This window comes from Pseudopodoces humilis, chromosome 2 (genome assembly GCF_049639895.1).
Source record: "Pseudopodoces humilis isolate 2021_Gansu_Grassland_sample_001 chromosome 2, ASM4963989v1, whole genome shotgun sequence".
Lineage (NCBI taxonomy): Eukaryota > Metazoa > Chordata > Aves > Passeriformes > Paridae > Pseudopodoces > Pseudopodoces humilis.
Genome location: NC_142201.1, coordinates 60,687,090 through 60,759,178, shown reverse-complemented (window position 1 = coordinate 60,759,178; position 72,089 = coordinate 60,687,090). Strand labels below are relative to the sequence as shown.

At 44.7% G+C, this 72,089-nt stretch overlaps 1 protein-coding gene across 1 annotated transcript; it reads left to right on the top strand.

Moving 5' to 3' along the window:
• The first annotated feature begins 18,805 nt into the window (after window positions 1-18,805).
• Window positions 18,806-61,460, top strand: SIAH3 (siah E3 ubiquitin protein ligase family member 3). Its single transcript, XM_005516375.2, has 2 exons — window positions 18,806-18,947; window positions 60,867-61,460. Exons 1-2 carry the CDS (start codon window positions 18,813-18,815, stop codon window positions 61,458-61,460), a joined length of 729 nt encoding a protein of 242 aa, XP_005516432.1. The 5' UTR covers window positions 18,806-18,812.
• The last annotated feature ends 10,629 nt before the right edge of the window (window positions 61,461-72,089 follow it).

Sequence of the window (72,089 nt, the reverse complement as noted above, 5' to 3'; positions counted from 1 at the left end):
CAAAAAGCCTGCAGAAGTCTTAGGCATGTCTTAAAACATACTGTAAAAAATATTGTGAAGACCATCTTAGAGATATAGTTATCTTCTATATGACTTTCCTTCTAATTGAGTGTCAGGCCCCCCCTGATTAAATGACTGACTTTCTATCTGCATGGTAAAATTTACTATTTGGTTTTTTCCAGATAAAAAAATTATGAACACTGTTCCTGTTACAAATCCTGAAGTACAATTTACATTGATAATAAAACCTTTAACAATTGCTAAAACAGTTAACCAGCATACTAGAACATTCCCCATCATAGATCTAGCCTTAGGAAGTTAACTAACAAACATGTTATTAACACTGATGAGGAGCTGTTTGGAAGAGATCATTGCTTAATTAATCTTTGTACTGAGCTAATAAGAGTGTTAAATGGGCCTCTCTCTTGAACTGGATTGTTAGTACAGATTGCAAGTCCCCTTGGGGAGAAATCTGAGGCCAATATGATATTAAAGTTAGCCATCCAACAAAGAAGATATTTTAGGCATTAAAAATAACAAAGCCAAACATCTCCATTAATAATATTGTAAGATTCAGTGTCTGTGTATGTGTGACTGAGTGTACGTGTGAGTATGAATTACTGTGCTCTTTCCTCTTCTGGTAAGAAAGCTTTGTCAAAAATCTTATTTAGATTCAGTGTTTATTATCACTGTTCTGTTGTGACATAACTTAAACTTGTCACAGTTATCTGATGGAGGCAGGTTCCACTGATCAGGGAGGCAAAATCTGATGCAAACTCTAATGTCATCTGCTTATCCTAAAGAGACAAACAAGATCAAAAATCTCTTCATATTAATGAACAGGAATAAACCCTCTGCTTGATACAATTTGATGCCAGAGTAAAAGGCAGTGTGACCAGATTGCCCTTGTGCTTCACAGCATTTTTAGCAGCGAGTGCTCAGGTTTTACCCATGAAGCAAGGTGCCCATACTTAATATTAAACATTTGTTTTGGAAAGCATTATCATTCCCTGCACGAGAAGTTACCTACTGCCTTGAGCTCCCTTTTAACACACACGTTACATCTTTTGGGAGAAGAGAAATATTCCATAAAAAGAAAGATTGGGAGGAATATTTTGTCCTTGAGTGTCTGGTGTTAGTAATTCAGAAAGGATATCAGTCTATCACTGGAGTCACTTACCCAGCAGTCCCTGTCCCTCGTGAGACCCACTTCCATCCTTACACCCAGCTCAGAGGTGTTGACTCTGTGTGTGCCTGCTTCCCATGATCTGAATGTCACACTCAATGTGTGATTACATTTGTTTCACATGAGATGCTCTCAAAAAGGACTAAGCAGAGAATTTATAACATGAAAGTGGCAATATGACAAAAATGCGTTCAAGCATACCAGTATTTTTGATGTTTGGGTTTTATTTTGCCTGAATTCTCGCTGGCTTCATGTTTAATATACTGCATACACCCCCTTTGCGAAGTCTGGGTATGTCTAGGAGAAATGAAATCCTTGTGTGCCTGACTTCTCTGTGACCAGTCTTTGACATCTCACAGGTTCCTTTCATGGTCTTTTGCTAGGCACACTTGAATACTGATAAGAGTCTTGCACTTTGGGAATGTGGTCATAGCAGGGATCATCGCCTAGTGGTTCGTGGACTGGTTTCTGTGTTGTCTATGTTGCCTCTAATGCATCACATTGAAGCACCAAGGCAAAACCTTCCTTATTAGCAAACCCTTGGAGACCTCTAAATATTGCCTCACTTCATTATTACTGAGAAATGATCAATATGCCTCACCAAAATTAACTGTGCATTGGACATCTCCCTTGCCTGATTACTGTGCATGTCTTATTCCTCAAGGATAATGGAAGTTTGTTCCCAGCCAAGATGTTATCCTGGTTTTAGGCACAGCTCTAGAGCCTCTCTGTGCCTGTGGTCTTTTTGAGAATGGGCCCTAGCTGTTAATCAAAAATAGTCTGTACACATGTACATGATTTCTGTTTGGCCAGTATCAGCTGAAATTCGTAAATGGTGAGTGATTAGAATAACATACCCCTGTGCTTTTTTAAACATTTTTAAACATTTTTTAAACAGGATGAGGTCTGTATTAACTCATTCCTGACTGTCTACAGCACATGTTCACAAACCAGAAATGTTTTTCTACCCCTCATTTCATGCTGACCTTTTAATGCAGCAACCGAAGCTAATGTTACACGTACAACATCACGTTGGCTGCAATGCAAACAGTGGTTTTGTTACAAATAATTAATATTGCTCTAGTCAGACATTTTTTCATTTACTATTTCCAGTTGCTCCATGGTTATTAAATGGCCACATTTCAAGTGTGTCCATGATGATATACAGAGGTCTGTTAAGTGGAAAGCTCGGAGGTGCCTTTGTATTATCCCTGAGGAATACTGCTGTGGTCATGCTGTCTTCAAAAACATATTTGACCTATCCTGCTAAAGGTTAGAATAAATATGCATGTTTTCTATGCTTATTGAGCAAAACTCTAGACATTAAGGGAACATGAGAGGAGTTTCCACTGGTCTCACAACTAACATCATGAATTCTTCATGCTGGATGTGCCTGCCTGCCTCAGCTCCGCTCCACTCATCCATACTGATGTTTTTCCATACATGCATTCATAGAAATCCATTTGCATGGAAATACAGCTCACTAGTTAAGCCTTTGCATTGTAAATCCGGCTTTAATATTATCAGCAGTGCTGCTTCCTGCTGTGCATCAAGGGCCAGTAAGCCACTCCTTCATGTTGGGGGCTGTGGGACCCATTCCATGTCCTGCGTCTTCTAGGCTCTTGCTTTCTATTGTACCTTCTTCCATGAGCAATGCCAGGTCCTTCTTTCTGCAGCAGAGGGCAGCTGAGCTGCTGCAGTAGGTGCAGGAACCTTCTAGACACAACACCACAAAATTGTCCATGTGTTGTCCTCAGTAAAATCTCCTTACCAATATTATTCTTGCAGGATCCATTCTGTGCAGAAGGAGTTAGATCCCAAGTGAGTGTCAGCTTCAGTGTGGGGATCTAAGTGACAAGGTCAGAGAGTGCAAAACCTCACCCCCTTCCAGCTCACCACCACATCCTAACCTGTGATCCTAAACTCTGTCAGCTGGGTCTGAACAGTGGCAGTGCTTGGGAAGGTGGGAAAGATGAAAAAGAAAACCAAGTGACAAGAGTACAAACAAATGTCTGAAAAAAGTAGTGCAAGTGTTAGAAAATTTTAGAGCAGATATTACGAAATTTCTATTCATCAGGTAGTAAAAACCTACACAGAGAAAAATAATTTGCTTTCCAGGACTGAGCTAGCTCCCAACACAGTCATGTTGGGTTCAGGGACTTGTCTTTTACAGTATTATTTTTAAGTGGAAAAAATGCTGTGTCTTTTTACTGATAAAAATCTGAACACCATGAGCAGGAATCCAACTAAGGATACTCTTCAACTCCAGCAGTCCTGTTTGTCCAGGACAGGTCTCCCCCTTTCCCTCTTTGCTTTCAGACCCTAATATTTCATTTTCTCAGTTGCTCAGGGCATGCTTTTGTTTCCAACCACAGCCCAGCCACTGCAATACTGGTCCCCTGCTTCCTTTTCCCTCTCCTGTTTGGGTATGTTCCCACCACTGCTGTGACCTTCAGAACTGATGTACGAAGCATCCCTGCATGATCCCCTGATGCTAAGTGTGAGGCTGGGAAATAAAATGAGGAATTATCAGGCATTTGCATTCTGAAGTTAATGATGAGGAGTGTGAGCCCTCTGAACATCTGTTTGCCCTGTTTTCAGGGGGGCTTCCATTTACTCCTGGTTCTCACCCACGTACGTGGCTGTTGCCATTAACCAGCAGTTACCTGCATCCCCTGGGAGGGGCTGTGGAATGAAATTGCTCTAAAAATTGTGGTACATCTCAGTTTTGGGGGGATGATTGTAGCAGCCATGAGGTTAAGAAACAGCTGGAGACCCCTGTAAGGATGACGAGAGAAACACAGGGAGAGCTGTGCTGTCCTCAGGTCTGGAGCCGGACTCAGGGCTGCACAAATGAGAAATTGTTCTCCAGGTGGTCTCTTCTCCAGGGCACCACTGTCCTGTCTCCTCTGCTGTGCCCTAGGCTGGCAGCTGTCACCCAGGGAGGAACAAAGATGTGACCCGAAGATGAAAGAGGAGCTAGAAACTTCAGAAATGTCAATTTCCAGAGGAAAAATGAATAAGAGGGAAAATAAAGTAGGACAAAAGCGACAGGATCCCATGTGTATAGAAAAGGAGATAAGGAGAGATGGATGAAGGGAAACTCTGGGTAATGACCACTGTTTGGAAATGGACTTGATGGGCATGGGGCAGAATGCTGTTCCCCAGTAAAACACAGGCAAGGGTGAAGCTACCAAAGAGCAGCCGTCTCCTGTTCCTGTGAGTGAAGAGGACAGCCCTGGACATGGTCAGGATGTCAGAGCAAAATGTAGAAGAGACTCTTTATAGAATAAAATGCCTGAGTGTATTATAAAGGCAAATATAACAACAAATCTTCCTGGTGCCCCTGCCTTTGACTTTCAAAGCCTTACGAGGGCACATTGTTCAGCTGTTATACCCCACCCTACTTTAGTGGCACTGGAAGTAACCCTCCCCTGCCAGAGTTCCCCACTTTATTGCCTTTAATGACCTCATGAAGGGTAATGAAGCATTTTAAGTTTTGTGTCAAGCTGACTGGTGTGGTGGGGGTGGGAATGGGGGACTCTGGGACATTGGGTCAAGGTTTTGAGATGTCTTTGAGCAGGAGCCTAGGGTGGGATTGTGACATCCCAAGGCTCAGTCCTGGGGTCAGAGTGCTGCTGCAGCAGTTTTGGCTGAGAGGCCCCTGCCCTGTTCAATGCCAGCTCCTCATCCTTTCCCAAATTCTCCTTAGTCCCCCTGTGACTTTCATGTGGACATTTTGGGCTGAGATGGCACAAGGATGCAGGATAGAGGGAGGGAAGGATTGTCTGAGCCTCACACCTGCTGCCCACCCACAGGAAGAGCTGGAGGTGAGTTTTAGCATTCTCTTTTGTCAGAGGAGTTCCCCCATGCCAAAATCTAAGAACAAGAAGAGCTGGGGAGAGCTTTAAAAGCCTGAAGTCAAAAATGACTTTCATTATGCATCGTGCTGCTTGCAGTCATCCAAGTGCTGCGATGCCGGTGCACTCCCAAAATTGGATCTGTGACAGCTGGATTCAGGGTGGAGGTGTGGGAAGCTTCTGTGGTTTACCAAATAACAGGGAGAGACAGCAAAATAAACATGTCACACTGTGTCTGCTGGCAGTCTGGCAGTCCGATGGATTTAACCAGTTCCACATTTTCTAGCACTTGCATTGAATTTGCTTGGCTTTCAAAAACAGACAGACTTTCAGGCTTGCAGCCATTTTCAGACTAAACACCCCACACCACTCTGTCCTCCCCATCCTATGCTGAGATGCTTTTTTGACCTGCAGATTGTCTGATGAGGATTTGATTCCAAAATGCTGCCTCCAACATCCAAAAGAGTGTTGTAATAAAATATTTTCCTTTTTTTTCCCCCTTTTAAAAAGGTAAGGCTGCTTCCCTTTTAAAAAGGTAACCAAAAAAACCCAATTTGCACCCAAAATGCTGATTGCATTAAGCAGTTCAGCCTGTCCAGTTCCCAGTGACACTTTCTGTCTGTGGGTTTCAGATAAAGACGGGGAACTAAAGTAGCTTAGTGGATTAAAGGAATTGCCTTTCCCACCTAGACACCTTGGCTGGAATCCGATTTTGGCGCTCAAGTGTGATTGCTCATTTGCTTCAGGTAAGGAAGGTGGGGACAGACCACCAGAATTTAGGTGGTCATCTGGCAACCAGGGGTGGCAGCCACTGGGACCAGGGCCACTGGCTCCCTGCCAGTTGTTCCCCTCCCAGATGCTCTCCCCATATGGGATTTCCCCACCACTAAAAATTAAGTCCCCTTTGGCATGAAATAACTACAGCGAATGTGGAGCAGCTTTTCCCAGTATGGAATACACTGTGACAAATATTGCCAAATTCCTGTTGATGGAGAGTAGTGTTCAGACAGAGGAGGTGCTAAATGGTTAATCTTTCCATCAGACCAGGGAGAGGCTCTGGCTGTGAAAGCACCAGCAATTTACCTTCCATTAAGATGCTGCAGCTTCTCGTCTATTTGAAGGCTGCAAGAAATTGTTTTCTAAATAATAAGACTTTCTCTGTAAAAAAAATATTGTAGGTAATGGAAAGATTAAAACAGAGGTTGAGACACCACCAATCTATATATTCAATCAATGTCAAATGCTTTATGCAGTCGTTCTCTGCTTCCTGATACATGTTACTAGGACCGTACCAGAAAGCTCAGGAGAATTTCCAGGAATTGCTGCTATTTTAATTTTCTTTTTTTTTATTATTATTTTTTAGTCTAGCTTTGAGGTCTAGAACAGAATAATTGGAAGTTGTCCAGATGACTGAGATCAATGGAAAATCTTGCAGAGAACCCATGACTTTTGGTTTACAGTCCTAGGGTCACTTTCAAAGGAGCAACACAGCTCTCAGGGCTGTTCCTTTCACTCTTCAGTCTGGCTGTAATAAAAGTGAATTTTTTTAAGGGATGCTTGTTTCTCTGTGCAGCTGAGGCCCATCATTCCTTAATATACCAAGACATCCCAGAGCACCTGAGAAAATGTGTCCTGAAGAGCTGTCTCTTAATTGCTGTGTTCTCCAAGGTGGAACATCACAATTCTGTCCAGTAGCAGCACACTGCAATCTTCATGAGTACAAAATTTCTCCAAGACAGTCAGATTTTGGTTAGGAAGAACAGAAGCAGCCAAGCTGAAACTGAGCAGTCAATATTCCCATTTGCAGACTTCTTTTTTTTCCCATATAGTATCTAGGAAAACAGTCTATGAGAGCAGTAGGGAAGAGAAAAACACTTCTTACCTCTACAAACAGAAGCTGGTCCCACTCTGCTGGCTGAGGTGCGTGGCAGAGGAGAGAGACAGAAATATCACTTAATGTCAAATTAATCCAACACGGTTTAATAATAAGGCACAAAGGAACATAGTTGTCATTTACCATCGGATTTAAAACACTTTCCGTGTAAGATGCCCATTTAAACCCTCTTAACTTAGTGCTCTCTTGTTAGCATTTGCTACACATCCCAGTTTTACTGACCCTCTCTTCTGGGCTTTTCCTGACCCAGCTTTCATCAAAATGTGATTCAAGCAGAAAAATGGGTTGAAAACTGCTGCAAGGGGGGTCCACTTCTCTCCTCTCTCAATATTTTCTGTAAGAGTCTAGAAGAAAGCTGACCTTGACATAGGACATGGTGTCATTGCCTTTTCCCTTTGCTAGGTGTGTAACAGCCACTACCTCTTGTGAGGATGCAGGAGGAAGCCTGCTCTGCAGCCCTAAAAAAGGGAAAAGTTTTCCTTGACACTGAACTGAGCAAATAGAATGGGAGATTGTTCTTGAGCACTGTCTGCAGGGTTTATTCTAGGCTGCAGCCAGAGCTGATGAGGGTCTCTATTCCCTGTGGAATTAGGGACTTTTGTTGTCTGTGCTGAATTTCAAGTTTCTCTGAGAGAAACCCATAGGTTACAAAACAGAAGCATTTGGGAGTTTCTTGGCAATCAAAACTTTTTAGATCACAAAAAATCATTAAAATAATCATGTACTTGCAGACGTGTATTGAGTGCAAAAGCTGCTTTTCACTGGAAAACATCAAGGAGAATTTTCTTCACCAGTCTGGCAGATCTAGTCACACATAAGCCTTAGCTCCTTTCTTACCCTGTTTCATTTCCATTTGTTTTGCCTCCTTCTGCCCAAAACGCCCCTCTCCCTCCCTGTCTGCCAGCGCCAGGGGTGGTGCTGCTGTCGAAGGTCGGTGCGTGGTCAAAGGGTCAGCGCTCCCTGGCTCAGCCCTGCAGAAGGCTCTCAGCATCCTTCAGATGTCCCGGAGAGCAGCGGGACCTCTTGATGCTTGTGGGTTGGGAGAAAAGGAACTAACATATTTCCCAGGTACTTCTGACTCTAGGAATCAGGAGAAGGCTGGAGCTGGAAATGGGAGTGGAGCACTGAAATGAGAGAAACTTCCAGGCCCTGCCCAGGCTTCTGCTGTAGGCAGCAATGGGTCTCTCTACCCCTGTGCCCACCCACATAGGGACACTCTCCCACTCACTGTCCACCTGCCCCCCTGCCCTGTCCCCTGCATGTCACATAGAGATTCCCGAGATCCTCAGCTGAAATATCAATGTGCAATGGCACTATTACCAGGATATGTTCGTCTGCCTTACTCAGGCCTGGTTAATTAGGATCCACTAACTAAAGAAATTGCTATTCACCCCAGGCAGCCACCGAATACAGCTTATTTAACTTAGAACATGCAAATGTCCTGGTGGTCAGAGGGTTAAGAGGCAGCAGTGACTAAGAACTTGCAAATTGATGTAGAGCCCTGAGGGCACCTCTGCCGGTGACAAAGTGCATCTCGAGCAGATCTGACTGCGCTACAGCCCAGCAAAGTGAAGTGGAGTGGCTCTGTCCCACGTTACCTACAAATGAGACTGACATTCTAACACAAATCAACACCCATCAGGGCTCCGATTACATTAATCACAAAGCCTTGGAGAACCATCTATAAGGACTTTCTGTTCTTCAGGAGAAATGAATTGATGGGATCTGCAAACAGTGGAGAAATCAGATGTACAAGAAGCAAAAGCCATTTAAGTTCTTTTCTTTGCTCACCTTCCTCATGATGGAAACCAGTAATACTGGCAACAGCTGCTAAGTGTGAATTAATCTGAGTGCTGTGTTCCTCCTCCCCCACTCTCCTTGCCCTGGCCTTTGAGGTAGAGAAGCCCCTCTCCCCCGTGGATGGACCCCGACAAGTGACAGGAGGCAAGAAATCACCGCTCCAAGACTGGCAGTGGGAGATGAACGGGACAGTGATAGTGAAAAGTGCACAGGCTGGGAAAGGCTGGATTTCCCAGGGGGCTTGAGGACACCTGTGTGTGGTCTGAGTGCCCCTGCAGGTGAGGTCAGTGTGCCATGGGTGCCTCCCACCCCTGCCTCCCCCTGGAGCACCCAGACTCTATGCCAAAGCTTGCCATGGGGATGTGACCATGCTGTCCCCAAGCCCACAGCTCTGCCCTCCTGCTGAAGGGCTTCAGCCCCAGGTAGGCTCAGGCAGGCACCAAAGGACCAAGAGACACAGGGTGGCCAAGCCTCCTCCAGTACTGTTTTGGAGGAAGAAAGGTGTGCTTATTTCCTTTGCTAAAAGGAAATGTATTCAGGAGCCAAGATCACCAGAGGGATGAGGTTCTCCCTCATGACTTTGACCCTTTTGTGCTTGTGCACTGGAACATTTCACCCTCAGCAGGTACAGCAGAAATGGAGACAAAGTGGCAATCCCTGGGCTGCACACTGGATCAGGGGCTGAATGATATTGGGATTAAAAAAAAAGAAAAATAAAAATCTGAGGGAAAATAATTCCCAGTCGGAACTTTGAGACTGCGCTTTGAACCATCTCCTCCTTTCTTATGATGGGCCATGGGCCAGGACAGCTGGTAGGTGCTCTCCGAGGCAGGATGACTCCTCTTGGACTTTGATTCAAAGCCACCATGCCAAGAAGATGCTGCTTCATGCCTTATCCTCCAGTTCTGCTGTTTGCATTTCAACAGTTTACATTTCAGATGCAGGGGCATGGTTTATAACCTAATTCCAAAAAACAAAGGCTTGGCATCTATTTTTTATGCTTTGTTAAGTAGCTGTTTGGATTTTTATGATTCAGCTTATATTCATGGAGTTTTTGGTTGTTTGCAGCCATCCAACAGTAACATTAAATAAAAAGTGGAGTCCCTTTATTGATTTGCTTTTGGTTAAAAACAAACACGTCGTATATAAAAGAGACGTAGACTGCTTGTAGATAGTAGAGAAGACATTTATAAAGCCATTGAAAGAAATAATTAAACTGAATATATCACAGCCACATTTCTGAATTGTTCAAACAGGGAAGTTTACACCCGTAAAAAGCTGATACTCCTCCTGGCAAACTTTTAATACAATCATTTGGTTTGTACTTTTAGTGCCTGGCATATTTTAACCTTGGAGATAAATGAATCTCACTGGGATTGCTGAGTAATTAAGAAAAGTGTGTCTGATGGGCTTGCTTCGTATGGAGAGGTGAAATAACACCATGAGAGTCAGCTGATCATTTGATATCTTTATGTTAAAAAAACAAAACAACAAAACAAGGCAAACCCTGAAGCATGCCATTGTTATGCTGCATGATTGCAGGGATTGCTTTCAAACAAGTCATGTTTTCAGTGTTAGCTGTATCATGGTTTTTAAATTGCCATTTTAAATGTAAACCAATGTGCATTCTGGAAGGAAGCCCCCTGAGACCCCCTGAGCCGGAGCACGGTGGCCTCGAGGCCAGAGGTCAGGGCTCATCTGCTCACTGGGGCTTTCCTTGATTGCAGGCGACAGCTCGGAGGGAAAGTGGCAGCGGTGGAAGGGCTTGAGGAGGAGCAGTTTGGTGTCCACTGGCTAATTACTGCTGAGAGATCTGCAGGAGCTGTTTATTTACTAGCAGTAGGTCAAGACACAGTCAGGATAGTCTTGAGAACTTGCTTTAGGGTTTTGTGTTGAGCCATCTGAATGCTCAGTTTTACTGAGGGCTTAGACTCCTGGTAAGAAATGCCGAAAAGCAACTGGAACACTGAGCCCCCAGAGAAAGGAAATCAGGCTTTGAATTACTGCCCAAGTGTGGTGTGCCATGGGGATCAACACACACAGTTTTAGTCCCAGTGCTACTGCACATAAATCACACTGGGAAGGCTCCCTCAGCTATTACTGCCAGCAGAGGGATGTTTTCACATCAAGACATTTCACTCAAAGTAGTCTCTTCGCTGGAAAAACCCTTGAAGAGCAGGCTCAGGGAATTTTCAGAGTTATATCCCAGGCCGGAAGCTTTCAGCCCTGATCTCTGCCCAAGGTCAGGCTCTGCTGGCCCCTCGGGAGCTGGCTGTATCACAGCCAGGAGCGCACGGTGTCAGCTGGGATTTGTGCTGACAATATTGCTCTTGGTTTCAGTGAGCGTCCCCCAGCATGAAAAGCATTCCAGGAAGGAGGTGGCTGTATCCCCAGGGATGAAAACTGATCTCGTTGTGAAAAACATTAGTTGTTCTCTGGAAAACAGAGCCACCATCAAGACATTATGCAATTAGGACCATTGCCCCTTAAAATTATTGTTTTCCACTAAAAGATGTCAATTATTATTGGTGGACAAGTGGCTGCAGGAGCCATCCACTTGACAGTTGTGTCTGAGAGCATGGGGCAGAAGCACCTGTTTATTGACTGTATAAATCAAATTAATTTAGTTAAATTTACAAACACAGGGGGAAACGCAATAAGGTCTGTCGTGTGGCTGTGCCCCAAAACAGGCAACACTGTCAGTACTGAAAACTGCTCTCCCCAGGGAAACCAAGAATGTGATGTGGCTGCAAGTATTCATTCGGTTGTTGTCATTTCCAGTGCTACATATTTTAAATTCACTTCAAGCACTGTTGAAAGCCTGTAATGGTGAGGAGTTACCTGCCCAGAGGGACTCTGCATGACATGCCCACCAGCACGAAGGGAACTAGTGCTGTCTTGCTCCACAGAAATAGTGAATTAAGGGTTTATAACCAAGGTTAATAACTCCAGATATATCTTCTTCTACCACACAAGGAACGTGAATTATTTATAGGCAGAACTCCTGCCCCCCTAACTCTCACCTTCTGCCCCTCTCCACTGCTTTACCAACATCCTTTGTCCTGTTCATGACTCCAGACATGCCTAAAGCACGGCACAGCATTGCTCTTCCTCCTGGGATGCAAAGAACAAAAGGTCATATTTGGAAAACTCTCGCCAGCATTTCTCACTGTGGTGTTTGCCACATTATCCAAGGCCAGATGGGCTGTGTGATGCAGATCCTGGACTCCTCAGCCTGTGTCTGACTTGTGAGATGATAATCCAGAGGCACAGGGAGACAGTCCCTGCGGAACGTAGCCCAGAGGGAGCTGGGTGGCTTTCACTGCCCTGGGCAGCTGGCAATGGCAATCATCGGTCTGCTTCATGTCCACTTCATTCAGCACAATCACAAGGGTACATTAAGCTGAAGGACAGCCCCAGAACAGGTTTCAGGGAGGGATGAAACAGAGGGGAGCCACCTCGGTTTTTCCTCCTGAGAGTTTCCTGAGGGTGAAATAAATAGTCTAAGAGTGAAATTTTGCCATCAGATACCTGTCTACAAATGCCACTGGTGTCATGGGAGCACCACACGTGAGCACAGGAAGAAGATCTGGTCCTCCAGGTGAGGCCCTTCTTCAGCATCTTTTTTTGTGTAGTTTCTGGGAAGTTTCTGCACTGTCTCTGATCTCTGTGGGCTCAACCTAAGCTAGCTGTAGGCTGGAAAAATGCCACCAGCTGCCAGAATGCCTTTGGTACTTGTGCAGATGTGAAAGGACACATTCCAAGCAAGCTGTTCCTGGGTGCAGCTCATGCAGGATGGGCGCCTCTGGTGACATGCTGGGACATGGTAATCATCTTAACAGCACTTGGCACTGAATGCTGCCTCTCATCCTCATTGCTCCCCAGTCTCTGCACCATTAGCTAATTGAGCTCTGCAGCAAAACCTCGGAAACTCTGGCTTTGGTAGGCACATTTTTCAAATGACTAAATACAGATTTGGAAAGGCTACATGTGCCTCTTGGCCAGTGGTCATCAGAGGGATTTGTGAGCCTTTAGATGGCAGCTACCCTCTGATAGTGAATGTGGCCCCTGGTCTCACCAGGACCACAAGGGAAGATACTGCTGTAATCTGTCCAGAGACTCTCATGAAAAGTGGTTTGAAATTTAGAAAAGGGGTCTGAAATTTAGGCACTTGTGCAACCATTCCCAGCCTGAATAATTTATCATTCTTGTGACCCAGAAGTGCAGGGATTTAGCATTCTGTCTTGCTGAGTCGCTTGGATACAACCCTCCACTTCTTTTTCTACGTGCCCTTCTCCTTGGTGGGGGAGATTGGAGCAGCAGTACTTGGTTCATCAGGGCTCCTCTGCAGCCCTGAAAATCTTCTCACCCTTTGACATGAGCACAGCGAGTTTGTCTCCTTCCTGCTACCTGTCCGTCCTCTGCACATTCCCGTGCGTGTGTCTCTGGTGTGTTTTAAAGCAGCTGGGCTGAACAAAGCCCACTGGGACTCTGGCAGGCTCCTAGGGAGGCCTCCAGCATCCTGATTACACACCAGCACTGGAGCTGAGAGCTCACGGAGGAGATTAAAGGGCAGCAGCTGTGCTACCGCCTGCCTGCTTCGCCGACTGCCGCTTCCCCCGGCTCAGCACAGCTCTGGGAGCAAAGAGAGGGGCAGGGACAGCCTCTCAGGCAGGCCTCCCAGCCATGGAAAAGCTCCTCATCCCTTAGAACCTCCTCAGAGTTAGAGGCTGCCTCTGAACAAGCCGCTGCTCAGGCTGTCGGCAGGAGAAGGAGCCTCCTCCATCCATCATTTGCGGCTCCCGGAGGTTTTTCTCTCCAAAGCGAGGAGACTGAGGCAGATAAGGTCCAGCCAGCCAGCCCATACGGCCTGGGGCAGCAGAAGTCTCCGGTGGGCACTGTTAGGCTGGCAATTGAAAGCAATAGGTCTTTATGGTAATTTGGGCACCAGGCAACCACTATGAATAGGAAATGATGGCAGTTACTTTATCTAGTAACAGCACGAAAATGTGAAGTGCCTTTATTGAGCTGCTGGCTTGCTGGTGAGAGTTAAAGGAGGTGCTCTCTCGGGTATAACATTTGCAGAGAAGTGGCATGAGATATTGCCATGAACTCCCCCGTTAATAAGCGAGCAGAGGAAGGCAGAGAATACCTAATGCAGCTGTGTGAAAGGACAAAATTAAGACGGTAGAAGCAGCAACATTTTTCCCTCGTCAGCAGATGTACCCCAAGGAGAAATTAAGAATTTCCCTCTTGACCCAACAACTAGAAAACTCATGTAGTGCTAATATTAATATAGGAAGAATGGCTTTGAGAGGAATAAAAGAAGAACACATCTTGCCACATCAGTGCCCTCCAATACCAGGAAGAAATTCAAGTCTCTGCCGAAGGGAAGATTAACAGGGAAGAGACCAGCCCAGCAGCTGTGCAGTGACGATGCTCTGCAGGTGTCCAGGGGGTGCAGAAACAACTTCTGCTCTGTGACAGATGGGGGAGACGTGGCCCAAGAGTGTTAAAAAATGGCAGCATGCATCCCCAGTTATTCCAATGATGGTGTTGGATTGCAGCGTTGAAAAAGAGCTCTGAGGGCAAAGAACCATGCATGGTTGAAGGTGAGCTGCCCAGAGGGAGCAGAAAGGCAGCGCTCAGGAAACACTGGGAAGAAGCTCAGAGTTGGAAAATTGGTTACAGTTCAGCAAATTCTGTTTTCTCACAAGTTTTGTAAGGTTGTCTGTGGCATTTATCACTGACATCTTAATTGGCGTGTTATTTAACTGCTTAAAAGGCGGCTTTTGATAGTTCTTGCCCAATGAAAGCTGTTCTTCTGAGAAAATAAAAACTGTTGAGACATTTGGGATCAGTTTCTGCTTAAAGCATGTGTACAGTTCCTGGGCAGCTATTGCTTATATCGATGAATGGAGTCAAAATGGATTTCTGAAAACCTATTTGGCAAAATAATTCACCACAGATAAAGATCTTTGGTAAAGAAAACAACTTCTGACAGCAGTTTGCTTTTGAAAAAAGACAGATGATTATTAAATAAGAGAAAAAAAATCTGCTTATATTCTCACCTCGCATAACCATAGTCACCCAAGAAGATGAGTGGAGGGAGCATGTCCCTTCATTTTTTGGGGGAGACCTATAATTCTCTTCCATGCCTGTAAGCAGCTCTGGCTTCCTTGTAACTGCACTGGTGTGAACAGGAAAATGGTAACAGTGCAAACACCTCTCCTCAAAACCTGCTGTAAGAGCCAGGAGAGCACATGAAGCTTTGTACATTGTTTGCATCCAAAGGATGCAGAAAACTGCCAGATGTCCCAGCCAGGTGGCAGATTAGATTGGCCTGGTTCCTTTCTCAGGGAAACACAAAGAGCGGAGCCAGAGGATGTCCTGCATCAGCCAGTCTTGCCAGAAATCCTACCAGCATTCCGAAACATGGGCAGGCTGGTAAGGGGCCTGAATGGATACTCGTGATACCCTGAGCAGCATCTGCTCTCCTGTTCTTGGTATAAAGACTAATGCTGATGTTGTCCATGGCAGGTTAGGTTTCCTCTATGGCTTTTGAAGAGAGAAAGCAGCATGTAGGAAGGTCACTCCCAAAAGTGCCCAGTCAGAAAGACAAACAAATCTGGTTAAAACCCAAAATCTCATGCTGGGTTTGGATGGAGCAACACATCTCTCAGGCTATCATCCTGCCAAGTCACACAGTGCCTGGACGCCTGAGGTGTCCCACGAGCATTCTTCTTTCACCTTGGCAGCTTGGCCTGAAAAACTGAGAGGCTGTTGCTCTGCAGCTGGTTTTTGTGTCTGGCTGATCCTATTGTGGCGCAAACCTGACACAGCTGCAGCAGCAGCTCAGTGGTTAGAGCATTACAACCCCATGCGTGTTACAGTGATGCCACTTGAGCCACTAATTTGGCAAAATCTGGATCCTAATGGTGGTTTAGCTCATGGACTTCTGCCACTTTCCATTTGTCTGCCACAGAATTAGCCATCTTGGAAGTAAGGGCTGCAGTCACCAGGAATTTGCAACCTGCAGTGAATTGGGATTCACCAAGCGCCCCTTGCAGGTGAACGGGTTTCTCCTCTCTCTGGCTGCATCCATACAGCTAAATAAGGACATTATGGACCTACTCCATGGTGTGAGGCCAGGTGGGCCAGCAGACCTTGGATTCCCAAGCCTGGATGAGACCACCATGAACTCAGATTAAAGGAGTTTTGCTGGTCCAAAACCTCTGTGTGTGAAAGCAGAAGAGCTGGATCCACACCTGCATGCCAGATGATGCTGCTGATGCTTTATTGGCAAGAGAAGTTGCAGTGCACAGCCAGCTGCTGTGTCTTGGTGGGTGTAGGGTCCCTCATCAAGCAGGTGCTAAAAGTCCTGTGTTGAAATGCAGTAAGCAGGTGCCATGTGGGGGTCTCTGGACAAAATATGGGCAGTAAAATATTTTCCAGATGTGCCACCATGATTGTGAACTCCACACTGAGTTACCTTCAGACGCACTGAATGCTCATTTTCATCCTCCCCCACAGACACTGGTGGCAGATAAATGCTTCTCAGAAGGTCACATGTAGCAAGTATGATGGGCACACATGCACACAGGGATTTGGGCACTTCAAAGGTCCCTCACCCATCCTTGACTCTGGTCTTTTTTTTTCTTTGGAGAATGACAACCCTTTTTGTACACCTGCCCAGACTCATGAACACATTTCCAGGTTGAGGATGATCCTATGTGCATGTGGGATCAGGGATACCCCTCCTGCCAATCCTGTAAGGCAGCTAGATCTCAAGGGGGGTGAATCACAGCATTGCCAGAGCCCTGAGGTCAGCAGGAGTGCAGCGATGGGGGGGGTTCCATCTCTGCTGCCCATGGATATGGTGGTGCTCCCCAAGTCTAAGCATTTAGTTGATAGTCAAACAGAAATGATCTCCAGGGATTCAGGTGGCAATAACCAGAGTAAATAGCAAGGACCTTTAGCTCATTTATGTCTTTGATGGCAGAATACTTGCACTGGTAACTTGCAGTCTGAAATTTCCTGGTATCAAGATTTGTGTAGCTACTAACTACAAATCAGGAAAAAAACAAATAATAAATTGCTGGAGGCTCACAGTTACTTTGGGAACAGAGAGAGAAAGAATACATTTAAGCAAATCGATTCACTCACTTGTCCTCAAGTCTGTCTGAAAATATTCTCAAAGTGTCACTCAGCACTGCAAAAAATTATCTCCTGTTCTCATTTATAACCCAGTGTTAGGAACTGAGAGATATATATTCCTCCCATTCTTAACGTGTTTTTGGGGGTTGTGTAATCAGCTGTTCCAGTATTCATAATTTTCACTTATTTATCTACTCAGGCCTTTTTTTTTCGTTTTTTTTCGTTTTTTTTTTTTTTTTTTTTTTTCTCCATGCACAGCCTCTCTGCAGTCTGGCAGAGCCAGGATTGCAGTATTGATTTAGGAACAGGCAGTTGTGACAATACAGTCCCAGGCTAATTCCCCTGCTGTACGGGGGTTGCTCTGTCCACAGCAGCAGCCTCACTCCCAGCATGGGGCTCACTTTTAAAAAGAAGAAAAAAAATTAATGAAAAGCTACTTTTCTCTGTTCTGCTTTGAAGGGAAAAAGGATTACCAAGGCTAAATAAGCCATCCGAGTACTTAGCTAGCAAGCCTAAATAGCACCCTGATAGGAAGTTCTGGCAGAGAGCTAATTAAATTAACTCTCTTTGATTTATTAACAAGCAGAGCAACGTATCACACAGGGTTGTCCCATGAAATGAATGTGCTTTCTGATTCCCTCAGCTGCTTCAGAGCAGTCACCTCCCAGAAAACCAGGTTACAGGGACTCAAGTTTAATGAGACTCAATGGCTCGAGAAGGATCCCTGCCCACCAAGGGAGATACACATTGGTAATAATACCTAAAAGCATGTTTATCTTTGTTGCACTTCCTTAATTCCTTTTTAATGCCTAGGACTATCTAATGGCTAATTCGTAATTTCCTGCTCACTGATATGCAGATGAATGACAAGGAAAAGCCTTCTGCATGTTTAATTATTCTGTCAATTTAAAAGCCACTTTTCCCTCAGTGCAAGTTTCTCTGTGTGTGTGTGTGCTCTCATGCATCACGTATTTCATTATTTTTAGAAGCATGCTCTGTGCCTTTTTATGCTCCCCTAGTTCCAGCATCCAGTAATTACCATGTTTTGTGTCCAACAGACCTGATCCACCAGCAAGTGTAAATCAGGAAAACATTGCTGTCTCTAAATGGAGTTATTCCAAGTTACACCAGACCTGAGACCTGACCTCTCCTATTTTCAATGATGGGGAAAATGTTATTTGTGTGCTGGGGCTCTTGTGAAGTAGCAGGATATAAAATTTAGAAAACTTCAGAGCAGTGAAAATCCAAATTGAAGCCTGTGAATGCACAGACGAGAATCTATTTATGTAGCAAGTACTTCTGCTTAACCCCTGCAAGGAACTGTAACTCTCTTTGCATATTTGATTTCTCTCCCTCAGTAAAACATAGTCTGCTTAACCTATTTTTTGCTACTTTCTAACAGTTCCACCGGAGGGGTTCTTCCCTACGCCTTACACGTGGTTTTGCTATCCAAGCTCTCCTTTGTTAAATTAAGGCAATTAATAAATGGAGATGTTAAGCAATCAATTTTGCCTGCATATCTCCACAGCCTTACGTATGACTGGCTGTAATCACAAGATAAATGCAATGTGCTGATGTATGGTAATGTTCAATAATACATTCTCCACCAGGCTCAATTCATCAGGGAGTTTCTGGAGGGGAGGCATTTGTTATTGGCTGTCTCCGGACCTCAAGGATAACATTCCTGTCCTTTCCATTGGCCACCCCGCTGCTGCAAGCCTCTTCCCGTCTTATTTTGATGATGAATATGAAGGCATGCTAAGCTGTGCTGGAGAGTAGCTCTCGCTGACTACACTCCCACCCCGGGCTCAAGGACTCCAGAGCTCCCCGGCTGCTTCCCCTGCCCACTGCCAGCAGCAGCAGCAGCAGCAGCAGCAGAGCAGCAGCAGCAGCAGCAGCAACGCCAAAAGTTGTGATGCTTTTCTTCACCCAGTGCTTTGGGGCTGTCTTAGATCTTATTCACCTGCGGTTTCAGCACTACAAGGCAAAGAGGGTTTTCTCAGCTGCCGGGCAACTTGTCTGCGTCGTCAACCCAACACACAGCCTCAAGGTGAGTTAAAAACATATTTTCTCTTCTAACATCTCCTCGTCTTCCCCACCACCGCCACCCGTGATTCTCCGCAGGGAATGAAATTACGCTCTGGCAGCAAGGGGAGAGTGCTGTTAACACTCTCAGCCCTTGCAGGGAGGATGTTTGCATTGTCTGAATGCGTGATTCCCTCTGGAGCAAAGGAGAAGCAACCCACTGCTCCGAGCGATGGTGGGAAGTCGCGGCTCCCCCTCCCCAAAGTTTCCTCATCCTTTTCACCCACATAGCGAGCGTGCATGTTGCAAGCGTTTGGTAAAAATGACTGGAGAAGTTAGTCGGATGAATTGACGTCCCTTTCTAGTAGCAGGATGCTGTGTGGTCTCCCAGGCTGACACCCCAGCACAGAGAGATGCTGCCAGGCAGTGGGGACCAGGAAGAGAGGGGGTGGCAGTAGAGGGATGTCCTCCGCTGTCGTTTGCTCTTTCGGGGGAAAGCCGGCTGCTCCTGTCTCCCGGGGGCGCTTGAAGGCATTCCTCTGGCGCTGAAGCTGTCCTTAAGCTGTTTGCAAGGTTAATCTATTTTAGGAGGGAGAACGCGTTTGCTTTAAGGCAAAACTATTTATAGTCCCCATAAAAACATTTCTTTTACTTGCACAGTTCTGAATTTTTACTAAGTGTCAACAGCTCCATCTATACCAGAGCCTTCATGTTTGTAGTAGAGAAGGAGCAGCAGGGGGAGAAAGCAATCAGGAGGCTTTAATTACTTTATCACACTAGTGAATGACCAACTTTAATGAAGTGGCTTCTGTTTTGTGAGAAGTCCTTGCTGACCTGACTTACGAGGTAGCTCCGCTATCCTGGTGCAAGCTTAGAAATTAATTTAATTCAGGACAACTTAATTTTGGCTCTGCAAGGGTCGCTGTGAGGTACTTGGAGGGATGGCAGGAAGCATCTTTCCCGAGCTCCTGGTCCCTGGGAAGTCCATTGATGGAGTAAACCCCTCTTCAGAACAGCATCACCTCACAAAAAAGGGCACAGCCGCCTTTCCCGTCTCAGGCTGTGCTTAGGCAGGAAGAGCGTTTCTAGCAGGGTGCCGGCTCCGGGAGGATTTTCCCGCAGGGCTGTGCTCTGAGCACTGCCGGCTGGGGCAGGCATTCCCGGGGGATGAACCGCTTGGGTGCGGGCTCGCCTCTCCCGGCACCGCGCTCCTCACAAGGGAAGTTAAAAACACACAGCCCTGTCATCATCTGACAGGGTCTGGTTGTCTGAATGGGTAAAAGGAATAGCTGAGCTTTTGTAAGTGAATTCTTCTGTGCTCAACCCTTTTATGTGACTGTCTCCTGCTACTTTCATCTATAATTTTAATGATTAAAAAAAAAAAAAAGTAAACAGAAAAAAGGCTGTCAACACACAACAGGTCCCAACAAAATTTCAGTGCCAGTGGAACTGTCTGATAAAGTCCCATAAGCATACAGGGGGGTGACTATTTCTCCACTGTTACCTAAGACTAGACCCAAGTTTATCATTTCAGGTCCTGCTGAGTTGCACGTTTGCTATGGTAGGAGCTGCAGCTGTGTTAAACACATAGGGCATTTCATTTTGCTAAAATCCCCCATGGCCAAGCTCTTCTCTGCTCAGACCAAAAGCATGGCAGAAAGACAAAAAATCTCAATACTGCCTTGGCAGCACTTGAATGCAGGCATTGAAAGCAAAACTGTCTTGGAAACAAACAGGACCCTCTAGGAAAGGGTCTGGTGTGTCAGTGAAGCCCCAGCTTGACCTGGGTGGGAATTGCTTCCCTGATAAGGCTTCGTTGGGAGCCCAATGGCACAGGTGTCTCCACAGGAGCCTGTTGAGACACTATTCAGATGAACAAGCTGCGAGAAACCCTCTGCTCTGATAAACCCCTCTGACTGTAGAATGGAAAGTGCTGTGCAAGTGCTACCAGGGTGCCCAGCTCACAACCAGCCACATAAATATGGTGGGCTTTGGGTCTGATGTGTTCCCCAGGTGTTCAGCTTCCCTCCAGCTGCATCAGGAACACATCACTACTTTGTGGCAGCATCCAGAGGAGAGGTGGGGGTCAGGTCCCTTTGTGCCCAGCATGACACAAACAGTTGTTCACCCACAGCAGCCTGAGGGCCAGCTGGAGCCTGCTGGTGATGCTGGGCAAGCAAGGCACCTTGTCCAAAACCTGGGGTCAGAGTCAAGCCAGGTGAACCTGCTTCTCAGGGTGCCCATTTCTCCTCCAGGGATGCACAGGGAGGCTGTTGCTGCTCTCAAAAGACCTCTAAGGGACCATGAAAGGTGAAAGGGCCAAACATATTCCTCTGTGGTGGTTTACAGTATTATGACTACTTTGATGTTTCTTAGTCTATTATTTCTAGCTGGGTCTTTTCAACTGTAACGTTTTGTTGACAGCCCCCAAATCTATCTTAACAATTGACAAGTGGAGTGAAAACTGTATTAAGGTTCGTGGTCGATGAATACAAACCTGCTAGGAAACAAGGGCTGGGAGCAATGTCATTTCTCTCCCTTTTCTTCAAGGCTTAAATGTTTGTGCTTACTCCAAAATTGTAAGCCCTTTGCAAAGGGATTGCTTTACTCTGTATCTCCACAGTGCTGCTGCAAGGGGACTCCTGGCTGATTGGTGCAAATGATAAATGACAGGCATCACACTCCGGTGTGATTATGCACATTGACATCCTTCACACAGGCCAGGTCTTCAATCAGTGCCAACGCACATAACTTCATTAAAATCAATTGCTGCAGGACCTCCATTTTCACTCCTCCACCCAAGGGAGTGTTCAGGGACGGTAGTGGGATTCAGCCCACACAGGAGGATTCGTGCCTGGTGATCACATGTGTGTGTGTCAGAGATGTGGCATCACAGAAAGCACTCAGTGAGCAGCAGAGGACAGGGGAGACCTGGTGCTCTCCAGGGAAGTTTGCACCAGCTTCTGCTGTCACAGACCAAGACAAGGGGCCTAGCCCAAAGGGGCACTCTTGTAAAGTTATGCCAGAACGCTGTCATTATCATCACACCCTGGACCTCTGACAATGACCAGAGCCAGCCACTTACCTCTCCTTTTATGAGAGATACAGAGGTTGGTAGAGAAGCACACACTTAGAGAGGAACCCACTGAAAGGCTCATTAATTGGAAAGGCTGATGAACATTTCTGTGTTTCTTAAAGGGCAAGATGGTAAAAGTGTCAGCAGAGACACTTCTATTGATCTGCTGCTATTTTCCCTGCACTCGACAGGCTGACATGGGTGACTCTAAGAAGGAAAGACAATTTTGCAACTGTCCCCCTCTGTTTTGTCATTTTGGCAGGAGTATGGATGGGAGGGGGTGTTTGTTTTGGAGCCTTTGTCCTTCTTGCTGTTTTCTGTTCTTCGTCCTCTTACAAACCTTTCCCAGACATAACAGTGTCTCACAGCACAGTGCTATGCTGGGATCAAAATTCACTTGCCAAGCAGAGAAAACCACTTATTTACCACACTTCTATAGGTCACCTTAGTCCTCAATCATATTATATCCATTACTTTGCAACCTGTCTTCCTTCAAGTGTGTGGTCAACCTGACATCTTCCCTTGGACAGGCACAGCTGGGCAACAGAGCTCTCTAGCCAGGTGGCTGCTCCCTCCAAAACCATACAGATTAAAGGAGCAACACTTATGCTGCTGGCTGCAGGTCCCAGCATGCAGGGGAAGTTTAAAGGTCACCCACTTACATGGAAGAAATGGGCAGGGTTTTCTGACCCTGCAGAGGGTGAGGCTCAGTGAATTCCTGTACATTTGTCCCCTCTCGATAACAATTCTCCCCAGAACTGCAAACTGGAAAGAAGGTGAAGTTGAGGAGGGGTATCCTCGCTCCTTAGCATCAGTCCCAGTCCCTATAGCCATCCTCACATGGCAGGGGACAGCAGTGCAATCGCATTACAGACAGGTGCTGATGCTTCATGAGATGCTGCATATGGTAAAAAACCAGATAAAACAGTTCTTCCTTATTCAAGGAGTTACTAGCTTTTTACACACAATTTTTAACTCTTTGGGGAGTGTGAAAACTGTTCTTTTAAATAATAAAAAAGTGTGTTTACAATATTCTTGTGAAAAAACACCAGTCTCCACCTCTGTAGTACTTCAAGGAACTTGATGAATTACAAAAAGGAATATTCAAACAAGGTCATAAAACAGTTCAATCTTATATTCTGAAAGGGTCATAACACGGTTTATGGGTCCAGGCTGTCTTTTGGCTAGTTTTTAAATCAGCAAGCAAATCTACTCTGACTTAGGGAAGGGATTTGAATCCTGTTATAACAGTTTGGCTCTGCACCCAGTGGCCAGCCAAATAGCATTGTAATCCACTTTATCCCCAGGAGGATTAAAGTGCTAGGGTGCATTACACCCCCATGAAATCTATTTGGTGCAAGGGAGGAGAGCAACTCTGAAATCCACTGCTAACAATCCCCACAAGCCACTGTCTCAGCCAGGCAACCCCAAATCTCCCATGCAGGGCTGTGATTTGGGGACAAAGTGCCATTTGGCCCCAGTGTCCAGCAGGATTGTGACAGCTTCAGGGAGAGGATCTGTAAAACACTCTGCTACCTGCAAACCTGGGCTCCTGGCAAGGTGCCTGTTTCCCACCCCAGCTATGGGCTAGGGCTGTGTGAGCACTGGGCACCTCAGATTTCAAATCCTTTCGTGGGAATGTGGGTAGCAGCAGGCAGGGCTTTGTCACTCCTCCTTCAGCCCTGTTTGAAGGGATACCCTGAGCACCCCAGGAGCCTCGGTCTGTCCTGAGATGTGACTTGGAGGGTGCCCTGCAGAACGGAGGCACAGCACACTCAGGCAGCTCTCCCTGAGAGTTCTCCATTCGCTGCTGCTCCCTGGCCCCAGGAACCCCTCTCCAGCAATCCATTAACCTTAAGCCTGCAGATGCATTCCACCTGCACGACCATGGAATACAGCGAAGGGCAGCAAGGGCTCCCCTGCAAGCGCACTGCAAAGCAGGACAGCTCCGAGCTTCTGCATGGTCTCACAACCACGGTGTCTCCTTGGGACAGGGAGGGAAAGAGCCCCCACCTCAGAAGTTTCTGTGTTAATAGGCTCGGGCTTCCTTCCCCTCACCTGCCAGCCCCAGCCCACTGTGGAAAGTTAATTACCCTTGTTAGCTGGTCCTGTGTGTTATGTTACAGCTCTGGAGGTGGGATAGAGAAGGCAAGCACTGAGTCCTCTCCCTGCCACATTTGATTTTGAATTTGAGGCAATAGCACAAGGGGTAATGGTTTAAAACTGAAGGAGGATCGATTTAGATTAGATATAACAAAGAACTTTTTTTTATGATAAGGGTGGTGACGCACTGGCAATGTTCCCAGAGAGGTGGTTGACTCCCTGTAGCTGGAAACTTCCAAGGTCAGGCTGGACAGGGCTCTGAGCAGCCTGATCTCACTGAAGATGTCCCTACTCATTGTGGTGGGGCTGAAGTAGATAGCCTTTTAAAGGTCCCTCCCAACTCAAACTATTCTAGGATTCTCTGATTCGATATTAAATCTGACCTGGTTGTGGGACATTTGAAGTCAGATGTTATCAATGGAAGACAGTGCTGTTATTTTAAAATTAGAGAAACCTCTCTCCCCTTGACAAGGTGTTTGACAGCAGCATGAGGTGTAGCCTCCAGACACTGCCACATATTACTTTTTAATCCACCCACTCTGATATGGCTCAGTATATCAGGAATTTCTCAGTGCAGCCCTTTGGGTTAGATGTAATAGCCCAGGTAACTCTCTTGGGAGAAATACTGTCCCAAAGGAATTGTTGTGACTAACACAGAGGGTGCTAAGGAAAAAGCAGTGTTTTAATACAAGGCTTGATTACATGGAATCAGTGGCAAGGTCTCAATCTGCTTCCCAGGAAAACAGTCACACTGAATATGGTCCTGCAAGTCCCAGGTGCTAAAATGTCCTCAGTCAGGTTCCCAGACACCATGAATTTTGCCTCAAAGTCAGAATTTACAGAGAGTATAATTTTTTTGTTTAACCATTAAGATTCTCACCAGGTAGCAAAGAACTCCCAGCATACATAGCTGGGTGACATTTAAAAGCGACATTTTTTTCTCAGAAACAATCTGAGGTTCTTAAATAATGCAAGAAATTGAGTTTAAAGGTAACACATAAGATCCCAAGAGCTCTGGTAAAATGAGGGAGAGGAGCTGCTGTGTCTGTGCCCTGCCTTCCTGGGACTTTGGTGCTTCCTATGCTGTTTAAAAGCCCATAATTCTTGTTCTGCCTGGCTCAGAGTTGAGACTTCATGTCTCTTTTGGCATCCCCAAAGTCTTCCCCTCTCAACAGGAAATTGGCATCCCTCAACTGAGAGAAAAACTGAGTCCTGCAATAATTTCACAGGGTGGCAGTGGGGGGAAGACAGTCTTTATGCAGCTTTACTGGGAACTGAGTGAGGAAGTGAGGAGCAGGAGAGGACACAGCCATACTCTCCTGGAGGCGTGGGGCTGGGTGTCGAGGCCTGCTGCTCCTCTGGCATGGTGACCATGGGAGCAATGGCCATGATGGGCTGCCCTTGGCACCTCCTGTGGCATTGGCACACATGGCATGGCACAGAGTGGTACAGAGCCCCTGGAGGTGGGTGTCTGTCACCCTGAAAACTCAGCTTCTGAGCTTGCTAACATGGTTTTCTAAGGACTTTCCCAGGACAGTAACTATAAACATAGATATGTGTACATTCTTTCTGTTACACGTCTTGTGATGGGCATTTCTCATGGCCAGTGCAGTGAGAAAGTGTTATCCTGACCATCCAATCCCTGGCCGTGGTCAGAAGCCTATAAATCCTGGGAGGAAAAATAAACTTTCTCTTCTTTTCACCACACCTCGACCTGTGTCCGTGTGATCTATTCATCTTCAGCGGCAACAGGTGTCGGGCAGCACATGAGCCACCAAAAAAGGAGGGAATTCCTTTGGAGAGCTGAACAAGGTTTAGACAGTACACTTGGCCTGCTTTTGCTGTGATTTTTGCAGGAGAACTGAGCAGCACTGAGCCATTTCAACTTCTGATGGAGCTAGGGGGAGCTGCTTGGGTCTAGCTGAACATGACAGCAACTTCCCAGCCCTCCTCTGTATGCATCTGGTGTATTTGGGAGAAAAAGCACGGATGTTAAGTCATTAAACACCTTATCAGAATACATTATTTTTCTCTTTTTCCTTAGCTTGCCTCTTTTTGTTATGTATCTTTTCTTCTCTGCTCTTGCTCTTTTTCGTGCTTCCCATTCCCTGCTGTACCAAAGTCTTAAAGCAAAAGATTCGCCCCATCTGTTGTTCAAAAACTTATTCTGGGGCTTTTCTTGCTCCTGCTGAAAGGAAAACATCTCTAACTTCACCGCAACTTTGGATGTGTTTTTTTCCTCCAAGCTGTTTCAGAAGAAAGCACAATAATTCAATCCTTGATGCTACCAATTTGGCTATTGACAGATGAAGTTTCACTTCAACATGATCACAGGCAAGACCAGGAGATCTTCCAGAGGTGGTGAAATGTTATGTGAGCAGCCGTGGATGCAGCTGGCAAGGAAGCCAAGGGCTTTACATGCCTGAAAAATTTAATTGCCGTCCTGCGCTGGTCTGGAGCATGAGCAAGCATTCCAACTGAAGGAGCCACAGCTCTTGTTGTCCACCCAGCACAGTGAGGCATGGACATGATCCCACCAGCTCCCAAAAGAGAATATCAGCCCTCTGCTTTGGTGTGGCAAAGCAAATCCACTTTCAGCAGGGTTTAAGCTGGCGGTTTCATGTGAGCACTGCCAAAGTAGACACACGTCCCTTCTGCTTCCACACTGCAAGGGCAAGCAGCTGGGCAGGGCAGGGGCTCAGCTGTTTTTCAGAACCTCACACAAAGCTCTTATCCATTGGGATTATTGTGGGCTGTGCTGAATGGAAAATTTCACTTGAGCATGGAGACTTCCTGAAAATTGCTCTGGGTGACCTGCTGCTAATAACCACCTGCAGTGCTCCTGCTCAGCTCTTCCACAGCATTCTCCAAAGAGGGAAGAGCATCTTGGCACTGCTAATAAATTTCCTGAAACATATGAAGTGTACAACTCAAAGTACTTTTATTAATTTAGAGGCATTTCTGAGCATCTTATATAACATTAATGGGTTTATCTTTAGCTCTCCCCTCTTGTCTCAGCAATACCATGAAAGCGTCACTGGAGGAGAACAGCAGAGACCTTTGAGTACTTTGTATGTTTATTTTGGCATCCTTTTTTTAAAAGACAGAAATGTTTGAAACAATTTTGGGAAGAAATTAATCACCTATTTCCATACCAGATGCACTGCTTTCAGTTCCAGTCTTTTCTTCCAGAGCAGTTTCATTCTGAACTGATCCAAACTGAAACCCTTTTTCACTTTCAGATTTGCCTCCCCAGTAAAAAATAAATCATTTCAAACAGCTTTAGTATTTCACACATGGAAATATTAGGGTTCAGAGTAGCTGATGAAGTGCCCATCAGCTCCCAGTAAATGCATAGCTGAGAAGAGACACAGGTCCTTGTGAATATTTTAAACACAAGACCATACACTCTTTCACATCAAATGCCAGCTGAAACATAAAGAGAAACAGAGAAATGGAGCATAAATAAGACAGGAAAATGTTAAATTGGTAGCATCTCCTTGTGCAGAACACAAATGCTATAGATGAGCAAGGAGGTGGATGCTACAGAGCAGAAAAACACATCAGCAGACGATGAAAATGTTCTTCCACTCCTGGGAACCACCATGTGGAAAATAAGCAAAGTAATAAGCGTAAAAATGGAGTAAATGACCACCACACAGGGATTACATAGGGCAGCTGGGGTAAGGGGATGGTTACAGTCACCTTCAGCCTTTGTGAAAATGAGAGGCTGAAATGGGAACAGCAGGATGGTAGGAAGTGGGGTGATCATGGCAGTACCCCAGCCTCAGCAGGAGCACTCAGGGGGACAGATGGAAAAATATGGATGTTTTGCAGGATCAGACACTTACTCAGACATACTTATTCTGGAAATTATCAAACTCAATCCAGCAAAGGACCATATGAAAAACCTGCTGGAGTTCAGCAAACTTTCCCACCCCTTTTGAAGGGTTCAAGGCAGGCTGAAGACATCCTCCTCCTCCTCAGTAGGGATGTCAGAGTGCTGCATTGCAATGCTCAGCTGAGAACACCTGGTTGCACACAGAGATGTGCTATCTGTGCTGGTTGGACTCCCCTGTGTGAAAAAGTACACCACAGGCCAGGGGAGTCCAGGAAGATCAGCTTTGCTTGTCAATGGAGGGCAGTACTGTGAGTTCCCTGCTTTTTCTGCCTGAGAGCTGAGGTTCTCTTTGTGGTGCAGCATCCTTAGGAGTCTAGGATCAGCGAGATTCCTCGTCCTCAAAGAAAGACTGTTTTTCTTGCCATCAACATTCAAGGAAGCTCTAAGACTTACTTGGGATGGATAGGTAATTTTTAGTCATTTTTGTCGTGTCCAGCTGATGTTAAATTAAATGGATCCCACTGATACCCTACAATTCCTTTGACTCATGCAAAAAAAACCCAAAAAACCAAGCAGGATAGCTGTCTCCTTAAGACAAATCCAAAAGTTTGGGCACAGTAACAGCAAATACTATGTTTGCTGTTTAACACAGGATCAGGTAAGACAATTTTCTTTCCACTCCAAAAAAGTAAGCTTTCAGGGAACATTTCAGATATAGCAAAAAGAAATATAACTGCATGCTGAGAACTTTCAATTTATTTCTACTGGAAGGAACTCATCACCAGGAAAAAGGTAGGGAATTACTTTTTGAACTAGTTGACGACAGAATTTCAGGCAAAGTGAGTGAACAAAGCATGGATTTTACTACCTTTGGCAGAGGGACAAAGGGCACCTGCCTGGTAGATAAGCTGAGCATGAACCAGCAATGTACCCTTGGGGCAAAGACCAGCCTCATCCTGAGCTGTGTTAGCAGGACTGTAAACCAGCTGCAGTGCAACTTCTGAGGTCACATCCAGAACTGCCCAGAACTCCTTTCCCACCTGAATTTTTCAGACCCTGCAATACTTTATAAGAACAGAACTTGGTGTGAACAGGGAGGTGCAGCAGTGTAAGGGTGGCGAGAGCAATCTTTGAACGTTTGCCTCAGCAATGACCAAGCCAAAATTGTATCAGAAAAACGTATCTGAAAAGAATGAAGGCAAGCAGAAAGTCATGTGAGATGCACTTGGGAATCCAAGTTCAGCCCTGGAGATTGACCAGTGAAAAACTATGGAGCTATGCCAGTTATACAAGTATCTGGTAATTCAAACTCATCAGAAATGCAAATCCTCATGGCTGTCCAAAGCCCAGAGATATCCCCAGCTAATTAAATCAGTCTGGACGGGAAAGGAGGTCACTGTGGCAAATGAGGGATAGCAAAAGACATACTCCAAAATATGCTTTGGGACAAACACTCTTATTTGTAATTGCAAGCAATACTAAATAAATTCTGACAATGAGAAGACAGATTGTTCAAAATCTACCAGAAGAGACTTTGGACGATGGCACAAGTGTAAACATGTTCCTAAAGAGTGCTGAGTGGAGAAAATAATATAGAGCAAGTTACATGAAAAGATAATCCACTTGGACAAATCTTCCTCTCATTCTCCTTATGGAATGGCTTCCAGCAGGAAAAAAAATTCCTGGGTTTATTCAATTAACTGCTTCATGATTACTTTCCCCCTATGGCAGAATCCCTGATGCTTCAGACCTGCTTTTGGCTGTGCAAGCTGTGTTAATTCACTGTGCAAAGAGGCACAAAGCAGAGAGGTTACTTAGGTAGTGCTGTCTCTGCTCCCTGCCTGGGTTCTGCGCACAGGCTCAATGGAGTCTGTTTCTGTTTGTCTTAGATCACTGAAAGCCAGAGGTATAGCGCAGATTTTGGTGAGTTAGGATGAGATAGCGTCACTAGAGGTAAGGAAATGCTGACTTTCCCAGTCTTTTTAGGCTAGCTCATGCTTTTCAGTATGGAAGTCTGTGGGTGGCCTGTGTTTTGTTGGGGGGGCTTTGTTGGAGGAAGATATTGTCATTCCCCAGGACTTTGTTGGTTCCTTAAAAGCTGTCGTAGCCCTGGTGCAGTGGCAGCAGAGTGGGAAGCAAAGCTTGGGCCTCAGGCCACCCCCAACCCATTTCACAGGCTTTTGTGGGTTTATTAAAATAGTTTGAATTTATATGTCAGAGTAGAGAGACAGCTGAAATGCAGGTACATGTTCTCCTTTGCTGCCTTGGCACTGGCTGTGTTGGTCCTGGAATCAGGAATGTCCTAGGCCACCATAGCAAGCTTCACCAGAAGGTATCTGACAGGAACCCAAGACACTGTTCCTTCAAAAATGTTTTGTATCAGGTTTGTTGACTTGAAAGATATGTTCACATCTTATTTTCTCTCCTCACATTCCTAGAAAATAGTTGTGATGTGGTCAGGGTATTGTCTGCCTCATTCAGTTTCCCCTCTGTCATCATTCTGGCAAATGCTTTTTGGCGATGTCTTTACACCTGTTGAGCCAAGCAGTTTCCCATATAAATATTTCCCTCAAGACATCAACTCTGGCCTAAACTTTTCATTATTTGTTCTTCAAGGAGTGGCTGAAAATACAAATTTTTCACAGCCACACTCCAGCCTCAGCAGAGTGCAAACTCAAAGAAAGCAGCAATGCAGCAGGAGCACATTCCTTACAAATAGGTACGTGTCTACCTGCAGACAATTCATGGGTATGCCCAGGTCAAGATTTAAACTGTGTCAGGAAAACAAATGCAAATGCTTGCAGTAATTCACTATCGCTTATTCTGGCTCCTCCCATACAGCCAAACTGGAACCCTTTGTCCAATTACTGTTCCTGCCTGGAATCTCAAGGGTCTAAATCACATGGGAAATGATACAGCTTTGAAGGAAAACGAAATTTTTACTGAGTTTCTTCTGCCATAGAAAGTATTTCAAAAAAGAGACTCAAAAACATTAAGGTCGTGAATGGTTGCACAAACATAACCACTGATTTGTAAATAACTGATTATAAAGACTGAATTTTGTTTCAGGCTGTTGGTAAAAGATGAAGGCACTATCAGAAAACAGATCTGAAAGCAGCCAGAAGCTTCGCAAGGCTACTGGAGATAATTTATACTTGCAGCTAAACATGAGCTTACTGGTGAGGTATCTCTTAATAATTTTTAAGCTTTTAATGATTTTTTAATAATAAACCAGTGATTAGAAAAGACCATCCCAGCTCACAGATAAATCCAGGCTGTGTCTGGATATTTTCCTTATTTGTTGCTTTAACTAAAGCAACTTCAATTTGCCAGTGGCCAATGAACAGCCGGTAGCAAGAGAACTCAGTCTGATGAAGCAGATGTTGGGAAAGGGAAAATCTTTTCATTACTCACTCATAGGGAAAATCTGCCAAAAGCAGCCTTTCAGCATTTTATGTAATAGTAACTTTTGCTTCTTGCCTTTTAGAAGAAACTTGCAGACCAAGTAGCTTCTGAGTTATTTTTTGTGGAAAAGGACCTTGAAGCTCTCTACAGACAAGTCACACAGTGGGTTGCAGCCTCCTTCAGCCCTGGATGACCCATAATGGCAGCTCAGGTGTTCCAGGAAGACCTGTGCTACCTGGTACTTGCAAATAGCTGAATGTTAGAAGTTGAGCAAAAATCTACCCCTCTGCCACCAAGAAGTCCTACAACTTGGGTCTGGTTTTTGTGGGTAACTTGTTTCCCTGGTGGGGAACAACCCTACATCTTGGTGGGCATCACCAAGATTTCCCCGTGACCCACCCATCTCTTCCTGAGTTCATGGGCAAAATCAGCCTGAGCTCCCTCAAGATCCCTCAGGGATGACTGACCCAGTCTGGGCTCTGAGCCCAGGTTACTGGGAACAGTGACAGAGAGTTTGGTGTGCTTTCCTCTGTACCCAAAGCTGCCTTTCCCCTCCATGTGCAAACAGAGCCGTTAGGCATACCAACAGCCCTGGCAGGCTGCCTGTCTCCTGGACCTCTAGGTCTTGGAGTTGGGGTGCAAGAACAGATGGAGCAGAGATGTAGCAGAGGCTGGATACAAGCCAGACTGAGCCTAGGGGATAAATAAATGCATCAGGTGGGTGCTGTGCCTGAAATAATAAGCCCTGCAGGAGACAGGATCTCTTCAACACAGCATCCTGCCAAGGCCTTGTGGTCTATCTGCCTTCCAAACCTTACCTATCAGGCCATGGGTCTATCCATGTGCTACAGCACTCCATGGTGCTGCTGGAGCTGCAGGAGCCATCATCTAGCTGGGATGCTCTGCAGGAATCTGTGTCTTTGGTTTGTCTCTCTGTAAATTAGTGAGGGACAATATTCCCTGACATCAGTTAAGGGGTTTGGGGTGGAGGCCAAAGCAGTTAAATCAGGTGGTGTAGGTTCACTTTCTGTGTGAGTGCAAAGGGCCCATCTGCAAAAAATTATGCTGTTGCCATAAATACTGTGAAGTTGCCAATCTTTTTGGTGTCAGTAAGTACAAAGGATATGCTCGACTGATCTTACCACTGTAAACAGGTAGCAAACAAAATGAGGATGCTGGAGCTTAACTGTAGACATCTAAGTTTATAATTTTTCTTTTTACCTTAATCCCTTAATGATGATTACAATGTAAGTAGAAAATATAAAGCATTTTAGGAGCATTAAGTAATACTTAGAGGGCTGATTAATCCACGGTTGATATGCAGCCACCACTGAGAAGGAAAGGAGCAATCATGCCGCCTCAGCGTTGCGCAGTGTGCCATCGCTGCCCGGCTTCAGGAGGGAGGAAGAGGATGCCCCCTCAGCCTGGCACTGCAGGAGGAGGCAGAGGTGGTCAGAAAATGAGGGTTTGAAGTAGATGCCACAAGGCATGTACAGCCCCCTAACCTCCCTTGTCATCGTGCGTTGAGGTTTGGGGCCAGATCTCTGCCAACATCTGGAATTTTTCCCTAACAGAGACAGCAAAGTTGGCACCTTTTTTTTCAGCTCACAACTAGAGTAAAATTCAGCCACCTTGATCAAAGCTGAAGGTAGTGCTTTGGAAATGTGTGTGTCAGTGCAACAACCTCTGTGTTTTTCCCTGGCCTGGGGAGGTCAATCAAAAATCTTCTAGGCTTCACCACAGCAATGACTTGATAAAAAAATAGATGTGTGGAAGAATTCACCAGCCTTATCTTCACCAATAAACAAAAATGGACTTCATCACGTTGGGTTTTCCTGGTGGTTTCCCGTGCACAACAGTGATAAGACTGTGTCTCATTCAGTCCTAAGCATCATGAGCTGTCAAACCTGAAGAGGAAGTCTGTGTCAGCAGTGCAGCCATCCAGTCTCTGGGCTTTAATTATGGGGAGTTAATTCTCATACAATATGTCCAAATATCAAATGGCAAATTAAAAAAAAAAAGCTTGTCACCTCAGTGATCTTCAAGAAGTTCTTAACAGGCAGAAATGTCAAGGGTGTACTGTGCACTGCCTTAGGACAGGGTCAAATGAGAATAGAGGGGCATTCCAGGAAATAGAAGATGGACATGTACTCCACAGTCAAAGGAAAAATCTTCCTTCTTCTTGCCAGGGAATTTAATTTTCCTGATACCTGCCACCACAGCAAATGAATAGCAAAGCTGTCATAGTTCCATATGATATTTTTTTCATGCATTATCTTCACTTTCAGTGTGCAGGATAAGGCTAAGGCCAGCTGGGATGCAACACAGTGTCACGGCCAAATCTCCAAACAGGAGGTGGTTGCCCTAGCTGTAAAGCAAAGAGAGGGGCAAGAGCAGGAAGCCTTTTGTTTTGATGCCTTTACCCCTCAAATGCTGTCCCTAAGGTGAAGAAGGAAATAAATTCATGCACTCAAGGGGTAAATCCTTCTCTGGACAAAACCAGCAGGGGTGCAGGGCCCCCTGATATCTCAAGCCTGCATCTGTGGTCTGTGGCTCACACGTGGGTGCTACCCATGGTGGTCAGGGACCTGTGGTGTTCTGCAGTATTGGCAACCACCCCAGACCTCAGGGCCAGGGAACAGGGAGTGTGGACAGGTCATGTCCAGAATAAAACAGCTTCCTGCAATCAGCTCCCGCCTTCCTGCTCTGTGCTGCCCTCGTCACTAATGTGGGTGTCTCTTCTGTGCCTACACTAGTCCAGGAGCTATGTCCAGGGAGCCAATAAATGCCATACCTTTATGTGATGCTCCTGATTTTCCACAATTTTTATCTAAGCATAATCTATTGGTGTTATTTAATTACCATAAAGCAGCTGCCTTATAGCATCCAAAATATATCTATTTGCCTAAATATATCTACTTGCCTTTTGCAGTATGGTAATTAACTACCAACAAATGATTTAAAACATATTTACAGAGGGAAATGTCAGAGATGCATTATTTTTTCATGCCCAGAAAATGCACTCACAATAACCAATTTGGTATTTAATTAACTCACTTATGAGCACACCTGTGAGAAATATTATTTGAGAGAACATGTTGGCTATGATGCTTAGGCTGACTCTCAGAGGGAGAATGCACCAGCTGCAGGTCAGCAACAATTTTTTGCTTTATTATGTCAGGGCATTTTGCTGTTTGTATGGGCTTAATGTAGTTATAGCCTTCACACCATTTCAAAGTTAAACTATTAAACATGCAGAAAATCAATATGTAATAGAAGGACATTCATTAAGCAAACCATAAATCAACTCTTCTCTAGACAGAGCAGGTACCAAAAACTTCCCTAAAGCTGCTGGCCTGTCATGATCTGATGAGAAGAGATGGTTGCCATGAACAGCACATTTCTGTGTTTCAGACCTGGGTTAAGTGACACATACACACTAACAAATATTAATTAGAAAGGGAATTTGCACCCATCGGGACCTAGCAACAGTGTGCTCCTTCTAGTGTTCCTTCTGCTATAACTCCCGAGATGAGGTGGAAATTGCACAAGTTAAATGGCTCTACCATTTCTGCTCTTATTTGAAACTTCACTGACATAACAGAGGGTGAAGCTTTGGTGAGGGCACAGTGAAATATTCATGCCTCCCAGACATAAATTCACATCCTTTAAAGCTAGAAGAGGCTCTTATGGCAACCTAACCAGACTAGCTGCACAAATCCAAACCCAGTATCTTTCCTCAGGAGCTCAAGGCCACAACTTCAGCTCCCAGACATCTTTTAGAAAGTCCTCTGGTTTGGACACAATTACTTTAGTCAATAGAGATCACAGGTCTATGGGCAAAATATGATATTTTTAGAAATGGTACTGTCAGCAGAAAAAAAAAAGGCTACATTTGATTACATTGGAAGGCTTTGGCAAAGCTGGGAAGGCATTGTTCAGTGTTCTTCCTGAATGTTAACAAAATAACAGCAAAAGTTTGTATCAATTTAGTATAGCTTTGCAGTACCTTACATTCCCCTCGATGTTTACTACATCAGCCTGCTCCCTCCACAGCCCCTTTTCCCTGTGCTCTTCTCCCTACCAGCTTTTACAGGTGCAGTTACAGCTCATCTTGACTGCTGGATCAGCACTTTCTGCCCTCTGAGGCTTTGTGAAAGTCACCCCAGCTTGCAAACCTCCTGACTGATGCTCCAGCACTCTGTAAAACCAGCAATGTCTGCACACACCACTTACCCCAGCAGAGTCCCAGCTCTCCCCACTGCTCTCCCACAGGTAGCTGCAGCATCCTGCCCTTGTCCCATTTGGCTGGATTGCTCCTTTACTTTTCCCCCAGTCACCTCCTGACCCATCCAGCTGGCTTCCCCATCCAGGAGAGGACACAGAGAACCCTCCCTGCAGAGCATCTACTCCTGCAGGTTCCTGAGGCAGTCCTGGTCACCCTATGGCATGGGGATTAGCTGTGGGCTTTCTGCTCCCTTTGCCCAGCCTTACCAGAATTAAAATGCCTTAATGCTACTTCTGTTCTAATTAAGTACTGAAGTTCCTGTTTCAGGGGACTGGTACTAGATATTCTTGTACCTTTTTTTTTTTTTTAACATGCAGTATAGTGTCTGTGGCTCATTGAGCTGGAAAATATCATGCTTGTCTTTGGCAAATAGCTAGGCTTCCATAAAATGTCCCTCAAGTAGAAACTCCCAGTTGGCTTATAAATATTGCCACCTGCATTTTAGAGCTGGAAAAGCCAAGGCCTTTCTGAGGTTAAAGAGAGATCTGCAGCACAGAAAAGAGAAAACTCCAGTCTCTTTTCATTAAGATGTTCTCAGTAATTTTGTGGAATGAGAGATGAAACCTCTTCTGAAGTCAGAGAAAGTCTCACGGGCTCAGCACTTAGAGGTTCACACTTCCCATTAGCTGAAAGAAGGGGGTTCTTTTGAAGCTGATCAAAATACATTTGATGTTGGAGTTACAGAAAGCCATTAATTATTCTGGTTTTGGAGATAATTAGCCCAGGCACCTGTTCATACAACAAACAGTAATACAGTGCTAAAAAAAAAAAAAAAAAAAAAAAAGAGAGAAGTAAACGTAAGCTGATACCATTTATAGTGAGGAAAAGGTGTCCTTTGAAGGACAAACACTGTTCCTTATCTAACCCAAGTCCATGGGCTTTGTGAGAACATCCCAGCTTCTGTCAGCCCAAACAATCTAGAAAATAAATTAAGAAAGTTACTTTCAAGTCTGTGCTGCATCATCTCAAGATTGTACTCAACTTGTTATACAAAACAGAAAAAAATGAAGGCACTGTTGAATGCCTGAGGGCAAAAGTGCAAATTTCATGCAGGATGCCTCTGTTTGTCCCCAAGGGCGGTGCTTGGGTAGTGCCTGTGGGATGCTGCCTTCCAGCTGTGCCTCTGCTGCTGCTGGTCATGCAGGGGAGACCTACAGCAAATGCCTTCTGCTGATTATTTAAGAGGAAGAGAGGAGTTTTGGTTAAATTAAGTTTGTGGTGGAATTTATTTAGGATTAAATTGCAGCTAAGTTTAATGTTCCTTTTGAACAACTGGAAGAACACTGTGCTCATTTCCTAGAGGTTTTCTCCACCTTTGAATCAGAACTGGAGAACGAACAGTCCAAGTGGGAGATGGTTTCAATGCCAAAATGTAGGGGCTGGGTTTTGTTCTCTCCCCTACGGATGGGCAGGTAACAATCCCAAGGCATGAGAGGTGCACGGCAGCAGCTCTGGAGCTCAGCCTGGCTCTTTGGCCATTCTGCAAACTGAGCTCCCTGGAGAGCAACAGGGTCATTGCCCTGCAAGTAGACAAATCTGCATTTTTCTCATCACCCGAATTCACAGAAAAGTTGATGATAGTGCAAGGCTTGTACTTTTCTCCTGTCTTTTTCTTGCTCTTAGTATAGCCAAGTGGTGTGCTGTTAATGGACATGCATCAAACTGCTTGAGACAGCATGTTCAGCACTGAGAGCAGGAAATAATAATTTCAGGGCCACTGCTAAGAAAACCTGTCGAAATGTCTTGGGGCAGAGTGAATATCTAGTACTTGGGGATTAATTATCTGAAATTTAATGAGGCCAAAACTAGGTGGCAATTAAATGTCTGTACATGGAGACAGTAGTTTTGTAAAAGACTCCAGTGGTGAAGCTGGCTTAAAAAGAATTTGCTCTCCCACCTCAGTCTGTTACCAGTATTACTGGCTTTAGGGATGTGCTGTGAACCAGATTGCTGAAGGGATCTACATTACAAACTCTTGGAGGATTATATGTGAGGTGTGACATTTCAAAATTAGACTTAGGTTTCTGGCAGATTGGAGGAAAGGAGGAGATATGTGTGTGTGTGTGTGTGTCTGCGTGCAGCACATATGCCCTTACACACACCAACATAAATGTGTTGCAGAATTGATGTTTGCACAGTATCAACATCTAAGACTGGTGGGTTATGTATAAATAAGAGAGGGATGGGAAGCAACCTCTTTCCTGAAGGTAAACACAAATGACTTCTTCAGCTAGTTAGGGTAGCTCTTGCCACAACATTTTCATCTTGGAGGGATGTAGCTAGGGCAGTGCAAAGAGAACCAGGCAGTGAGCTAATTGTTCAGGTGTGCAGATGATCAGGAGTTTTATTTTCATATGTACATAGATGCATAAAAGGACAGTGGTTCTTAACAGTAAATTATACTTTGATAAGACAACAGGAAGTCCTATTTTCTTTCTAATTTATGTTAAGCCATGATCATACCCCTGTACTCAGCACTGGTGGACCTGCACCTCAAATCTTGTGTTCAGTTCTGGGCCCCTCAGCATAAGAAAGACATTGAGGGGCTGGAGTGTGTCCAGAAAAGGACAGTGGAGCTGGGGAGGGGTCTGGAGCACAAGGCTTATGAGCAGTGTCTGAGGGAGCTGGGGGTGTTCAGCCTGGAGAAAAGGAGGCTCAGGAGAGACCTTACCTCTGTCTGCAGCTGCCTGAAAGGAGGGTGGAGCCAAGTGGGGGTCAGTCTCTTCTCCCAGGTAACATGAGACAGAATAAGAAGAAATGGCTTCAAGTTGTGTCAGATGAGGTTTAGATTGGTTAGCAGGAAGAATTTCTGCCCTAAAAAAGGTAAGGTCAAGCATCAGAACAGGCTGCCAAGGGAAGTGGTTGGGTCAGCATCTCTGGAGGTATTTGAAAGAGATGCAGATGTAGTGTTTACAGACCTGCTTTCGTGGTGGTCTTGGCAGTGCTGGTTGGACTTGATCTTAAAAGCCTTTTCCAATTTAAACAACCTGTGATTCTAACAAATATGTGAGCAGTTCCCATCTACTCTTCTTACGAAAAATATGTTGGACAGTAAAACTCCTGACCACTGTATGACCCACCACACAGGTGTCTATGTGACATTAGCCAAAATCCAGTCCTACTCACTGTTTCATCCAGTCCAGTTTTTCCGGAGAGTTCATGTTTCCCTCTGAGTACAATAACAATATCGCTTCAGTTATTGCTGTAGTTGCAAGCAGACCAGACACGCTCCCTGGCATCTCCATACAACATATTAATTCTGATTATGTAAAATACAACAACAATTACTGCATCAAACAAGATGCAGACAACAGGATTAAAACACTGTGGCATGACACATATAATATGAAATTGTAGACACATTACTCGACTAGGTATTATGTTAGTTTGCGTATGGGACCTAGGAAAAGACTTACAGTATCAAAGATCATTTTATTTTTTAAATCAAGAATCAGAATATAGCCACTCTGTGCTTCAGCAGAGCCCTTTCTTGCCACTTATAAAAAGACTGATGGTTTTCTTACGGCCATGTACCAGGTCTCCATCACATATTTTGTTTTTCAAAGCTGTAATGAGATCAGACATAGCTCAGCTTTCCTTAACTCTCCGCGGGCTTATATCAACGCAGATGTTCATTAAGAAGAGATAATGGTTTAAAAGCTCTAATTTTGTTACCCTCTCTGCCATCTAAACTGATCCTAATGTGATTAGGAAAGTCCTTTCTTACTTAGGCAGGGTCAATTTGTCTCCAAGGGGGTAGGGAAAGGAGACATTGAGGGTGCCAGTGCTGGCTCCGTGCTCAGAAATGTTATCGTGGTGGTGAGCAGACTTGTTAATGCCGCGTCCTTCATCACATCCTAAGGCAGGGGAGGGCAACCTGCTCTAGCCTTTCTTTATTTATCTGCATTTATCTGGAAGCAGTGGGCTGCCACATTTCCACAAGTGCACTTTGTACAAAAAGAGGCTCCCAAACCTGGTCACTGAGGCTGAACCCATCACATCTGATTTATCAGAGCTTCACCTCAGTGCTGGGGAGGACCACAAGACATCAGGTGAATTGAGAGCAAGCTGCAGAAGCGTTGGCATGACAGATTTGGTTGCCAGAGCTCCTAAGCATTTTGTGTCACACAAAACCAGACAAGAAGTTAAAGCAGTCATAAGGAAGTTTAGCCTAAGGTCAGAAAACACCAGGGTGCTCCCACACCATGAGGAGCCTGTGTGAAATAACAATAGCAATCAAAAACGGCAGAAAGATCTAAAGATATGTTGGTACAGTGTTGGCCAATGGACCAAGATTTGGCTGCAAGTACAGGTAACATCCTAGGCTGCAAGTTGCAGGCTGGAGGGTCACTGTGGGCTATGGGGTCATGAGAGTTTCAGTGCCACAGAGTGGGGAGGGAGCAGCAGTGAGGGAAGGGCAGAGCTGTAGGGTGAAGCCCATCAGAGGAGATACATGTGAGATAAGCAATGCTGAACATGCCTGTGATCAGGCCATATCTGCTCTGTTTTGAGATAGCCTCATACCAGGGATGTTTATGGAAAAGTTAAGGACCTGATCACTCCTCTCCTACTGCATTCACCTACAGAGGGCCTGGGTGGAGAGAAACACCGCTAAGCTTTCTTATGGGCACTGTCATTTGGCTCTGGGGTGTAAATTACCACTTCCCTCCTGCTGCAGTCGCTCCACCTCTGGCCTTTTTGCACTTTGCGGTAAGTTAACCCTGACCAGCAACTAAGTACCTGCAATCTGCTTGCTCACTCCTGACCAGCAGGATGGGAGAAAGAATCAGAGTGAGAAAAGCTCAGATCTTAAGATAACGATAATCAAATAAGAGAATAAAGAGAGAAAACAAAGAACAGGTGATGCAAGTACAGTCACTTGTCACCTCCCACCAGAAGACCGGTGTCTAGCCGGTCTCCAAGCAAAGACTGCTTTGAAAAGAGTACCCTCTGCCTGATTTATTGATGAATATGAAAATCCAGAATATACATTTGATCAGCTGGGGTCATCTGTCCTGCCTGTGTTCCTTCCAAATTTCTCAACCAACGCCATTAAACTTGTTGGGGGAAACCAGAGTGATAAACAGAAACCTTGTTGTGCGAGAACTTCTCAGCAACAACAAAAATGTTTGTATTTGACCAACAGTTTGATTTGTGTTCAAATCACAGATTTGTTGGTCGCAAGTCCAAAGCCCAGCACCATAAGGCCCTCTGTGAAGAAAATTAATTCCTTCCAAGCTGGACCCAGTACTCCTTATGTGATTTCACTCCACACCCTTAGTGACTCCTCCCTTCTTGCACACTGCTTTTTTCTGGTGCCAAATATAAAGGATGCCTGACTAAATGGAGAGCCACATTTTACCCAGTGGAGGGATATAGGCATGCCTAGAGCAGATGCAGAAGCAGATCACAAGGTGAGTCCTTGCTACTTTGACAGTTGGGAGATCCTGTATTGACTGTAATGAGCAGGTGTCTGTGAACCTCAGATGATAGGTAAGGTGCATCAAACTTGTTGTCTTTGAACCCTTTCCGTGATCTCAAAACATTGAGACACAGAACACAAAACTTTCACCAGATTTCTCTTTTTGGCACTGTAGACACACTAGCCCAGTAGACTGTCACTTTCTTCTGCCAGAATGGTTCACATCTTCAAAGATGTTTTTCTGTGGCTCTTACTAAAATCTGAATTTTTGCTCTTAAAGAGAGTCCACACCATGATAAACTACATACATCACTTTCCACTTATGTACAGGTGAAATATAACTTTGGCTGTGTTTTTTACCCATATGCTTTTGTGGTAAACTTCAACACCAACAAACAACAATGAAAGTGTTTAATTCTCATTAGCTGGAGAGATGACAATTCAGAGGGAGAACGAGAACAAAGTAAACAGATTTCCTTCTACTGGTCATACTGGCTTTATGTATTGGAGAGAGGAAACAGTAAACCTTTCCTAGGTCACTTTGTTCAGGCACCTTTTGCTACGCACAAAATGATTCTGTAACGAGGTTATCCACAACTTTGATGTATAACACAGTTATTTATTGGTTGAAACAAACAAGGAATATCTGGGATTTACTGTGTTGCCAGGCTAAGCATTAAAATGCTCAGTGCCTCCATCAGACGTCTGAAGAATCCTTGCTGGGCAAGTGGTCAGTCATCAGGCCAGGAAGGTTTGCACTTGTGCAAACATGTGCCATGTTCTCAGTGCTGCTGAGTTTCCAGTTTCCAAATCTCTCCATTGCCATCTAGGATTTTATCTCTTTCCAAGCTGGTGTTTTTCTTCTTGAATCCTGTAGTTGCTACACAAGTACCTGTCCCTACAGAGCATAGTAATTCTCAGTGGTCAATAGACTGAGATACTCCAGGTTTTCAGGGGTCCCCCAGTAAGTAGGGGATGGATAAGTTCCCATGAGGGAAGCTGGCTTAACCAGTGTGGGAGAAAATTGTGCTATTTCCTTTACCTGTTCATGAACATGACCTGTTGGGGACCCGGGGCAGGATCCAGCTCCTGAAATACAATTAGATGCTATTTGGTCTCTGACTCCAAAAGGCTCACCTGATCACTTAGAGTCAATAAGAGTCCCTGCACACCAAAGCTGCCACTGAAAATGTGTAAATGTACCCAGTGTGCCTCTTTGCCCAGGGCTGATGCCCTCAGACCATCTTGCTCAGCTCTGTGTCTCCCACTTGTACCTCCCTGGGTGTAAAATCAGACAGTTCCGATGGACTGATCCTGTATTTAATTTGGGGGTGTACCCAACACAGACTGACAGTCTAGAGGACAGGAAAAGACACAACTCCTTAGCAGCAGCTTTCAGTCTATGTTTCATCCATTGCTTACAGAGCAACTTGACAAGTAAGAAGTCTCTCCCAAAAGGGAGGGAGCTGCATCTGCTACTTCCCACAGGAGTGCCCTAGTGGTGGAACAGATTGAAGCAGTGATCACCTTCCACTCTTTCTGTTGAAGCAAGGTCATCATGCAGGCAAAAACACAAGTATCTTGGGATAGAAAAAACATGATTCAATACCTATGTCTCTTATGGAAACAGTGAACCACAGTCTGGTTTTTCTCTCTCTTGTAAAAAACAATCCACAGAAACTAGGGCTCAATCCTAAATTTATCTTCCTTCATGTCAGCACACAAAGTGTGAAAGCCTCTGCTGTCTCCATGTCTTCCTGCTCCTAGCAGCTCAGCTCTGTGGAATGGCTGCAGTGGAGCTGTCCTGGCTTTGTTCAGCTAAAAATTTGGTTTTACAGTGGTTCACCCTTTCTGTACAGTGTTTTTTCAAACCGCTTATGCTCAGTGCTGGAGAAAAAGCAAGAGTAGAAATAATGAGGATGGTGCAACAGTAAAGCTGCCAAGTGAGAAATGTACCACTCCAGTGCAAACGAGACTCATTCTGGCCACTCAGCACCTGCATTTCTCCCTGGAGCCACAGCTCTGCTACCAGCCACGTCTACAAAACCTTGAGGAGCCTCCAGTGAATCATGATGTCACCTGCCCACAGCTGAGAATGTTCAACTGAATGTGACCTCTCACCAGGTGTCTGTAGTTGTGTGGATGGGATTCAGATATATAATAAGAAGCCAAGTTTATTTGAGATACCCTTGCTCCAGTGCCAGTTTCAGGAAACAAATTACATAAAAGGAAATTATGCCTTCCTATGACTACAGTATACATCCAAAATTAATTCCCTGTAACTGAAATTGGTTGTTCACATAAATCTCACTCTGCTTTTAAGCTAGGACATAACCTCTGCTTAATTGATATTCGTGCCTGAAGATGAAGAAACCAATTTGGCATGTCTAAGGAGCCTTTAGGTTTTTTTTTGCATAGCAAGTCTTTCCCTGGTAAATGAGTTTGTCTTTTGATAGGCTTGGGTTTGTGAAACAGAAGATAAACCTTTAATTGTTACGTGCTTAGATGTAGCCTTTCTTGGTAGGTTTGGAAACCAAAACTCCTTCTGGATGCATCCTTTCCGTGGTCAAATGCCTGGGCAAACATAAGCTGGCACAGTTAGCTCCTGTTCTATCCCTCACTGTCTCACTACCCTAGGGTAAGATGTCCCTTTGTAGTTGTTTATCACTGTGCACACAATCAAGTCCTGCGGAGGCACCTGCTGAAATGGGGGTACAACACTTCCATTCCTGTTTCATTGTTTTCAACCATTGCCCACCCGGTAACATCCTGAGATTCAGGCAAAAGTGAAAAAAATTAGGTGGGAAAGCTCATTTTAACATCAAGCCTGCAGTGTGGGCATATCAGCATTAAAAAATACAATGTGTGAGAAAGCTCAGCCCCATTTCTGACTGACTGGAGTTGGGATGTGGTTAGCAATGCATGCTCTCAAAGCACGCCCTTCCTTCAAGCTCTGAACCAAGCAAGTGGAAGAGCGAGGAGTCTGTGCTAGATTTTGAAATGAGCTTGTACAGCAGGTTCAGTGCATGGTTATCATGCCTTGTTACACTCACTGCCTCATGTCCTACAATTTATGTGCTAAGTATTTCTAATACAGCAACCACATTGATTTCAAGGGCAGTGTGACTCTGCAGCTGACAGGGAAGGTAAAACCTGAATGTCCTCTTCTAGACATAGAAGGGCTGCAGTATGGCTGAGGAGTTGAAATCAGTCCAAAAGCTGCTGACAAAATGTACACTTGAAGGAAGAGAGGCTTTTTACATAGTGCCTTATGAAAACAAACACGTACCTGACATGTAACTGCATCTTGACATAAGATGCCAAAAGAAAAAGCCTTTCAGAGGAAAGTGCTTATTAATTTCACTTTCAAATGACCAAGTACTTGGGAAAGGTGTCGAAAGAAGTCCCTGAAGGCTGACAGTCTCTGTGCAGCCATTAACCTTCAAGGGCTTGGGAAGCAGGACATGAACTCCCCTGATGGGGATTTTTACCTCTCGCCTGCACATGCTGAGCCACCTCTGGATGTGGGAAATTCAAATGGGGGTCTATCTGCCAGGCCACAGCAGGCCAAGGCCGCAACACCAACTTGCAATTATCCATGCAGTGTGATGGGCAGCATCCTCCCCAGATTTGGCACATACCAGCAAGCATTCTCCTTAATTGCCTTCGAGAGACCAGGAACAGTTTCCACCAGACACAATGCAGAGGCCACTCTGTGTGAGAGGTAAATTAAACCACATGGACAAAAGATGTTCCACTTGATCTCAGGGCCAGGAAATGACCCCTGATTTGTTTTATTCACCTGTATAAAGGTAGCCTCTGCTGATAAATTAGGGATGAGACAGTGCGGGGCCAGAGAGATGGATCAGGAAGAAAAAGAATCAAAGGGCTTGAAGGTTACCAGGCAGCTCAGAGGCAGGAGCAAAGTGGGATTCATCTCACCTTAGTGTAAGACCTGGAAACATGATATCTGCATCTGAGCATAGCTTAGTCACCCCCAAGTCCCCTTATAGGTAGTGGAGAGAAATAGCCAAGTGAAACCAGAATCAGGGCAATGCCAGACCAAACTGGGAAATAAGTTTAGCTGTAACTCTGACACTCTATGGCTACAGATGATTTATCTCAATACCAATGCCGTTTTATGCAGCCTTTTCTAAATTTTCCACCTGTATTCCTTTAACTGCAGTCACCTGTGTAAGGTCAGTAGCAAGGAACTCCAGCAAAAGGGCATTTGCAAGTCAGTTTAGCTTAATACCACTGTCACCGATGTTCATTTTCACATGTGACTGTTAAGAAAGAGCTGTTTTTCTGTTAAGAAAGAGCAAGATTACCTTGCTCCCTATTTTAATGCAAAGAATTCTTCTTAACACTGTTTTTAACCTAAGTTTCTCATCCTGAAGCATTCACTGTCCTCTCATCTTCTACCAGTGTCACCTTAATGCCCACCACCTGCAGTAGTGACTATGCCTCTCCCCTTTGCTGTTCTCTCTTGTAGTGTCCTTTCTACTTCATTGCCTGAGTTATACAACTTCAGAAATAGTAGCCAGCCATCACTGTCACCTGGGCTTGGCACCTTTCTAAGTACAAAGGAAATTAAATATTGAGCAGTAATAAGTGAAAATGAAACCTGGATCAGTATGGCAGATCATGAGAATGCTAAGGGGCCTTGAATTACCAGGGTTTTTTCCTTAAACCATTCTCATTTCACAAGACCATCTATGTACTCTGTACCCAAGGGCACTACCAGGCCCACAGCACTTAGCACTGAGTCTTCTCCACAGTCTATTAATTTGGATGATCTCTGGCTGGTTCAAGCCACAGCTGTCGCAGACCCTGCACAACTCTGCTGCTGCTGATTGCCATTCTGGTAAAAAGAAGAAAGCAGCATGGGCCTGCTCCTCCATTTACCTAATGTATCCTCACTAGCATTGCCCTGTAATATATCTGTTACAAATCAATACTTGATATAATTTTAGCTAGTGGTGCTGGAGCAAGCCCAAAAGCTAAAGCAGATCTTCACGTAAAACAGGCAGCAGAAATAAATGGGAAGAAAGCTCATGTGGAAAGCAAAGCAGAGAAGGTACTTTCTGTGTCTGCAGATTTACTCTGTGACAGAGTGTGGACAGACCTCTAAGAGTGAAAGACAATGGGACAATTTTCCATCTTAGGACTGGAACAGAAAAGAAACAAGAAAAGAACAAGAAGTCAGCTGAAGACTAACTATTAATTAATTAAGTGGCAGGCAATTATTAGAATTTTCTTTCCTTCACTGCATGAGACAAGGCCAGGGCACTGTGTCATGCAATTGGGAAGGACTGGAGAGTCAGGGTGGGTTGCAGGGAGGACAGCAGTGTTGCTGGCTCAGGGAAGGCTGACCCAGGGAGCAGCTGGAGCACAAACTCAGACCAGGATGGGTGCTGTGGTGCTGGGCCACACGGGTGTGATGACCCCACAATCTGTTTAGGGGCAGGAGGGGCTGAGCAGAAGCCAAACGTATGCATCTTGAGTTTGAGACTGTGCAGAATTCTAGAGTCTAATTTTGCCTTCACACAGCTCAAAGACAGGTTATCCACAACTTTCTTCAATATTTTCCCTAAGACTTGGAATCTATTGGTTTCCCTGCACTGAGGATGCTTTTGAAAGAGACAGACTTTGTTACTTGACAGCAGAGTCTGATCTTCAATCAGCATCAGACCAAGAACACAGGAATCTGGTGGCTGCTGTTGGGAGCAAACTGTCCTATGCATTTACCTCCTTTTGATTCAAAACCTCTTTGGTGGGGAGTTTCACTGCAGGCAGTGGCAGAGGGAAAAGAGCCAAGCAAGAACATGGCCAACTGCTCCTGTGTCTCTATGACTTCCAGCATGTGGCAGCTGGATTGCACTTCCAGGTAGCAATGGGAGGAAGCCTGTGCAAGTGGAAAGTCCCACTTGGCTCAAAAAATTTGGACCCACAGCTCAAGGTCCTGATGTCACTGAGCTTTTCCCACATATAATTCTAGAAAGGGCCTCTGGTAAAGGCAGTGTTCGTCTCATTATCAATTCAATTTTTGTCATAGCCCTGCTAGGCTTTTAATTTCTTGTGTTAAAACAACAATTGAGATGACCTAACTGCAATCTCTAATAGGTATCATGGGTCAGTAATCATTCACTTGTTATAGTGCCTCTCACCCGAAGGACAGCGATGAAAATTTGTCCTCCTAATGGCAAGAGCTGTAAATTAGTTTTATTTCACTGTTAAATCTAGATGCCTGAAAATTAGGATGACCAGCCCTTAGCTGGGAAGAAAATGTGTCAGCTCAAGGGATTTTCTGCATTAGGCAAATAGGCATCTCATAATCACCCATTAAACAGTCACAGTGGCTGTGTCCTGTCACCCTTGATACTCAGAGTCTGAGTGATTCTCCCGATATACAGAACATGGCGAAACTTTGCAAGCCTGATGCCCACTTCTGGGCCAATGACCCAGCCCCACCTCTAGCTTAGGAAGAGAAGTGAACATCTCCTTCAGGTGCTCATGGTAATTCCATCTTTCATGAAGATGGACATGTTCAAGATAGGGATGACAAATTTCTCTGTGAAGGTACATCTTATCTCTGTTATTAAGGGAGCTTCAGATGAGCAGGTCAGATTTGAACATGTTGATCTTTTAGACACATACATTCAGATGAGACAAATCCTGCCCGAAATTTAGCCAGTTGTTTGTCACAGATGTTTCTTCCGCTGAATATTATCTTTATCCTTGAAGTCTTTGCAAACCCCATGGGTCTAAAAGATGTTATTCTGAAATAGCATGGACTCACTGTGGTTTGGAAATTACAGGGCGAGCCATCACTGCATACTTATAGGGTGCAAAAGGGAAATTAAAGGACATAAAAACAGATGGAAGCTCTGTTGACAGGGGCACAAAGGTGCCTTCACTGAGCAAGTAGCTGCTGGTGAAATTGTAGAAACACTTGAGCCGCTCCTCCTGGGAGTGTGGTGTCCCTCTAGCAGTCACTTCACACATTATTCATGATTTTGGCAAGATAGACTGCACAAAACACCACACAGCCATTCCTGCTTGTTAAGCCTGATCCCGGAGGGGTGTCCGGAGCTCTCCCAGCCCCATCCGAAACCAGGGGGGAACCTATTGCTCACCCCGACCGATGCAGTTCCTTGCAGCAAAGCCATGCTGTTCACTGCAGGGTCACATCCCAGCAGGGACTGCAGCAGGCACCTCAGTGACCTGAGGGCACCCTCGGAGGGCAGGGAGGCCCTTGCCCTCTCTTGCACGGGTGCGGGTAGGCAGCACTGCACTGTGAGAGATGGGGAGCAGATGTTCCCTCCATCCCATCCCTGAGAAACCACACTTCCTCTGTGCAGCCCTTTGGGAAGAAGGAGAGAAGTTTGTCCCGGGAAAGAAAGGCTGAAACCCCTTTGATGTGATGAAATGAGTGGTCTGTCATCTTGTTCAATAATGTGTCACACAGAAAGCTCTCTAAAAAGCTTTCTTTTCCTATAGAAAGCTGAAAATATATTTTAAAAATCTATCCCGCTGTCAAATCCTCAAAACCTGTAAGTGTATCAGAATAGTTGTAAAATTATTTGCTTTTGTGATGTGCAAGTTATAGAGTATTGTACAGCCAGACAAGTTTATAAGAACATGTATTAAGCTGCCAGCATGGGGAGGACCTGGCTGAAGTTAAAACATAAAACCTTGCCAAAAAGACAAGTGAGGGTGTGAGGAGGGACATTAAAGAGTGAGATGGCATTGAATAAGAAATGTGGTCCTCTGCCCCCTTTTCCTGGTGCTCCACTTGCACTGAAATAGGAAATTTTAGAATGGAGAACCAGAGAGACCAGAGCTGATAGAAAGACCCTGTGGTGCTACAGCCAGAGCTGCACAGTCTATGCTAATGGATCTCTGACTTTAAAAATAACTAGACTCTAGAGACTGCAGCTCTGCTGGGTAATGGGTCTCTCACTTCTGATTGTGCCTGTTTTCCTCATGAAGAACCTTGTCATTCCCTGGTGATATCCAAGCAGTCAGCCTAATCTCCACGCCTGGTAAAATCACAGAGCAGATCCTCCTGGAAGATATCAAAACATGTGGAAGACAAGGATGTGATTAGAGATCGCCTACATGGCTTCACAAATCATGCCTGACTATTTTAGTAGCTTTCTTCAATGGAATGACTGCATCAGCAGACAGGGGAAGCGCTACAGGTGCCATCTTCTTCAGCTTCTCTAAGGGTTTTGATGCAATCTCCCACAATATCCTTACCTCTAAGTTGGACAGAGGTAGGGGTCTGATGGATGGACTGTTAGATGAATAAGGAATTGACTGGATGGCAGCATCCAAAGACTAACAGCCAAAGGCTCAATATCCAAGTGGAAACCAGTATCAACTGTTGTGTCCCACAAGGGTCCCATACTGGGACCAATGCTATTTAATATCTTGGGCAGTGGGATCAGCACACCCTCAGCAAGTTTGCACATGACATCAAGCTGAGTGCTGCAGCTGATTCACTTGAGGGAAGGGATGCTATCCAATGGGACCTTGACAGGCTTGAGGAGCAGGGCCTTCTGAATCTCATGAAGTTCAAGTGCAAGGGTCTGCACCTGAACAATCCCAGGTATCAATACAGGCTGAGTGATGGATGGGTTTGGAACAGTCCTGAGGAAAAGGACTTGGAGGTGCCTGTCCACATAAAATGAGATATGACTCCACAGTATGCACTGGCAGCCCAGAAATCTGACCATATCCTGGTCTGTATAAATGTAAACGTGACCAGCAGGTCAGAAGAGGTAATTCTGCCTGCCTACTCCACTCCTGTGAGACCCTGTCTGGAATCCTGCATCCAGCTCTAGGGGTTCCCAGCATAAGAAGGATGTGAACCTGTTAGAGCAGATCCAAAGAAGGGCCATGAAGGTGATCAGAGGACTGGAACTGTTCTATGAAAACAGGCTGGAAGAGATGGGATTGGAGAAGAAAATGCTCCAAGGAGATCAGATTGAAGCTTTTCAGTTTATAAAGGGGTCTGATAAAACAGATGGAGAGACATTTTTTACCAGGGCCTGTAGTAACAGGACAAGAAATTACGAGTTTTAAACTGAAGGAGGGCAAGTTTCGATTAGACATAATGAAGAAAATCTTTACTGTGAGGATAGTGAGACAGGGTAACAAGTTGGCCAGAGAAGCTGTGGATGCCCCATCCCTGGAATTACTGACGGCCGGTTTGGATGGGACTCTGAGAAACCCGGTCCAGTGATAGATGTCACTGTCCATGGCAGGGCATTGGGGCTAGATGATCTTCAAAGGTCCCTTCTACCCCAAACCTTCTGTGACTCGGTGGTCCTACACTTCCTCTTGCTGTTGGTACACGAGGTCAGAAGGCAGGTGCCAGCAGGCCAGGGGATGCCAGGCGATTCTGCCCAAAACAGCAGAGCTGCAGGAGGCACAGCATGGAGACTGACTGACTCAGCCTCTTCTGGGTAGGATAGACAGTAGCTTTCTGTAAGCAGGAGTGTTAGAAAATTGTTGTGGATTTTGGTTTTCATTCTTTTGTTGGTTTCTTTTTTTGTAACAAAACCTTTTAAATTTTCAGTCTATTAATAGCAATGGAACATTGTCTTCCCAGGCTAAGCTCAGCCTCCCTTTCTGTTCTTTCTTTTTACCTGCATCCTCCCCACACGAAAAAAACTTCTAGAAGAACTATTCTTTGAGAATTTGAGAGGGAGGGTGAAGAAGGAACAGGCTATGATTTGCAAAAAATTAAAATAATATTTGAGACACAAGACAAATGTTCCCAGAGAAATGTCCCTTTCCTTACTGCAAAAAATATGTCAATGAAGCATTTGCATACATTACACAAACTAAATTAATTTACCCAGACTTGCTGTTTATTTTTCATGCCCAAAGCTAACAGCTCACACAAATTTTCTGGGTTTTTTGTGTTTTTTTCCCCTCCCTTTCTTTAGCCTGACTACACAAACACAAGACACACTTTCATCTGACAGAGGAATAAGAAGGAATTTTGAGCTGTCTTGTAACAGGGAGACGTTTCTTTCAGTGCTGCACTTACATTGCAAGGTACCCAGAGCAAGGGCAAGCTGAAAGGCACTAGTGGAGAAGGGGAAGAGATGTGCAGGGGAACAGAGACTTACTCTGAGCTAGAAACAGTTTATTTCCCCCTCTTCTATAACCCGAGAATGAATCCCACCACACCAGGCCACTGTGGGTGAGTTTGGGATGCCTGCTGGTTGAGTAATGCCTCAGTAAGAGTGAGACAGACATGACTTTAAGACACTGTCCACTTCCTCAAAAACAGTTCTCAGGAGAAAGTTTTAACTGAAAATGTGGAGTGTTTTATGGCTCATACATCACTCAGTGAATGCTACAGGGGTGTAGGCACAAGCAGAGCCTATGAGACAGGACAGGGAGACAGGGATGGCAGCACTGAGAGCCATGTACTCCCTCTTCACTACACCTGCCTGGCCCCAGCCTTCTGTCTGCACTCCACTGTGACCAGCCTGGCACAGGCTTAGCTGCACATTGCCCTGTGAGAGCTGTCAGAGCAATGTGACATAGACCACAGAGCAAATCCTTGGCCAGCAGGCGTGGACAAATGGGATTGGAGACGCTGGTCCCACCAAGAGAGGCTGCGGGCTTGTTCAGCAACCACCACCTTATCCTTTCTCTCCTTCCAGCAGACCAGTAATGCTTGTGCCACTCTTTGGCACTCCTGGGGTAGGTCTCTGAAAGAGCAGTTAATGGATTTACCTGTCATATAATTGTGATAGCTGGAGATTGACTGTGGAAGGAGAGAAATTCAATTGTCTCAGGGTGGATTTGGTCTAATTATCTCAGATGACACCAGCAAATCTGCTCCTCTTGGAGACATGCTGTTACTGTAGTAACTTGTAAATGAATATCAGATGATGAGTTATTTAGAGGCAGTCTGAACTTCTAAGTTTATGAGCACAGTGGGCAATAATTTCTTCTTTCCTTTTTTTTTTAAATTCTTTTCCATATTAATTTCTTTTTCAGTGTGAATGCAAACCATAAAATCAACAGGTCAGATATAAGGCTCTTGTGAACTCTGCCTTCCCTATCAGACATAGCAGATGCAGCTTGGAAGTGCTTTATCACTTTGCTTTTAATTAAAGCCTATAATGGCTCTGCATTTTGTGAACAGGCTTCATCCAAAATACAAAGTGGATAAAGGATGAAGAAAATCTTCAGATAACTCTGCATTTTTGATTATCTCTGTTGTGCATATGCAGGCTGCTCACTCCCTCACCCAGAGCCAGGATCAGCAGTGTCTCATGAGCAAGCTGCTGATAAACAATGGTTGCACCCTGCCCTTGTGGAGAAAGAGCTGATAGGGTGTGCCTTGGCTTCTGGTACTTGCCTTGTGTGGCCAAAGGGGATGATGGCATTTAGAGGCATCACCCTTGCTTAATCAAGGCATAAAATCTCCAGGTCCAAAGAGAAGATGGTAAATGTCCGCACACCGCAGTGCATCAGCAGTTGCAATGCAGCATTAGATACACCCTGCTATGGTTTGCTGTCTCTGCTCTGTGCCCAGTCCTAAAATGCAGCAGAGGGAATACAAGTTGCAAATCAGGTCCCAAGGGCATGGCCCACCCTCCAGCCTTGCTTTTTACTTTTACTGCCAGATGCTCCACAGGAAACCCGTGCACACGGTTTTGCTTGTATCTAATCAGTGTATTTTATTTCTCAAAGAGAGCATGGAAAGTGATCTCAGGTGAGACCCATCAAACACAGCAGCTAAATTGGGATAGTTTCCCTGGGGATCCATGACCCTGCTGCACCTTTGGCTGAGGGTCAGCAAGGTGGTGCATCTCCCTTCAGTTTAAAACATGGGAAGTTTTGGTGTCCATCAGGGCTTGGAAGGGTTCATCAAACTTAGGTTTGAAGTAGGAGAGCTTGACCTTGCTCCATCTTATCAGTGTCCACATGGGTGTCTCTCAGAAAGCATCTATGGACTGAAATGTTTTAGTGTGGATCCTGTTACATTTCAATATAATTACATTGTTTTCAATATATTGCAGAAGGGTGAGTGTCTTGAAGTTTTTTGCTTGCACTTCAAGAGTGCATGACAGTTAATACTGTGTCGCTCTATTAGGAATGGCTGGGAGAGCGACATAGACTCTCATGGAGTCAGAACAGGAGAATTCCTTTAGTTTATTGCTTTAGACTTGTTTTATAGACTAGTTCGTGGAAAGTACAGAAAGGAAACTCTTATTGGGTAGTAAACTGCTACATCACCATCATTGGTCAGTGGTGTACACCACCTCCTGACTTTCTCCTGCAAAGAAAACAAAGGACAGACAAACAGCACCTGCAAGGGCTGTTTTCTGTCTTTGAGGATTGTTTTTAAATCCTCCCATGAATTTCTCAGGCTAGCTCTCAGGCAGGACTGAGAAGCCATGCGGCCTGCAGTTTCTGCAGGCTCCCTGCAGCTTGCTCCAGAGCTAGCATCCAAAATACTGTAAAAAAAAATTATTTTTGAAAAGAAGGCAAGGGGATTTCATTTGAGAATAACATTTCTCTTTTCACCAGGACTACATTTAAAATAATGAATCATATATTTGCTAGATCTACTACAAAACCAATGGGTTTTTTTCCAAAAACTTCTATATGTATTTGGATTCATCTAAAATTTGGGGTCTTCTGATAGGGAGAAGTGTGAGGTACAGCGTGGACATGTACTAAAGCTGCATTTTCTCTACATAGTTAGAGGTGTGTAATTAGCATGAGGACAGCCATTAACACATCCCATGTGCTGTGTCACCAAGTCACGCCTGATTATGTTGCAAAGTGAGATTAGTAAAATGAGCTTGAAGTTGTCCTCTCACTGCCATTTGATAGCAGGGAAAACAAATCCTTCCACTGCCAAAGCTGCAACTAATATTCAGTACTTAAGAAATTCAACTGATGCATTTGTAATGAACAGGATTTTGTGTAATTAAAATTTTAAATAAATCCCCAACATGAGCCCTGGCTTGGATTTCTTAATTTCAGATATGAAAGTACAGCTTTTGACAAAATAGGTTGAGGGGGTTGGGTTCTTTTTTTCCTTCGCTTTTCTTTCATCTGAAAGACTTTAAAAAATCTCATTAGCATATTAAAAAAGAGCAGAAGATAAATTAAATGAAGACCAGGATTAAAAGACTCACTACTTTCTTCATGTCACCTTTATAGTTCTTTTGAGCTTCTGTCCCTGTGAGGTGGGTGTAAGTAACATGGAGGTGGATGTTAGTGGGTGGCAAAGCTTTTGTGAGACAGAAAGAAGCTGAGGATTAGAAAATTATTGGAGGCAGTTTCCATGCATTTGAGAAGAAGCAGTCAGTCCCTGAGATGCCAAGAAACAGGATGAAGACAGCAAGAAAACTGAATAAAACGCACATTTCACTGGCAAAGAAAATTCTGATTTGTTTCAGCAGAAACCCTAAAAGTTGTCATGGTTGCTGAAAGTTGCTGAAAACCCTGGAAGTTGCTCACTCAAAGCAACGTCACAGCTGCAGGCCCAGGGCCCTCCTTGCCTGCGGAGATCTTTAGGTCAAGGTCAAAAATCCACCGAGTTTTCAAAGCTCATTCCAGTTGTTTACCTACCTACAGGGTGACTGCCTCTCCTGTTGTTCCTTGTCACAGGCAGGTTGGTGGGATTGTAACAGGGGGTGTGAGCACAGCCCCTCTCAATCCCTGGCTCCCACCAAAGGTTGCAGCTGCCACGAACATGTGCAGCTCCTACCAACTCTCCCATAATCCAGCCAAGAAAGCTGTGGATGGAGAGGAAAGACTTAGGATGCATGGAAGGAGTGGTTTCCTCTTGGGAGGGGGATTAGTTTGCAAAGTCTCAGGGTGTGCTAAGGTTGGGCTGGGTTAGAGAGGGAGCACTATCTTCTGGTTTGGGCTGGCTAGCATGTCTGGTAGCTTTATTTTCATCTCTGCAGTTTTCTGTGTGGCCCTGCTCAGAAGCCCCACCATGGTGGCCTTCAGAACACACCACTGCCCCAAGAAAAGAGCCCAGTGAATGGGTGAATAGATGAGTGTTTGCAAAGTGTGTGTGACCACTGGAGAAAATGCAGTTGCATGGGTGTGGAGTGTCTGGAAAAGTGTCTGGAATATTTGCAGCACCTGCTTTCCTGTCAGAAACACTTATTTACTGGGCAGTGAACCAGTCCCTGTTGTCCCTCCTTGGGATGTTCTTGGCATGCATTGGCACTGTTCACAGGGATGCGAAAGCCTGGTTTTTACACATTATGTGCATTACAGCAAGTAAAAGTATGAGCGAGACATCCAGGTTTCCAGTATAACACTGAGGAACATTGGGAAGTGCTGAAAAGTGACACTTAACCTTCACTCTTGTTAAAAACGAAATTCACTTAATAAATTATAAAAAGTTTAATATAAACAGAAAGACAATTAGGAGACAAAGGAAATAAAGCAAAGGGTTAAAATGGCCGGGTGCCCTGGCGGGTTGCCAGGAACACACCTGCTATCTTGGGAACACTCTTTTTATCCCCTCCTGCTGTGAGGCTTTGATGCATATTCAAACTTTTTCAAGAAGTATTTAGCATGTCCCCACCCTGGTTCCACCTATTTAGAACATGCTCTGTTTGATTTCTATTTCTCCTGTTCAGCACTATTTTTGCTGATCATCATTATTCTTGCTGATGAGCATTATTTTGAGTTTGGTTTCCTTTCTTCTGCAAATGGTCAGTGTTGATAACAGTCTGGGCCCCTCATCCTTCCTTTGAGGGCAGCTGGGCTTCATACCTTTCCCCCCTGCCAACGTCCTGGTACCGGCTTTTTGATAACAGTTTGCTCTCCATTTCCTGCTGCTGATAATAGCCTGTTTTCCACTGTCCTTCTGTTGGAAACAGCTTGGTCCTCCCATTGTCTTGCCTGTTGGAGTTTCCTTGCTTGTACTTAGGAGATTTCTTTAAGCTTAAAACTTGTTAGCAAGAAAAAAAGTACATACATAGCTAAAAAGTATTTAACATATAATATTTATCTTAATACTTGCTAAAGCCAATGTCACAATATAGATTTATAACACTCTGAAGACCTGAGCAGTGTTTATTCTTCTACAATGTGGTGGTGCTACTCACCCTCCTTATACTCCAGGTCATCAGTGTCCAGGCCCTCTGCCATGGGGTAGGAGCCCTGCTTTCAACTCTCCCTCACTCTATGGCGTTTATCTTGAGCAAATTCACCATTTTAAGTCAGAACTTTAATATCAGGGCATTTAGCTGCTCAGGGCAGCAGCTACGCTTGCTCTCCCTGCTGAAGCTGTGCCAATGTATAGCAGAGAAGCAAGGCTTGAAGGATGGTGTTGTATCCAGTGTCTGCACCCCACAGGGCCGTGAGCTCAGCCAGCAGAGGTGCACTGTGTGTTTCTGCCTCTGTTTCCACTATTTTTGCCATAGCTGGTCTAAAGACTTTACTAGTTCAAACACAAAAGGTCCCTCAGAGCATGAGGAGCCATAGCAAAGCCGTTTCTCCTGGGTGAGTGCCTCAGATTTGCAGCTGCAGACTCAGAGGTGTGTTTGCATATTCTTTACCTCTTGGAAGTCTTTAACTCTTGGATCTACCATTCATCTTTCCTCTGAATTTGCTATCAGGTCATTGGAGTTGTAATGATGGTAGGGAGACACAGATTTACACCCTCATGTGAATTTCCATTTCTCTCTCCATGGGCTGCGTTGTCTCCAGCACAGCAGGAGAAGCCCATGGTGGTACAGCTCTTTCCTGACTAAAATAGGGTTGTCCTTCTGCTTCCTGTCTAGAAACCGGTAAAGCCTCTGTGGGTCTGTGCTGAGGTTGGGTTTGGTCCTGTCTGCATGTAGAGAGGGTGTCCAGGGGGTGCTCCTTCAAGCACCTCTTGGAATCAAGTGAATTGCACTCCAGGGCTCTGCAAAAGGAGCTGACAGTCTTCAGAGTTAGGGACCAACCCCTCAGAGATCAAATGTAGGACAAATGTGTCACATCTAAAGCAATTTGCTGCATTTTTAGCAGACAACCTGTGTCCCAGTCCAAATCAAGTCATGGTTTGGTTGGGTTTTTTTTCCATAAGAAAAGCACTGTGTGTTTATAAATTGCTCTTTGCCAAATTACTTGTTCTTAAAAAGAACTGCTCTGTAATAAGCTGCATCATTAAAAAGAAATTTTTCTGTGAGCAGCAGAGCCTGGTTTCCTGTGGTTTGGTGCCTCATGGTGGGATTATGTTGCATCTAATGAGGAGCACTCTGGCTGAAGCCTTTTCTCCTGTTCATAAAGACACTGTCTCATGTGAGTTCTCTGGTGTCTATAACCCATTTGGGATCAAACTGCCATTGTTTAGGTTCTCTCCTCTCTGTCAATGTAATAGTGCCCACGTGGCCAGCTGTTCCTCCCTGGAGACATGAAAGGGTCATGTTGCTCTACCCTGATGCCTCTTCTCTCAGAAATGGTTGAAAATTAAAGCATTTCAGAATTCCATCCCACAGTTCAACTTGACTGAAATTGAGCAACGGACTAAAAGATAATTGAGAATAATACTGGACTGATACGACAATATAATAAACCTGGTTTTATTAGGTAATCGGGCAATAAATGATAGATAGTAAATACTGAAGCAGATTAAACATGGAAAAACTGTTCATAAATATTTATTCAAGCATTTAAATACATTCAATTGGTGACCATTTTTTGCCTGTTTTGCATTTCAATTTTAGCATTTCAATTCACAGCCATATGAATGACCAACAAGAGCACAAACACACCGATAGTTACACTCGTACCTCAAAAGTAAATGTAAAATAATATTTTTCTCTGAGACTTAAAAAAAAGTGTCAGGGAATTATTAAAGATTTCTTTCAAAATATTACAAATTTAGAATTTTGAAACAGGGAAGTCAAACAATTATTTCACAGATTTTGAAGGTGGTTCTTTTAGTCAAAGAATAAAAATAGATCACATGGTTCGTGGTTTGTGCTGAGTTGCCAGAATTTTCAATAAACCTGAAATGAACAAAGTTAGACCAGAAGTCCTTTGTTGAAGTGATTCATGGAAATATTTCAGAAATGAGAGTTGTGAGAGAGAATTCATAATTATGTGCACACACACAAAAATTCACAAGTTTAGTAAAGAAGAAAGGTATATAGAGTAATAAGTTGCTCATTGTAATTTATTTTTCCAGTTCCTGAGCCATAGAAACATGTTTGTCATAAAATGATTTTTGAAGAAATTTGTACTTTCTTACCTTGGATGCAGTTTAGATGGATGAGCTACCATTGTTCTCCATGTTTCTCAAATTAGGAGAATGCATTTCTAAATTCAATTTCATCCTCAGTGGAAATGGTTTCTCTGACTCGGGTAATCTTTGGAGAAGAATTATACACAGACTATAAAGCTTCAAATTTCAAAACCTAATTTTGAATGTTAGTCAAGAGGTTAATTTAAGATTCATCTTCCAAAAGGGGAGTTAAATAAAACTGATAGAAGGCTGGAACTTGTCAAGTGGTTGAGAGGTTTATCAGCATGTGAGTACGAGTTCATTAGTTTTAATTAGTATAATCGCTAATGTTGCATTAACAGTTTGGTGAGAGAAAGTAATTGCTCACACCCACTGTATTAGATTGGGAGATTAGAATTCATTTTATGAGGCAATTAGCATTTCAGGGATTTTTTTTAAAAAGGCTTTTACGATCTGCCATTGCCGTAGCCTCCTTCACCAAAAAGAGTTTAAATTAACCATAACTTTCATCGTAATGGGATGCAAAAATTAATGTAGAATTAAGCGTGAACCAGTAATCCCACTGCGATAAGCAGGCAGCTAAAACCACAAACCTTGATTAGTTTATAATGACCTGTTTTATTTCCCAGACAATAATAGTCATTTATCTGTCCTCAATTCATTATCTTCTTGGAAAGTTTATATTCTTGAATTTTATACAGCAAAACAAATAAAATACGAGGAAGGAAAAAGTAGAACACTACTACTGAAGTAATAATTGCCAAAAGAAAAAGCTGCCAGTTTCAATAGTAAGGCTTAACTTGTCCATTGTTCTTCACATCAAATGCCTGAGGAAGAAGAAACAGCTCCCTTTGACATCCAGTGCCTTGGGAATAGCCATGAATTTCACAGCAACAGGAATCACAACCCTGCTCTATCCATCACAACCTTTGGCAGCTACTGACACAATGAGAACAGATGGAATTGTCATCTTGGCTGGCAAGGAAACCCTGGTCATCTGAGAGTTAGGACAGTTTACCCAAGAGATTGCCTTCCAAAACATCCTGTAAAGAAATGTGCAAGTTCTGTTGGGGAAAACTGCTTACAGCAAGGCTGTAATGAAAGTCTTCATGGTATCCATAACAAGACAAGACAATACGTCCTTTGCAGCAAATCTACCACCCATTATATGAGATTAAGCTTGCCCCTGGATAAAACAAATCTCTGCTCAAAAATCCCAAATCTGCTATGAGTTGGATGTGGCATGGAGGAGAGCAACTGTTAAATGTTAGAACTATAATGTAATTTTGGGTACATAAAATAAGGAGATGTGGGACACTATTTAGGGTATTACATTAATCTTCAACATATTTTCATAGGACATATGTTAAAGCAAAATGTACTTATATATATGCACATGCTACTATAAGGGACATTAATGCATGTAAGGGATTTACCTTTATAGGAGGAGTTCAGAGGGAAAAAAATGTTTAAACAGCTACAACTTAGGCACAACTAGAGAGACTGGGTTTCAGTGTCTCTGGCATCAGCTAATGTCACCTTTAGAAGTTGGACTACTCCAGCTAAGATCTTAATCCTGCACTCTAAGACCTGCCTCACTCTACAGGCTGCAGAGGCAGTCCCAGGTAACCAGGCTTCCGTCTTGGGTGGGTGAAGTAAATGCTTAAAATTGGGTAAGATGAATCATGACCAGCATGCCTGTGCCTTAGGGTTTGTCTATGCACACAGCTACTGTGGAGAGACATTACTCTTCCTGAATAACATTACATGTGAATACACTTTTGGCTGAGTAAGACTTATTTCTCTTCAACAACATCCACTTGAGAGAGGCAGAGCAGTTTGCTTTTTAGTCCTCACGTGGAATTCTTCTGCAAGAGCTGCTGCTTTTTCAGTGAGCTGCCCTACCTTAATCCAAATTTACTTTAGTATAAAAATGCCCTAAATCTGCCATCCAATCACCTTTGAGAGCAATTTAAGATTTATGGCAGTAAGGGCATCAATTAGGCACAAATACATTGACCAAAAAAATAGTGACGCTATCATATATAATGAAAACTGACATTTATTTCACAAAATATGGATGTAATAAAGCCTATTGTTTCAGGAAAAATGCCTGCATTTGCCCGTATGTTTCATTAAAGAATAATAATGCCATACATATTTCATTCCCTTGTTCTGAGTAGCAAGAGTCTTAACTGTATAAAATGTCCCATGCTGTCCTTGCTTTGTTGGGTTATTTTTTCCTTTTAATCAGATTTTTCCCCCTGAACTAATGAAATTGCCCTTTAAAAACATACATCATTTTCATTTGAAGTGATTTATCATGACTCAAACAGTTTATCTGTTCTCCTGGAGAGCAAGGCAACTGCCATCTCCTTGTGCTGCGCAGATCCAGGTCGGGACTGCCTCTGATCCCCGGTGTGCTGAGGTCTCTGCACCCCCACTGGTGCTGTTCTTGGTGGAGAATGGGTGACTGATGCCTGTGGGGTCTGCAGCTTGCGTGTCTGCACTGGTTTCTGGTCCACTTGCTCTCACATTTAATTTCTCTCTTCCCGTAGTATGCAGCGACCCGCTGTGCAGCTGCACAGGCATCCACGGAGCAAGGCACCCTTCCTCCCTGCCATCACCATGAAGCCGTGCATGACCCCCAGCTGGTCCCCTGCACGTGCCCGCTCTTCTCCTGCCCGTGGGAAGGGCACCTGGAGGTGGTGGTGTCCCACCTGAGGCAGACCCACCGCATCAGCATCCTCCAGGGCGCGGAGATTGTCTTCCTGGCCACGGACATGCACCTGCCCGCTCCCACGGACTGGATCATCATGCACTCTTGCCTTGGCCACCAGTTTTTGCTGGTCCTCAGGAAGCAGGAGAAGTACGAGGGCCACCCCCAGTTCTTCGCCACGATGATGCTGATCGGCACGCCCTCCCAAGCCAACAACTTCACCTACCGGCTGGAGCTCAACAGGAACCAGAGGCGCCTCAAGTGGGAGGCGACCCCCAGGTCGATTCTGGAGTGTGTTGACTCTGTCATTTCAGACGGGGATTGCCTTGTGCTGAACACTTCCCTGGCTCAACTCTTTTCTGACAACGGAAGCCTAGCGATAGGAATTGCGATAACCACCAGCAAAGTTCACAGCTCCGAAGCTGAAATGTGAGGGGGAGCAGGAAAAGGAGGAGGAACAACAGCAACAACAATGGTGCTCTAGCTGCCTTCTGAGAGCCAGAACTCGAGGACTTTTTTTGGGGGGGGTGGGTCTCAGGTCTTTTATGGTATTTAGTACTCATCCACAGTGGGCATTATGTAAACATCCCGTGGTTACGGTCCCTGTGTCATGTATTTACCGTTTTGCTAATACAATTTTATGAGAAATTTTAAAGAGGCTAATCAATTTATTGTCTCCCTCCAGCAGCACTGGAAACAACACTTGCTAATGGAAAGTGCACCCAGGGTGACTCGCACAAGCCTTTGGTCTGACCGTGCTATGCAAACACTTTTCCTTCATTGCCTGTCTAATGGACCAGAGGCCCCTGTGCAGGATGAAAGGTCAAGTATTCCACCATGCGACAAGAGCACCTGGGTTTCCATGTCAGCAATAGGGATTTAACTCCTATATTTTGGGCTCAGTCAAGCCCTGCAGGAGCTGGCGGTTTCAGAGCTCCCTTCAGCTTCAGAGGAAACAACTTTCTCACCCAAACAGTGAAAGTTGAGGAGAAAAAGTCACCCCCTCTGCTGAGCAGAGGGCTGGGAAGCCTCATCCTGCATTAAATTGGGAATGACAGCTAGTGGGTGGTCGCTGTGAGCATGGTTAAATCTCACTCTTGTATTATAAACAGCAGGGAGAGGCTGCTAGATGGTCAGGCCATAGGATGGATATAACCATACCCATTGGGGCATTCATCTTTTAGGCTGCTGTTTCCTTAAGTATTCAAAAAGAGATTTTCAGAAAATAAAGCATAAGAAGGGCCATAAGCTGGGTACTGATCTTGCTACTGAGTTCTGTGCCAGTTAGACCCTCAGTTTGTGCTGCTAAATATTGATTTACAGCAATATAGATAGGACACCTGTTTGCAAATTGGCTTTGCGATTTGACATGCACTCCTTTGGAAAAAAAAATCCCTCAATGTTTTTTCCCTTGCATATATTTGGTGGGGCAGTGGTGAGGGGTGACTGTCACTTTCTTCTCCTGAGGGTGTTTCACAAACAGTGATGGTCACAAAAAGACACAGGCTTCTCTAAGAGCTTCTCCCTTGGGTGGTTCCTTGGGGTAGAGCTGGAGGCAGGTGCTGGCCATCTCCTGTCACTCATTCCCATCTGCAGAATTCCTCTATATGCAGCCTGTTTCCTCCATAGCCAACAGCAGCAGTGAAATCCCACTGCAGTAGGTGACGTGTTGAAGGAGGGGGCTCAGTAGATAGCATGACACATGAGAAGCATGGGAAACTGTCTTTTCCTGTTTTCCCTTCTGCCCGTGTGTGGCTGTGGCCTGGCTGCTCCCAAATGCTTTTTCAAGAAGCTTCTGGTGGTTTGGGTCAGTTAGTGGCTAGAGAGACTGAGGCTCATAGCTTGAGCCCCTTGGAAAACCGAGGTTTTCCAAGCTAAGAACAAGTCCTTCAGTGCTTCAAAATGCTTCTCACTCTAGCTTTGGGTAGGCAAAATCACTGAAGCTGATCTCTCCCACCCATCGCTCTCCTGAGGATTACTATAAATGATGCATGAAGTAAAAATGAATTGCATTTTTCCTGAGATGAATGCCATGCAGGTAAATGCCTTCTGAGCCATAGATGCACCTCGCCTCCATACCTGGACTTCCATAGCGGGTCAGAGGAGGGTGAGGGTCTCTTCAACAGGCTGCTCATGACCACACAAGCTGAGGTCTGAGGAAGTCTCAGTCCCTGTAAGAAGGCACTGGAGCATAGCTTCCCAACTCTCCCACCTCTGAATTTAGGGGGCCAAGGGTGGCATAATGATCTGCAGTGCCTCACTGGAACATGCAGGTTTCAGAGCGGATGGCTTTTTCCCTGCCATGTTAAATATTCAGGACCAGCAAATGCTGCCCTTTCCCTAAATGATAGCAATAAATAAATCATTGGTGTTTTTGTGGACTGAAACTGGCTTCTCTAGCTCCTTTAACAATTATTCTGCTGCTGAATTTAAACAAAGCAAAAGCAATAAAACCTCAATAAAACCAGTTCCTCTAGTTCAAACTTCCTGAGCTCTTCGTACACTGGGGTAGAGGCCAAATGTAATGATGCTTTTGTTGCCTGACCACAAGTTCTAGGGGGAGGTATATTACTTAGTTGTTCATTTTTTTCAGTCTATTTACTTCTTGTTAGTTGGCACCTTTCTTTCTTGAAATATCTACTGAAATGTAGGTATTTTGTGGCACGGTCCTTGCCAAGGGACCAGTGTATTGCTGGCAGGATGAGCGTGACAGTATCAGCTCCCTGGAATGGGTATCTCTCCATCTCTTGCCAGCACCTTAGTTTTGAAGGAGGCATAGTGGAAATATGACCTCCCCAGCATAACCTTCCACACCATCTAACACCCCATGTGTTCCTCTCCCAGAGCTTTCTTGTGACCACACCAACTGTTCAGCTTTTCATTTTGTTTTCAATCTTCTCCCTTCATCTGATAGATGCCTTTCTCAGCCCATTTCTCAAGCCCTCAACTGTGGTTTCATCCTTTGGCTTGCAGAGCCCATGGCACTTCTTGCCTTCTCCCATTTGTGCCTGTTGGATGCCATTGTTTAAATCATTCTCTCTGCTCTCTGAAGCCAAGCAAGCAACCCCTTTATCAGTTTTCTCCACATCTGCAAGGACTCAGCTCCGGCTGATGTCAGAAATGCAGATACATTGGAGTACTGATGAAAATCTACCCAGTAAGACTCCCAGTAAAGAAAAGGAAGACATATTTTGGGGAAGAATGAGATATGGTTGCCTAAATCCAGCTTTCGTAAGTGTCTCAACATGAAGTGCAAATGTTTTAAGGTATATTTAAGGACTTTCTACCATAGAACACATTCTAATTCTGTCATAATTCAAAGCCTATGAGCAACTTTATACTGCCATAAAGCAAAGGTGAAGCAAATATTCCACATGGCAGGACATAAATACTAAAATACTGGCAAGTAGGATCAACAATGAAATTCAGTTTGCAAGCATTCTTTCAGTGCTCATGGTACAACACTTTTTACATCTCGGTTTATGGCTGAAAGGCAGCTGAAGCTTGGCTTCCTAAATTTGATCTGAAATCAGAGCTTCTAAAACTAATTTTGAACTCTTATATTTTGCATCTTTATAATGCATTAAATCTGAATTCCTGCCTTCCCGTAAAGAACACAGCCTTACATCTCTTTGAAGTAAGGAAGTACCCTTCATGTGGAAGAGCAGAAAATGAGGTCTTTCAAAATTGCTATGCAGCTGTTGCAAAATTCTGTTTTCCTACCTATCTGAGAGTGGTGTTCCCTCCTTGCTTTTTTTTTTTTTTTTTTGGTTTTTTTTATTTTTTACATGGACAAAATATTTGCTTTGGGTTTGTGGTTTTATTTTTAGGATTTTTACATATCTCTGTTCACAGATGGATTTTCTTGTGCTTAGTTTAGCAAATTGCAACAATAATTTCATCAGGCTGAGACAGATGGATTGCTACCAGACCCACTAGAAAACCTACTTTGGTTCTTCTGCACTATCCATCAGACACCGTGTGAATGTAAATGTCAGATCTGCAGTAAAACAGCATTAGTGCTTTCAGCTCGATCCCGTTATGAATTAAGCTCACATCATATATCCATGACTCCTTATAAATCAGCTGAAGCATCCTGAGTCTCATCATCTTGAAGATGACAAAGGATCTTGCTGTGCCAGTGCTGGCTGTAGGGCTTGTTGAGAAGTAGGGCTGTAGTCCTCACTGGACTTGATACCACTCTCTCTGGTTCATACCATCCTTGTGAATACAGGCCAGTAAACTACTGAAGGAACAAGAGGTGGTAAATTCTGGATAAGTTAGTGTTATAGCAAAATGAGTCACTTAAAATAAATTGTTGGATGCTACCGCATGGCTCTTTCTTTTGTGCATCAGAGGAACTAAATCCAGTTGACAGTACTGTGGTATAGGTGATTTATCTGTTTTTCTAGTCTAACACACACCTGAGAAACACTTTGATTGGAGAAGAGTCTGTCAGAACAGACTCAGATGTGCTTCATCTGCAATTGAATCAGAAACACCTTCTCACATGGAAGAGCTGCAGATTTTGAACTGTTCCGACACAAGCGTAAGGGGCTTATTTTTGTTTGTGTGGGGGTTTATTTGGGTTTTTTTGGTTTTGTTTTTTTAGTTCAATAAACTCTGCCTGCTCACACCATCAGAGTGAAGGGTGGAAAACAAAGATTGCCATGTGTCAGCACCAGAACTCTTCACACACAAATATGATTCATCTTCTGCAGAGATGAGCCTGCAGAAACAGAGAGGGTTTCACAGCAGGGTAGCACAGGGCAGCACCTGCAGGCTCCAGAGGTGTGCACATAGAGCTGAGGGCTGAGCTCATCCTCCAGACAGAAAGTACTCAGCAGGAACCCCTCGGAGTGCAGTCACAGCGGGGCTGCCAGGAAAGAGAGCGGACCTCCTGGGAGCTGCAAACAGCAGGAGTCTCTGTGTAGAGACATTTCTCATCAGCACCTTCTACCTGGTTACAGGGTCTCTCCTCTCCTGGGAACCTTGTCTCTGGAGCAGTGCAGGTGATCAGATCAGCTGGGTCTGCATGTGAATGTCCTGCACAAGGGTGCTGCATCTGGAGTGCAAACACCCAGCTCCAGTCCTGCTCCCTTGGGTTCGGTGGGTACCCAGCTCCCTGCAGCTGATAAGGATTCCTCCAGGTCTCGATGCCTGACAGTTTTGCTGTCTTTCACCTGCATAGCTCCCACTAGGACAGTAAACTACTTGCTGAAAACCACACAAAAAATCTTTGGCAAAGCATCACATTAAACCTCTACCTCATACCCCTGACTGGGACTATGAGCACTCGTTCTTTCTCTCCACACAGGCAGGAGATTAAGCATAGCTTTCTTATCTCCCTTTGGGCTCTGCCACTCCAGAAAATACATGTGAAAGATTAGGAGGCAGTGATGAACTTAAAGGGAAGAATGAGGACTAGCTTTCATTGCAAAGATGGCTCATCTCACAGTACTTTCACAAAAGGATGCCAGCCCCCAAGAAAGAAACTAACAAGCTGTAGTGGAAGGCAAGTGCAAAACACCAATTGCAAAGCCTGCTGTCCATCAACCAGAATGAGTTTTATGTCTTCCAGGTAGGGAAAATCCTCCTGAGACATTGCCTATCTGAATACATCACTTAATCTTGTAGAAAGCTCCAGGACAGAGAGGTTCTTCCTGTTTGAAATTGCATCAAGTAACCTTATTGAAGATAAATGGCTTTGAACTTTCATAGCAACAGTGATGAAATGCTTCAACATCCATGCAGTACAGACTGAAAAATCAGAGCTTTTAGACAAAGAAATAAACTTATTCAAATGCAAATGTGAGATTTAGGGCAGAGTTTCCAGGTGATCTTAAAAGCACTTTTCTTATTGCTGAGACTGGATGTCTGCATAGCAAGAGATATTTCACTGCCAGCCAGGTCCTATTGGCTTGAGTTCAGGAAAATCTCAGATATTCTTTCTTTCTCTGCTAAGTGAGACCATTTTAAAAAGTAAAGCAAGCACTGTAATGTATGAAACAAGTCTGGAAAGGATCTTTGTTTTCAGAGCAGACTGCCTGGTGAGCAGACTGCAGAGAAAGAACTACATCTTCCACCTGTTCAAGATGAATCCAGGCTGGGAAGCACAGTCTATGTAGAAATTTTCTTCATGTTGCAATCTCTGCTTCAGCCACTGAAGATAGCAGCTGCCAAGCAGCTGGCTTGAAGGCTTTGATGACTCTGAGACTGTTCCCTAAATATCTACTGATATTGACTTTTAGGCTGAGAAGGTTTCAGGGCAGGAGACAGCAAGGCTCCACAGAGGCTCTGCAAGGCTCCTCAGCATGAGTGCATGATGCAGGCAAGCCTTACATCTCTGCCTCTGCCTTTCACAGCAGGACCACTAGATACACCCACAGGGATCTCCCAACAAACTGGCAAATAGCTGGGCCACAAAACTGGATGCTACCATTCTAGAGTGGTTCCTTTTAACAGCACCCAAAATCAATGTGAATTCCTCCCTCAGCTTTGAGAATTAAACTAGGATCTGGCACATCAGAAACATTAGGCCCATTCTTATCACCATCAGATATTTCCTATTTCAGGATACAGGTTCTTCTCTGGCTTCTGACAATGACAGAAGACTACAAAACATGGCTGGGTGCTACTGCAACTTCCACAGTATGGTTCTGATCCAGAGAGAGATCTCTGGGAACTACAGTAACACAAATGAAAAATTGTATAATATACTAACATAAAATAATGCAGTGAGGGCTGATAACATCTTTAAAAGTAGCAACTATTATTGAAAGGGGTCATAATTTAAAGTGAGCTTCAGGAGAGGCGTGTGTTTCTGTGTAATTGAGATGTGGAGGGAGATATCCAGAAGATTGACAGTCTCAGGACTACCCTGATTACTCAAAGAAATACTGAATGAAAAGAAAATCAGCTGCAAGAGTCCTGAGTGAAACAGAAACACATTGCTGTTGCCTCTGGGCAGCAGTTTCTTATGGCATGTGTCCTTGGAAAAGGAATTCCAGTAGGCAGAGAAGGTTGAATTTCAGCATGTCACAGCTACTGCACTGTCACTTCCAGAGTTTTTGCTAAGAAATACTTAATCAGGAGTGCAAAAGAGGAGTATAAATATCCACTGGATGGTATGACCAGTGTGAGAGCTGCCAAGGAGATTTATCCGGCTTCCTGTGGGTAAGCCTGCACGCAGCTCCTCTGCTGGATTGGCAGAAGACAGGGGCAGCCTCAGGTATGAGGAGGGCTGGCTGGATTCCTGGCAGACTGTAAATTGTTGCTGCAATTGTACAGTGACTGTGTGTGATAAACTCCCACACTGAAAACCAGTGGAGATTAAACCTGGGCCCTCCAGCAGTGTATGTCTGCACTGGCTGATGCTGACAGCCAGGCTGTGGATTATGGCAAACTCATTTGCCTTCCAGCCTATTACACAGGACTGGCATGTGTTGGTGGTTGTGTAGTCACTGAGAGGTCATGTTGAAAAAGGATTTCTGCATGAGATATGTCCTTAGTGTACTGAGGGCAAGCACATAACCATACTGTCTGTGCTGGATCACACCTCACCCATGCCTCCTGATTGCTCTTCTCTCCCCTGGAAGCCTGGATGAACCACAGCTGAATCATCAGCCATGGAGATCTCCAGGCACTGAGGCCTGCAGTGAACACCTCAGGGGGGTTCATCCTGGAAAACCTATGGCTGTGCACAGAGACAAACACCGGAGACCACTGACTCAAATATGGAGAAATCTTTGTATATGAGACATAATACCACATTTACACATATCAGAGGATTTATTTCTGCAAAACGCACTCATCTTCACTCAAATTGCAACCTAAGTGAAAGCCCTGCCATGACTTATGAAGTTTCCATATGCAGTGGTGGTTGCACTCCCCATTTGGCCTCGAAGGCTGGCAGCTGAGATGGGCTCTCAGTTCCTCAGTGACATGACTTACCTCTGTGGGCACAGAGTAGCTCTTCTCCAGGCTTAGTGATACTCCCCTAGGTGCAGACTTGCTGCAAACACCCCCTCTGCACCATCTGGCCATGAGATCAGAATGATCCTTCCCAGCCCCAGACCTGGAAAAGCTGTTATGTTCACCCTGCCTTCGCTGGGAGGTCTGTGGTCTGACAAGCATCAGAAGCCATCCTGCCATAGCAGTCCCAACTTTGTCAGGTTAAGACACTTGCTCAGCCATAGTGGGCCAGCTGCCCATCCTGGAGCTAAATTAACCCTACACATTACACCCATCTGCAAGGCTGATATACTGTCTAACAAAACAAACCCCATTCTCTTCTCTTGCTTGCCTTGAACAGACACAACAGCCAGTTCTAGAGACAGCTCTGAATCATCACAGTTAAGTTAGAAGCTAATATGCAGGTGAAAATTGACAGTGGGACAAATGATAGCAAAATTTATTTTGGGTGCAAGGACTAGTGGACTTCAGCAGCAGCTCAGAACAAGAATGAGAAGTGCTGATACTGATTATGGTAAATGGGGATTATGGTAATGTGTCCAAATGCAAAGGTGATAGGAAAAAGACACTCCTAGGTCAAGAGGTTTTTCTGGAGCAACCTTTAGTTTTGGTGTTAATGCCCTGTCAGAAGGCTGACACAGCTCGGCTTTTAGACCAGTCAGGTTGGGCAGCAGCCAAGAACAGCTTTTATTCATTACATGTAAACTGAGCAAATTGCTCAGGGAAGGGAGTCAATAAACATGGACCCTCATGGCGCAGTTTTCCCAGAGTGACCTTTCGAAGTATAATTGCATGTTAAAAGACTCGATGGGAGTTGTCTCTGATCAGAGAAGCACTAATCGAACTGGACTGGGGACTTATTTGTACTCAAGTGGGAGTGTGTCAGAAAAGGGCTCTGTAGTTAGTGACTGCTTTTGGCTAGCTCCCATGTGAGGCTGTGATCAGGAGAGCTTCAGAAATTTTTAGCCTCAGGCTCTCTGGGGAAAGGAAGAAATTACAGTGGTGATGCTGGGAAGCATCTTCATTATCACTAAAATCCGTATGGCTTACTGCTCTCTTCTCATCCAGTGGTGATAACCACATTCAGATCACTTCATCTAGGGGAGATTTTGATTGTGTTCATGGAGATGCATGACCTCAAGCATGATCCTCAGTCCCTCGGATGACAGCCTTCAGGCTGCAGCTCCAGCTCAGTGTCATGGGGTATGGGGTCACCACCCACAAGAAGAGCTGGCTATCCTCTCATTAGCCCACTCCCACATTTCTTCCCTGGCAAGCAGCCTTGTCCCCCTCCCAAACACCCCACAAAACTGTCCTTGTTCCTCCACAGGCAGCAATCTCATCCCCTTCCAATGCTTAAAGGCCCTCTCTCTAATTCCCTTAAAATGAACATTTTCCAGCTGAAAAGGTGAACCCAAATCACCTTTGTAATATGTCAAGATAATTGCACAAGCATTCATATCCCCAGAGGGTTAGGTGATCCTGGGCTTCTCCTCAGCCTTGTGTTAGATGCCACATGCCATAGCACAGTGTCATTTCCCAGGACAGACACATTGAACACTAGGCAGACTAGCACAAGGCATCACAAATCACACAGCAGTCAGAAAACCAGAAAGAGACTGAGAGACATCCTTCCAGTTCCAATGAGTTAGAAAGAGACATCAAGGAGTGCACTAAGGAGTGCTTGGAGCTGGGCTGGCAAGGTGAGCACCCCTGGAACTTGGCAGAGGACTAGGAAAGAGAGGGTTTTCTGGAAGATGACTGCTGCATCATTAATGACAGTTCAGGTCACTTAATCCAAATGCTTAGATTATTCTCTGAGACGCTGAGGTGTGTCCATCTGTGAGCATCAATGACAGAATTGCAAAAGCCCATTTCCTCTTTTAAAATTCAAGCAGTATCACTGTGCTACTATGTCAAGAAAATGAACCCTTTGAGAAATTGAAACTATTCTTTTTTTTGGATAGACAGTGCAAAGCTGATCCTTACAGAACCATAGAATTGTCTAGGTTGGAAAAGGTCTCTAAGGTCATTGAGTCCTACCATTAACACAGCATTGCCAAGGCCGCCTCTAAACCATGTCCCCCAGTGCCACATCTCAAATCTTTCAAATACCCCTAGGGATGGGGGGATTCTTCCTGATGTCCAACCTGAACTTCCCCTGGAGCAGCTTGAGGCTTCATCCTCTCATCCTGTTGCTGGTTACCTGGGAGAAGAGACTGACCCTACCTGGCTGCACCCTCCTTTCAGGCAGTTGTAGAAGTGATAAAGTCCAACCTGAGCCTCCTTTTCCCCAGGCTAAACACCCCCAGCTCCCTCAGCTGCTCCTCATCAGACTTGTGCTCCAAACACTCTCCCATCTCCATTGCCCTTCTCTGGACACACTCCAGCACCTAAGAGTCCTTTGTATAGTGAGGGGCCCAGAACTGAACACAGGATTTGAGGTGTGGCCTCACCAGTGCTGAGTACAAGGGGACAATCTCTGGTCCTGCTGGCCACACTATGGCTGACACAGGCCAGGATGCCATTGGTCAAGCACAGACTTGAAGACAAGCACAAATAACCTGCCTGAACTCAGGCAAATGATGCCAGATTGGAATTTCAGTAAAGAAAGTAGCATAGGAATGGATTATTTACTGTACAAATCCTAAGCAGTGTTTTTCTTCACACATATTTTGACATATATTTGTATTTGTTTTCATTCATATGCCACTGTTTCTGCAAATATTTGACTTTGACTTAACATGTTACATTGCATGAAGTGCTCTAATTTAACATGCAGTGGTACCTCAGAGCGAATTTCTTAATCTGAACCAAGGTATATAATCTCCTAGAAATCTGTATGATGATGTATCACATGAAAGAGCAGCAATAAAGCTTTCTGTGGGTATCTGTAAAACATTTCACAATTTGTGCCATGCAAATCCTATTTGACATTCTCAGCTTGTATCACCTGCTTGCATTGGAGGGCTACTTTTATGAAGAGGGTGGTGTATCATGAGACAGTTGAAATTAAATACTAGGAAGAAAAGAAAAAATTGCCAAAATGCATTGCCTGTTAAAGCTTGTCTTACAATTTGTTTGCTAC

Bases quoted from the DNA above. Each gene is read 5' to 3' on its own strand.
- SIAH3 (XM_005516375.2), top strand. From the start codon at position 18,813: ATGCTTTTCTTCACCCAGTGCTTTGGGGCTGTCTTAGATCTTATTCAC. The intron at 18,948-60,866 runs GTGAGTTAAAAA...CTCTTCCCGTAG, and splicing joins ACCCAACACACAGCCTCAAG to TATGCAGCGACCCGCTGTGC.